At 45.5% G+C, this 51,320-nt stretch overlaps 1 long non-coding RNA gene, 1 other non-coding gene and 1 pseudogene across 3 annotated transcripts; 2 read left to right on the top strand and 1 right to left on the bottom strand.

Moving 5' to 3' along the window:
* Positions 1-13,766: 13,766 nt before the first annotated feature.
* LOC103120077 (protein SDA1 homolog) lies at positions 13,767-21,834 on the top strand (annotated as a pseudogene).
* A 23,029-nt stretch (positions 21,835-44,863) lies between these two features.
* On the bottom strand, positions 44,864-45,047 carry LOC132538366 (U2 spliceosomal RNA). Its single transcript, XR_009549759.1, has one exon. It is a non-coding gene; the product is annotated as a U2 spliceosomal RNA (small nuclear RNA).
* Positions 45,048-47,135: 2,088 nt separating this feature from the next.
* On the top strand, positions 47,136-51,089 carry LOC107522911 (uncharacterized). 2 transcript variants are annotated; one of them, XR_009549691.1, is made up of 3 exons: positions 47,136-47,827; positions 49,623-50,210; positions 50,918-51,089. It is a non-coding gene; the product is annotated as an uncharacterized LOC107522911 (long non-coding RNA). The 2 variants fall into 2 exon arrangements; XR_001601666.2 differs by lacking the exon at positions 50,918-51,089 and having other exon boundaries at positions 47,357-47,390; positions 47,757-47,827; positions 49,623-50,354.
* The last annotated feature ends 231 nt before the right edge of the window (positions 51,090-51,320 follow it).

Genomic DNA, 51,320 nt, shown 5'->3' with positions numbered 1-51,320 from the left:
TGAGAGAGTATTTTGCAGAAAAATAAATATTAAAAAAAACAAAAACAATCAGTGACCTAGAGCAGTTTTTCATATGTTTGTTAGCCTTTTGGATCTCCTCTGAGGTGAATGTTTTGTTCATATCCTCTGCCCATTTTTGGATGGGGTCATTTGCTTTTTTGGTGCTAAGTTTGCTGAGCTCTTTATATATTTTGGTGATTAGTTTCTTGTCTGATGTCTGGCATGTGAAGATCTTCTCCCATTCTGTGAGGGGTCTCTCTGTTTAATAGTTTCTTTGGATGTGCAGAAGCTTTTCAATTTGATGTAGTCCCATTGGTTTGTTTCTGCTTTAGTCTTCCTTGCAATTGGGTTTGATTCATCAAAGATGTCCTTGAGGTGTATGTGGGAAAGTGTTTTACCAATGTTTTCCTCTAAGTATTTGATTGTTTCTGGTCTGACATCTAGGTCTTTGATCCATTTGGAGTTGATTTTTGTTTCTGGTGAGATAAAGTGGTTCAATTTCATTCTTCTGCATGTTTCAACCCAGTTTTCCCAGCACCATTTATTGAAGAGAGCCTCCTTTTTTCTCAGGTAGTTCACTTTCTAACAAAGTCCCATAACCTAGATATACACCAGTTTCTGTGAGAGAGAGCTTATGTGCACACGTATCCATAAACTACTGCAAAATATATACCTGAAAGCAGAAGTACACTAGAGTTTGCAGTGAGTACCTCCCTAACACTTCCTCTCCACTATTCCAAGCTTGGGATCCATGATTGCTCAACAAATTGTTTGGCTTCGTATGTTAACTCTCTTTTCAATCACCAGGTTCCAGATGCCACCAGGATGCTGGCCAGGCTTCCCTGGATTGAAGACCCCACCAATGTGTCCTGGAGCTCAGCTTCCCCAGAGACCCACCTTACTAGGGAAAGAGAGAGGCAGACTGGGAGTATGGACCGACCAGTCAACGCCCATGTTCAGCGGGGAAGCAATTACAGAAGCCAGACCTTCTACCTTCTGCAACCCACAATGACCCTGGGTCCATGCTCCCAGAGGGCTAGAGAATGGGAAAGCTATCAGGGGAGGGGGTGGATTATGGAGATTGGGTGGTGGGAATTGTGTGGAGTTGTACCCCTCCTACCTTATGTTTTTGTTCATTAATCCTTTCTTAAATAAAAAATTAAAAAATAAAATAAAATAAAATGTTTTTAAAACGTTAAAAAAAAAATCCACTAGGGGCCAGGTTGTGACACACCTGGTTGAATGCACATGTTACAATTTTACACATGTAAATATAGTACCAAGGACTGTATTTACTTTAAATCATTAATCCCCCAATTAAAATATTAAAAATAAATTTAAAAAAAAAGAACCAAGAGTGGAGGGATAGCATAGCAGTTATGCAGAAAGGTCTTCATACGTATGGCACTAAAGGTTCCAAGTTCAAACCACAATACTTCTAGAAGCTAGAGCTATGGTTAAAAATACATACATACATATGTAAGGGTCTTCGGTTTCATATGGATGGGTCAATTATTTTTTTAATTTTGGAGATTTACATTCCTTTCTTTTTTTTCCCCTTTATTTATGAGAACCGAAATATCATTCTGGCACATGTGATACCAGGGATTATTAAACTCTGGGCCTCAGTGCTTCACCCACAACTTCACTTCCCAGGCTGCAGGACAGGTCAATCTCTTCAGCCCTCATCATCACCTATGGTGTCTCTAAATGCAAGACAGGTGTTTCCTGGGGACAGGGTTATCTCCTCCCATACTGGGATTCAACTGAACACTCTCTCCCCTCTTCCCAGCATCCCTTTTAGTTCCAGGCCCACGACTCTGTTGAGGCCCTCAAACCTGACTGCATGAACTTGAAGACTCTCTACCTGCCTGAGAGGGGATCTGACTGCCTATGGCTGATACCAGCAGGCCAGCAGCAGGACAATTGCATAAGGGCAGCCAGGCCTCAGGTTTCCCATGAGTCAGCACTGTGGCCTATGCAGGACTCCTCCTCGGCCAGACCAGGTCTGGGCTCCTCAGAAGCAAAGGGCAAGAGGCCCAGGACTCAGGCTTAGCTGGGGACCCTCCACTGCAGCCCCTTCATGCTGGGAAGAGGGACTGACTCTCTGGCCCCTATGGGGTGACCAGGGCCCCACCTCTTGGAGGACCTGGGCCTGCATGTAGGTGCTGGGGCCTGAGTAGGAGCTCCAGCCTGGTGTGGAACCAAAGGGTCCCCGACCATCCAGAGCTAGTTTGTGGGGCAGGGTATGGACCCCTGCGACAAGGTGTGGGCCAGGTGTTTGCTGGCCAAAGAAGGCCTGGGGGGCTTCCCACATACCCCCACTTAGCAGTTCTTCTTCAAACCACTAGATGTCACTTCCATGTCAAAAGAACCCCTTAGTTGGAACCATCCCCAGTCAGATTCCCCCAACCCATAGGCCACTAGCAAAAAATCACTTTTCTCTCTGAGGATCAAAACAGAGGAAAATGGGCTGTGAAGAACTCCATCCCCACTAAGTCCCCCCATCCAAACTCCACAAGGTATCAGGGTGTGGTGTTTCTGGAAAAAAAAAAAATGAAGCTCATGGCCAACACACAGAGAGCAAGCAAATTTGAAGAGGACAACACAAGAAGCCAGAAATCCTGCTCAGGGTCACAAGAGCCTAGGTTTGCTGACCACCATATTTCCCAGTAGCCCACCCCAACACACACATACACACACATACACACACACTCCCGTCAGACTGTCATCAGGACTTTCTAGGGAGGTTCCAGGAATTCTATCTCTCTCCACCCACACCCCCAATGTCTCTTGGTGGGTTGAGCAGGTACAATTATTTTATATGTTTTTGTTTTATTTTATAAAATTTTATTTTACTTGAAATGTACTTTAACTCTCCAAGAGTCCCTATGAGGTCAGCATTCTGTTTGTTTTAGTTTTTGTTTTAATTTTTTTATTATCTTTATTTTATTTATTGGGTAGAAATGGACAGAAATCAAGAAGGAAGGGGGAGACACAGAGGGAGAGAGACAGAGAGACAGAGAGACACATGCAGCCCTGCTTCACTTGCAGAGCTTTTTCCCTGCAGGCAAAGACCAGGGGCTCAAACCTGGCTCCTTGTACACTGTAACATGTGCGTTCAACCAGGTGTGTCACAACCTGGCCCCTAGTGGATTTGTTTTTGTTTTTTTTAATATTTATTTAATATTTACATATGAGATAGTTTCACTGAAGACAGAGAGGAGAGACAAAGCAGAACAGGAATATGCAATGCTGGCGATGGAACCTGGAAATTCAGGCAAGAAAGTTCAGTGCTTTCTCAGTTGAGCAGGTAAATATAAGTGGAAGCCCATCTTACAGCTGGGGATACAGAGGTATGGAGATGGTTCCTGAGAAAGTTCTTGCCGGCAGCCCTCAGCTCACCCCTTTCCCCCCTTCCACAGACCCCAGCAGAGCAGGTGCCTGAGGCCAGGGTGTTGGCTGCATCCACAGCTCAGGTGGCTGCTGGCAGGCTCCTCTCTAGCTCATTAATTAGCACTGGCTTGTACCCAGTGGCTCCCAAACTTGGTTACACATTAGCATTGTGTGGGGAGTATTTAAAGCTTCTGATGCCTGGGTCATTCTCATCTCAATTAATTTCTAACATAAGAGAGTCAGACTGAGCACAGGGTGTCAATGTGGTTATTAATTTTTTATCTTAGTTTTTTTTTTTATTGTCACTAAGGTGATTGCTGGGGTTCAGTACCTGTACAGTGAATCTAGCACTCCCTGTGGCCTTTCCCCATTGTTGCCCTTTTTCTTTGACAGAGGGTGAGAAACTGAGGTATATAGAGAGATAGAGATATAGAAAGAGACAGTGGCTGAGAGAAGAAGAGACACCTGCAGTACAGCTCCACTGTTTGTGAAGCTTCCCCTCTGTAGGTGGGGACCAGGTGCTGGAGCCCAGGTCTGCAAGCATGGTAATGTGTGCACTCTACTAGGTGAACCACCAGCTGGCTCTGGTACTAATGCAGGGTTTTGTTTCATTTTGGATAATACAGAGAAATTGAGAAGGAAGGGTAAAATAGGGAGAGAAACAGAAAGATAACCAGCAGCACTGCTTTACTGCTTGTGAAATCCCCTTTCCCCCCACAGGTGGGGCCAGGGACTTGAACCTGGGTCCTTGTGGATGGTAACATGTGCACTCAACAAGTGTGGTCTTATCAATGTGCTTTGAAAGGTATAAAGGTAGTTCTGACAAGTAGCCAAATTAGGGGAGCCACTGCTTTCTCTACTGTGACCCTAGTCAACTGCCTGATCACTGAAGACTTAACTTCCAGGCCCGCTGAACTGAGAAGTCCAGGCCTCGGTGCTCTTAATGGCGGTAGAGCTCATATTTCAAAAGGAGATAGGCTGTGACAAAGCCTCACATGCCAGGCTGGAGTGTGTGGTTACTTTCCCACAGTTCCCTGATCCTAAGCTAGCGGAACCAGGACTGTATGTAATCTAAGTCCTGAGTCTTCAAGTACTTCAGCCTGTGAGCCTAGTATCTCTGGGACCAGGCAAGTTTCCTCCAGAGCTGTTGGCTTCCCACAAAAACAGCAGTGCCCAAGCAATATCTGACCCATGGCCTGTCCTAACTACGATTGACCCTTTATCTCCACCACAAGCTCACCCCCACCCTGGTCACAGTTCAACCCCTAGCCCAGACCATCACTGGCCACTGAGGCTACATGCTCTCCATAACTCTGGCCCCTGTCCCACATGTGTCCAACACAGTACAAAATGCAGAGGAGGCTGATATAACAGCTCACCTACATAGTGTGCCTCCTTTGCCATGCACCAGGCCCAGGTTCAAGCCCAGCCCCAATCGCATTGAAAGAAAATTCAGTGCTATGATCTCTTTCACTCACTCTATGCCTTTATGTCTCTATTTAAAAATAAACACATGAATGAGTGAATGAATGAATGAATGAATAATGGCTGGTGAAATAGCTCACTTGGACAGTGTGCTGCTTTGCCACATGTTCTACTCAGGTTAGAGCCCAGCCTCAATGCAGTGAAGGAAGCTTCAGTGCTGTGGTCACTTTTCATTCTTTGCTTTTCCACCTTCTCTGTTTCTCTAAATAATAATAATAATTAATAATAATAATAATAATAATAATAATGTTTCCCTGAAACCTAAAGAAATAACCCTCCAGCCAACCTTTCCAAGGCACCTGCTGGCCCACAGGCTACAATGTCCTCCTACTTCCCCACACTTATTCTCCAGGGGCCTCCCAGAACCCCTGTCTTTCCAGGAAATCTGCAGGGTGCACAAGGCCCCATATTGTCCCATGCTTACTCACCTCCCCCACCCCCACCCCCACCCTTCAGTCAGTGTCCCCAGGCCTCAGAGAGCAAGCAGTCACCCAGACCAGCATCTTCTCTCCCATGTCACTGAGCAAGGAAGGCCAAGGTCAGCACAGCTAAAATGATGGGGATGCTTGCTTGCACCTGCACTCACATACGCACATTCGCTGGGTGTGTTTATATTGCTCTGAGCAACTGTAAACTTGGCTGCTCAAGTAGCCCCCAGAAGAGGAAAGCCGTAAACACCTCCTGCTCCAGTCAGTCTCCCCAACTAGAGTCGCCTCCCAGCACTAGGACTCCTCCATCACAGAGGCCTGGATGGATTCATCTACTTTCTGCTGGGGTAACAGCATGGAGAAGGTGCTCCCGGGCTCCTGCTTGGAGTTCTCCTGGGCCTCTGCCCCAACTCTGCCTCCCTCTAAGACTGTCTCAAGTTACACACCCCACCCCCATCTTCTGCCTCCACTCCCACCACCCTGAAAGGTGCCTCACTTTAAGTCTAACCTCCTCCAAGACACTTTTACTGAATGAACTCCATTACACACAGTGAGAACTTTGCAGAGGAACTTTCAGAACAACAACCAAAACATATATTTGTGGAATAAAACCTAGTATTTCACTATTGAAAATCCATTCCTAGGAGCCAAGAGGTGGATCACTGGTTAGAAGGTGCACCTGGCCATGCATAAGGACTGGGGTTCAAGCTCCCAGCCACCACACAAGAGCACCTGCAGGGAGAAAACTTCATGAGAGAAGCAGTGGTAGTGCAGTGTCTCTCTTTTCTCAATCTCTCTCTCTTCCCATCTCTCACCATCTAAAATAAAAAGAGATTGTTGAGAGCAAAGGAATCATGCAGGCAAAGAATCCCAGCAATAATTGCTTGGGGGTGGGGGAGTAAATCCATCCTCTTGGTTAGTGGTCAGAAAGGGTCCCTGGGTGTTTATGGGATTATCCCATAGGAAGCAGTTCTTTCAGGCCCAGCAGTAAAGCACACATGTAACAGTACACTACACTGGGGTTCAAGTCCCAGGTTCCCCACCTGTGGGAAAGAAGCTTCATGAGAGGTGAGGCAATGCTGCAGGTACTCGCTCTCCTTTCCTCTCAATTTCTCTCTGCCTCTATCCAAAATATTAAAGAAAAGAAGCAACAGCAGTTTGTACATGGGCAAGCACTACCTTGAAGTGTGTGCTCTGCCTCTAACTCAACCCACTGCTTGCTCAGAAGGATCCGGGCTCTCCTAGAGGAGCTGGTAGATCTGAAGAATCCCAGCCCCAGCAGATAGTGCTTCCTTCTCCTAATCAAGCGCCCCCCCCACCTCAGGAAATCACAGACTTGAGTTCACCCCTTTGCCATGTTGCCATCCTGGGGTGGGGGGAGGCGGCAGGGGAAGCCTATAGCAGGCTAAAAGCCAAGTTAACCTGAATGGAAGAACTTCCAGACTGCCAGCAACCAGACCTAGAGGACTCAGAAGAACCTCTCCTCTAGAGGTCTTTAAATTGCAACAAAGATGCACCCCCAAAGACAGGAGCCTGACTTCACTGGGTGTGAGGGCTCTTTTATTATTATTATTAAAAGGAGAGAGAGCTGTGTGACCTCTCTCCATGCAGGGAGGGGAGGTGGCGTTGATGTAGTTCCCAGTGTAGAATGATAGAGAGCTGAATGCAAGCAGGGCTTCACCCCTACCTCCTCCATTGTCCCCAGCTCCCCCTAATGAAGGCTCAAACCAGAGCAGCCAATGAGGCTTGGAAAATCCGCCTGTTGTGTGAGGGGATTGTCCATAAATCCTCATTCAGGCGGAGCGGCCCCGTGCCCCGTGGAGGGGGCTGCCCGGCGCCTGGGACTCTCATTAAGAACAGGTGCTTTCTGGAGGCTTCCTGGATCCCTCACTGTCTGGAGGGGTAGGGACTGCAGGGAGGAAACCTATGATGCAGCTCTGCCTGAGCCATCTCCCAGGAAAGTGACCTAACTGCCCCTTACACACACATACACACACACACACACACACACACACACACACACACACACACACATCCTCCAGGGCAAGGAAGCAGACCTACCCAGGAGGGGATGGGGGTGGGGGCTGGCCACTTGGCACAAATCTGCTTGCCACCCACTCATGTCCCTTTATCAGAATTTACAGCCCTGGGCTATGAAGTTTGCTGGCTTTTGAAAATTTAAAATTACTAAAGCAAGGTTTTACAGGGAACTAGGGAGGTCATTCAATATACAACTCATGTTTTACATGTGTGAGGCCCTGGGTTTGAGCCCTGGCATTACCTGGAGGGATACTCTGGCTCCCCAGCCCTTCTTTTCAATATCTGACATCTGATTCTTTTGTTACCGGGAGAGAGAACCAGAGTATTATTCTGGTATATGCAATGCTGGGACTCAAATGCAGAACTTTATGCTTGCAAATTGGGTGCCCTACTGGCTTCACTACCTCCAAGGCTAATTTTTTTAGGATTTAATTTTGTTGTTGTTGTTTACATAGAGGCAGAAAGAAACAGAAAATGAATGAAAGAGACTACAGCACTAAAGCTTAGCTCAATGAGGTAGGGGTTGAGCTCAAGCCTGGGTCATGCACACAGCAAAGCAGCACACTATCCAAGTGAGCTATTTCACTAGCCCAAAATTTAATTTATTAATGAGAGAGAGAGAGAACCAGAACTTCACTCAGGCATATGTGGTGCCAGGAATTAAACTCAGAACCACATGTCGCCAAGTCCTGAACTTTACCACTGTTCACTAGTGGGCAACTATCTCTTCTCTCATAAATAATTTAAATTTTTTTTTTAATTCTTAATTAGCTTTTGGGCCAGCAGGTAGCTTCCACAGTGGAAGACACACATCGCCATGTACAAGGACCCCAGTTTGAGCCCTGCATCACCACATGAGAGTGCCTGCAAAGGGGAAGCTTACAGCAGTGGAGCCATGCTATGTCGTCTCTCCAAATATCTCTGTCTCTCACCCTCTATTAAAAAAAAAAAAAAAAGGCCAGCAGGAACAACAGGGTTGTGTAGGCACTAAGCCCTAGCCATAACTCTGTTGGAAAAAAAAATTTTTTTTTATTAGGTTTTACAAATTCAGTAGCACAGATGCAGTTTCCATGCTTGGTAAGCCACTTGTGGCTGACCTAACAGAGATCCAAAACATTTTCTCCAGCTGTTCTAGCAGACAGTGCTGCTTATAAGCACTGCTAGGCAGAGTGGCAGAAACTCTAGTATCAAAAGTCTTGTGCTGACAATGGTGATGGCCCCATTTGAGGGAGAGATACAACTTCTGCCTGCCAGCAGTTACCACCCCAAAGAGGGTTAAATAATTCCTTGGCCAGACCCTATTTTCCCAAGCAGGTGAGGAGGAAAGGGTCCAGCTGTCACTTAGAAGGTTCATTAGTAAAGTCTTTGGGGCCCTGTCCTCCCCAGAGGTAATTATTAACAGGCCTCAGGTGTGAGAGAGTGTGTAGCTCAGGCCCCGCCCTCCCATCTAACCCCTGGGCCAGCTGGCCATCCTGGGGGGCCCAGAGCCCAGTCCCACCTGCAGACAGCCTCAGGCCTGAGGAAATCCTCCCTCCGGCTCCTCTCTGAACCAAGCAGGCGAAGGCAGACCTTCCAGCCAGAGAGCAAAGGCACTGATCAGGAAAGCTACCCGTCACTTCCTAATTAGACAATAGAAAAACTCTGGTCTTGGGGGGTCCCCACCTACAGCCCTATAGGGAAAGATCTAGTAACCCCAGCCCCGCCTCCACCACTACCACCACCACCACACACACCTCAACTCCAAAACCTGGGCCACAGCCTCCAGCCCTGTCAGCAGGAATTTTCCACATTTGCTGAGATTTCTGTTTGCCTTCCCATTAGCTTAACAAGCATGATGGAAAGATGACTAAGGTAATTAGTGACTGACTACAGTGGGGACAGACGAGTCAGGCCAGGCCAGGCCTGGTGGCTGGAGAGTCAACCAGAAAGTTAGTGTGAGTACAAGGGGCCTGGGTTGGGCCTGGGAACTCAGGCCCCTGGGAGGTGGAGGCCCTGAGAGGAAGACAGAAAGCAGGCAGGCATTGGTTTTAGCCCATTTCCATGGAAACAGCTCCAGAGGGAGGCTCCTACCCAGAGCAGTGCAGTGAGTATGGGAAGCAGAAAGTCTAGACTACAGTTACAAATGGTGACCTCTCCCCTACGGAGTCCAGCCCCCAAAGCACTATGCTCACTAGAGGATGTATTGACACCAGAGTGAGGCTCCACCAGAGAAAGCCCAACCAGCACTTGCTCTCTACTGCCTGAGCTGCCTCCAGGCCCAAGCTCCTGAATCTTGCTGATGAGCAGGAAAGGGGTAGGAGGAATGAGCTCTTTGATCTTCCTGTGGCTTAGCCCAAACAGGCCCCCAACCATCAACTACCTCAGTAGGTTCCTGAAACTTTCTTCCTTTCTTCCTTCCTTCCTTCCTTCCTTCCTTCCTTCCTTCTTTCCTTCCTTCCTTTCTCTCTTTCTTTCTTTCTCTCTCTCTCTCTCTTTCCTTCTTTCTTTCTTTCTTTCTTTCTTTTTAAAGACTTCATATATTTATTTATTAATGAGAAAGATAGGAGGAGAGTGAGAAAGAACCAGACATCACTCTGGTATATGTGCTTCCAGAGATTGAACTCAGGACCTCATGCTTGACAATCTAATGCTTTATCCACTGTGCTGCCTCCCAAACCACTCCTAATCTTTTTCTATTTCCTTTTAATTTCTGAGAGAAACAAGAGGAAAGAAGAGAGACAGAAAGAGAGCCACCACAGCACCACTCCACCATTCACGGAACTTCCTTTGGTGTTAGCCATGCGTGGTTCCATAACCCAAGCCCAGGTCCTTGTGCATGGTCAAGTGTGTGCTCTACTGGGTGATCTATCTCCCAGCCCAAGATCAGGAGTCCTTTGACCACACGCCTATATTAACAAAATCTGGAAGCTGGGTGATGACTCACCTGGTTGAGCACATATATTACCATGCTCAAGGGCTTGGATTCAAGCCCCCAATCTCCACCTTGAGAGTTGAGGGAGCTTCACAAGCAGTGGAGCAGCGCTGCTGGTGTCTCTCCTATCTCTCTCTCTCTCTCTCTCTTTCTCCCACACTCTATCAAAAAGAGAAAAAAGGAGCCAGGCAGTGGTGCACTCAGTTGAATGCACATTACCACGCACAAGGGACTGGACTCAAGCCCCCAGTCTCCACCTGTGTGTGAAAGCTTCACACATGGTGAAGCAGTGCAGCAGTTGTCTCTCTCTCTCCTCTCTAACACCCAGTTCCATCTCAGTTTCTCTCTGTCTCTATCCAATAAATGAATAAATAGATAGGAAGTAGTTTTGTTTTGTTTTGTTTTGTTTTGTTTTGTTTTGTTTCTAAGAAAGAAAGAAAAGGGAAATGAATGACCACCAGGAGCAGTAGCATCATAGTATAGGCAGTGAACCACAGCAACAAAGCCCTGGTGACAAAATAATAATAATAATAATAATAATAATAATGTACATGATGTGTACCCAAATATATATATATTTTGAATTGTTTGCAAATACTATGATACTAATAAATTCTATATACTATAGGAAAAAAACATAGCAAAAGTAATTATTTAAAAAGAATGAGAATAAATAAATCAGAGCTTTCAGTGCCTTCCCAAAGGTTGGTGGATCTATCTTGCCCACCACATTTTGGAGACCTCCAATTTACTTTAAGAGTGTGGGTGACACAGTTCTAACTGAGCTCATTAAACCAGCCAATCTTCTCGTGTTTGCAGATTTCACACCAGTCAGTCAGTCCTCCCAGGTTAATGTTGAGATTAGTGGCTATCTCAGAATGAGTTTGAACTTGAGCTGACCCTCATGCTGGGAAAGAAAGAGACGAGGGCAGCACTGAAGAGGTCAGCTGACAGCCGGCTCAGGGTGCACCCCCACCACCCCAGCGTGACTTCACTCATGTTCTTCCCTCTCCACCTTCTGACAGCTGCTCAGGATTCCAAGCACTGCATCTCCATCTTCTCCAAGACTTCTGGCCTGAATCTCCTTAGGCTGATCAAATTCTGCCTCTAAACTCCACTGCCCAATAAGGATGCTACCCCTCTCTGGCTTTTACTACACTGTGCAGCCAGGCTGTGCTTACCTGCCAACCTCTTTGGCTAGACTACAGACTCCTACAGGCCATGGGGCTGCCCCATTCTTCTTGTCTCCTCAGGTATCAGCACACGGAGACATGGACATACCTTCCCAGATCTGAGCCCAGGCCAGGCATGCCAGGGAGCTGGCCCCACGCTCTCCTTTTCCCCAGGAATCCTCAGTGAATGAGTCCAGAACAGGAAGGATAACAACCCAGCTTTCCCATCCTAGGGGTGGTCACTTGGAGGCAAAAATTCCATCCAGTTTCCCAGAAGCCCCCGTGTGACCAAACCCCATTCTCTCATCTGCTCACTCACATATATCAGACGGCTTCCTTGCCTTTCCTGTCTCACTCCTCAGCCCCCTGAATCACTCCCAGATCAACTTCCAGGGCTCAAATTTTCTCTCTCCCTCTCCCTCTCCCCCCCTCTCTCTCTCTCTCTCTCTCTCTCTCTCTCTCTCTCTCTCTCTCTCTCTCTCTCGCATCACGATTATCATTGAACAGCAGGATGAATCCACCACTCCTGGTGGCCTCTTATTAATTTTATTTTTGGATAGAGACAGAGAAATTGAGAGGAAGGGATGGTAGAGAGGGAGTAAGAAAAAGAGAAAAACATGCAACACTACTTCACTATTCATGAAGCCTACCCACCCATCTATACACATAGGTAGGGAGCGAGGGCTTGAACCTGGGTCCTTGCACGTGGTGGCATGTGCACTGTACTTGGATGCGCCATTACCTGCTCCACCCCAGTGCTTAAATTCGTATCTTTTGGAGAACCAGCCTAAGCTACAGACACATTAGGTGTTCTGTTCGACACATTCCAAGTAACAGGGAGCTAGCTATCCAGTGACTTCTATGCCCCAGGTATCTAAGGTCCAAAAGGAGTGATCTCACTGGGCTGAAGCAGTAGCTGAGGTTCCTGAGGAGCTAGGTTGAGCTGCCCCTTCAAGATGGAGAGGCTGGGAACAGGCAGAAGCACAGACTGGATTCCCAGCAGAAGGAAGAGTATGAGCGAAGGGAGGGGGGAGCACAAAGATAAAGCAGCCAATCAAGCCCAACGGCAATGAGGAAGCACTGAGTGACAAATCTGACCCATGTCCCAGGGTCTCCAGTTCCCGGGCCACTACCCAGGTCCCTCTTTCCCTATGAGCCTTGACAGCTAGGCTGGAGCATCTCTCAGGGGAGGGGCCTCGCAGAAACTCCCTACACTGGCAGATAGGCAGCCACCCTCCCTGCCCCCACCCTTTGGAGCAATCCTCATTAAGAGCTTTCCCAAGACAGGCAGAGGGATTAAGCTGACTTCTGGGAAAGTTGATTCCTACAGCTGCCCCAACCCCACCCCCTTCCGTGTCTGGAGAAGGGACGGGGCCCAAGAAAGGTGCCTGCGGTCCTCTCTGCTCCTCTGATTATTAGCTGCAATTAAAAGCACGTAGGAAACAGATCTGGGCACGCTGAGAGTGGGCTCAACAAATCCCACCACCCCATCCACCCTGGCAAATGAGGATCCTATCTGGGCTGGCAGTCATCCTAGTGGCAGCAGTGGCATCTACCCTCTCTCACAGAGGGTGCTCAGGTATGTTCTGAGGCCACAACCAAGCCCCCACTACTCAGAACTGAGTTCAAAGTGTGAAGGCTCAGGTGCCTAGCACCCAGCCTGTTACCACCATCTGCTAGTGAGGGGGCTTTTGATTAGCCCTTTACACCACCTGTGACTCTACTGCCCTAGCCGATAAAGAAGAAACTAGATGAGGGCCAGGAGGTGACACACCTCATTAAACATATACATCACAATGTGCAAAGACACCATTTCAAGCCCCTGGCCCCCACTTTCAGGGGGGAATTTTCACAAGTGATGAAGCAGGGCTTTAGGTGTCTCTCTGTCTCCTACTCTCTCTCTCTCCCCTCCCCTTTCAATTTCTTTCTGCCTCTATCCAATAATAAATATACAAAATAAAATATAGAAGGAGGAGGAGAAACTGGATCATCAGTAAGGTCCTTCTAGTGCTGCTGTTTTATGTTTGAAATCTGAGCTCCCTTCTGTGGAAGCTTCTCCAGCCTAAAGGTCCAGGGTGGAAGACGGGGCTGAATCAGGCAAAGCAAAGATGCTTCTCAGTTCCAAGATGAGGCCAAAGTACTATGGAGAGAGGGGGACAGTTCAGAAGGTAGAAGTCCAGCATTTACACTCAACCAGCCTTTATAAGTCAAGACAGCACTGCCTGCTAGCATCCCAGGTGCTACTCCCAGTCATACTCAGAAGAATGATTCACCCCTGCAACCAAAACAGGTAGCAATTGACTGTGGTCTGGGTTTTCTTAAAAATAGTTGGCCATGGAGCTGGTGAGCAACCAACAAGTCCAACAGATAAAATCAGTGGCCCAGAAAGCTGCCACATTACAAACCCTAATCAAAAGGGACCTTCAGGTCTCCATGGAGGAATTTTTTTCTTTCATTTATTTATTTATTAGATAGAGACAGAGAGAAATTGAGAAAGGAGAGGGACATAGAGAGGGAAAGAGATAGAGAGACACCTGCAGCCCTACCTCACCACTCATGAAGTGTCCTCCCTGCAGGTGGGGACTGAGGGCTTGAACCCGAGTCCTTGCACACTGTAATGTGTGCACTTCAACAAGGTGCACCACCACCTGGCTCCCCATAGAGGAGTTTCCACAACAGTATGATCACTATAAATCTAACATGGAGACCTTTAAAAAAAAATTGTAGATATAATTTGTTTTGTTTTGTATAGAGACAGAAATTGAGAAGGGAGAAGGAAATAAAGAAGGAAAGAGAGAGACACCTATAGCACACTACTTCATCACTCATGAAGCTCCCCCCCCCCAAAGGTGAGGTTTGGGGCTTAAACCAGTTCCTTGCATGTAACATGTGTGTTCTATCAGATGAACCACCCCCCTGGGCCCTACTGACATTGAGATTTTCAAATTATAACAACAGAGAGAAAGGAAGAAAAGAAAGAGTGAGAGAAGGAGGAAAGGAGGGAGAGAGGAAGGAAGGAAGGAAGGAAGGGAGGAAGGAAGGAAGGAAGGAAGGAAGGAAGGAAGGAAGGAAGGGAGGAAGGAAGGAAGGAAGGAAGGCATTTCAGAAGAAGCTTTGTTACAGATCAGTTACTATTACCCAGAAATACTAACTTTCCTGAAGAGCAGAAAGATCTCCTCTGATACAATCACACTGTTTGCATCCAAATCTGTAGATGGCATTTGGAGAAGCTTTGATCTTGTTGAGAAATAGGAGCTCCATCAATTCATCAAGCTAGTTAGAGCTCTGCTTTGAACTTGTGCACTGCCTTGATAAGTGTCTGCAAAAACAAAACAAAACAAAAAAAAAATTCATGCGTCAGTCCTGTGACTGGTATCAAGGATATAAATGCACAGCACAAGAATAACAAAATGAATACAGTGCTGCAGAGCTTCCTGGGCACCGTGTGAAGAGACAGTAATGCAACTTCAGCCAAGAGCATCTTTGGATATGGTGATCAAACTGTACCGAAGGGAGCTTTGGAACAGTGCCCAAACTGCCGATTTTCTCACAACATGTTTCTCTAAGGTCATGGAAATATTAGTGGCTACTTTGACATTCTTCCTTGGGAAAAATAAAGAAAAGAAGCAGGGGACTCAGAATTCAAGTCTGAGAGCCCAGCAGCATAAAAGCAACTAACACAGAATGCCCCAGGGAAGACCCAAAAGAAAAAGCTAGGAAAGGCTGGGAAAGTGCTCTAGAAGCAAAAGAAGAGGGCCCAGGAGATAGCTCATTTACCAGGGCACACACTTTGCTATGTGGAAAGACCTGGGTTCAAGGCCCCAGCGATGCAAGGCACCAGGAGAAGCTCCATATATGGAGTGGTGCTCTGTCTCTATCTAAAATTAAAATGGAAAAATCTGCTGGAAGCAGTGGAATTATACATGTACAAGATCCCCAGCATGAAAAGGAGGAAAAGGTAGAGAAGATGGGAAGGAGAGATAAGGAAGGAAGGAAGGAAGGAAGGAAGGAAGGAAGGAAGGAGGAAAAGGAGGGAGGGAGGAAGAAAACAGAAAGAAGAAAAGAAAAGAGACAAAGAGGAGAAGGAAAGAAAAAAAAAGAAGGAAGGGGAATGAGACACATAGTACTGTCGGGTTGCATCGCGGGGGAGAGAGAAAAGACCAGGAACTCGTGGTGGAGTGGGAATGCAAATCTTTATTCACGTGGGTGTTCCAGAGTTTGGTGTAAGCACAGCAGTTTAGGCCACATGGAGCTAGCAAAATGGCCACCTCCCACTATGCCCACCAGCCCTTTTCCAGGTCTTCTCTAGGTCAGGATGCGGAAGAGAAAAGGGGCGAAACTGGAATAGCAGCCGATTTTATAGGGTAAAAACCAGAAGTGGCAAGTTGGAAATGGAAATGGCTAGGAAAGGGGGTGGAGAGAGGCAAAAGGCATGCTGGGAAGGTGAAAGCATCCTTAGCAACTGTTGCGATGGTTTTAACTGAATTAGCAGTACTCTGAGGGGATAACATGGTGGGGATCTTTCAGGAAAAACAATGATTATGTAAGCAGAGCAGGGGGGCTGGCTTTAAGGCCCAACATAGTACAAAGCACAAGGATCCACACAAAGATACTTGTTCGAGCCCCACACTCCCCGCCCTGGGGCTCCCCACCTGCAGGGGAGTCACTTCACAAGCAGTGAAGCACGTCTGCAGGTGTCTTTCTCTCTCCCTCCCTATCTTGCCCTCCTCTCTCCATTTCTAACTGTCCAAGCCAATAAAAAATGGCCTTCAGGAGCAGTGGATTCATAGAGACAGCACCAAGTCCCAGCAATAACTCTGGAGGAGAGGGAGAGAGAGAGAGAGAGAGAGAGAAGAAGAAGAAGGAGGAGGAGGAGGAGGAGGAGGAGGAGGAGGAGGAAGCTGGAGGTGTTGAATCTTCCAGCTATTTGTCTGATTCATAATCCCCAAGATTTTTCAGAAAAGCTCCTAAAGCAACCAAAGAGCTATAAGAAGAGGTTTGAAGTAAACTTGAGGCTCAGTAATCTCCTGTCGAGATTTTGCTTCTCCCATACCTACCCCTTTGTACAAAAGTTTCTGCAGCCCCATCAGACAGAATTAACAAAGGTCTTTCTGTGTGTTGCACAGGCTTCTTATCGCTTAGTACCCCCCAGAGATCATTGAACTGTTGCTCATGACGGTGGCCAGCAATGTCGTTACTGTCGTTACTGGCATGAACTCCAGGAAAGTCAGGACCGTAGAAATCAATGTCATAAAAGAGATAACAGCTTGATGTCCTTTTTTTTTTTTTTTTTTTTTTGCCTCCAGGATTATCACTGGGACTCAGTGAGTATCTGCACTGTAAATCCCCTGCCCCTGGAGGCCATATTTTTCCCCATTTTGTTGCCCTTGTTGTTGTTGTTGTTATAGCTATTGTTGTTGTTGGCTAGGACAGAGAGAAATCAAGGGAGGAGGGAGAGAAAGACAGACACCTGCAGACCTGCTTCACTCCCCTTGAAGTGACCCCTCCCACCCCCTCAGGTGGGGAGCCAGGGGCTCAAACCAGGATTCTTGCTCTGTTCCTTGCACTTTGAGCCATGTGAGCTTAACCCAATGCGCTACTGCCCAGCCCTGCCTGATGACCTCTTGCTGTGACTGAAGAACTTCTCCAAGACCTGGATGAGTATAAGACATGCAAAGATAGAAATGTAATGATTGGGAGTCAGGTGGTAGTGCAGTGGGTTAAGCACACGTGGCACAAAACACCAGGACTGGTGTAAAGATCCCAGTTCCAGCCCCGGCTCCCCACCTGCAGGGGAGTTGCTTCATAGGCGGTGAAGCAGGTCTGCAGGTGTCTTTCTATCCCCCCTCTGTCTTCCCTCCTCTCTCCATTTAATAAATAAAATAAGTATTAAAAAATATTTATTCCCCTTTGTTGCCCTTGTTGTTTTATTGTTGTAGTTATTATTGATGTTGTCGTTGTTGGATAGGACAGAGAGAAATGGAGAGAGGAGGGGGAAGACAGAGAGAGAGAGAGAAAGAAAGATAGACACCTGCAGACCTGGACTCCCCTGCAGGTGGGGAGCCGGGGCTCGAACCGGGATCCTTACGCCGGTCCTTGTGCTTTGCGCCACCTGCGCTTAACACACTGTGCTACAGCCCGACTCCCATAAATATTTTTTAAAATGTAATAATGTCTACTAGAACTTTGACTCAACTCTCCCAGGCACTGAGTCTTTATAAGCTACAGAAGGGATTCCAGAGTAAACTCACAACAGCCTCCAGAGAAGCAAGAGTGCAAGAGTATGGAGGACTACACATGCAAAACTAAGTCACAGAGAGGTGGGAGTTGGCACCTGGTTGAGCACATGTTACAGTTCAAGCTCCCCAGTCCTACCTGCCAAGGGGAAGCTTCACCAAACAATGAAGCAGTACTGTGGGAGTCTCTCTCTTCCCATTTACTCCTCCCCTGATTCCTCTGTCTCTACTCATAAGTAAATTAAATAAATAAATAAATAAATAAGATAAGATAATTTTAAAAAGACTAAGTCGCAGGGGCAGACATTCTGAATGATGAGGAAGAAGAGAATGCTGGAGGCAACAAAGAAGGATGGAAAAGCAGCAATCTCAGTGAGGAGACTGATACCAACAGTGAGGAGTTAGACATGAACTCTCCCCTAATTTAAAGAGGGGCAAGAAATCTCTGAGCATCCTAAATAGCATGTGAACCAGAGGCACTGAGTGTCACAGTTGCAGTCAACAACCTAGCTAAGTTTTAACTCAGAAAGGCTTCCAGAAAATCTGTAAGACCCAAATGAGAAAAGCCCTAAAGAGGACATCCAGGCTGGTGAAATAGCTTACTTGGATATGTGCTGCTTTGCCATGCTCATGACCCAGGTTCAAGCCCAGCCCCCACTTTATTGAAGGAAATTTAGGTGCTGTGGTCTCTTTCACTTCCTCTATCAAAAAAAAAAAAAAAATCAATTGCAGTAGACAGTGAGGAGGAGTTTGAATATGAGTTACTGCCTCTTGGGACATTTAATAACTTCCTAAAAAGCCTTATTCTGGTGAGTGGGAGGTAGCACAGCGGGTTAAGCACACATGATGCAAAGTGCAAGGACTGGTGTAAGGATCCCAGTATGAGCCCCCGGCTCCCCACCTGCAGGGGAGTCGCTTCACAATCTTCACAATCGGCGAAGCAGCTCTGTAGGTATCTATCTGTCTTCCCCTCCTCTCTCCATTTCTCTCTGTCCTATTCAACAACAATAATAACTGCAACAATGAAACAACAAAGGCAACAAAAGGGAATAAATAAAATAAAAAAAGAAATAAAATTAAAAAAAAAAGAAAAAAATCTTTAAAAGCCTCATTCTGACAAGAGAAACAAGCCTAGCAACTGCAGTGGCTGGAAGGAGAGACCAAAAATAAGTCATGAGGAAGAAAACCAAAATAAATCCATTTTCTAATTCCACAAATAAAGGGGAGAAAAATCAGAAGAGCTTCATAATGAGGAGGTATAGCTACAATATTTGGTCTGAAAATAAGCATTCCTTCTGAGAAAAGCAGCCTGGCGTTACAAGATATACTTTGAGAGAGAGAAAGAGAGAAAGGAAAAGAGAAGGGGTGAAATTACTTTCAAGCAAGTTTCCCATTTCAAGGAGAATGCAAAATCTGTATCATTGTTCTGCAGGTGGGGACTGGGGGGTTGAACCTGGGTCCTTGTGCATTGTAACATGTCCGTTCAACCAGACGTGCCACTACCCAGTCCCTATGTATCATTGTTCTGAAAATTAGTAAATCAAGAGAAGAGTGTTTACACTGAACATTCCAGAAGTACAATAAACAAGCATTCAGCCAGGTTTGGGGAAGAAACCTTGAGGGGTGGAGGGGAAGGTGGAGGAAGTCCTGCACTGGTCCTTCCCAGGCTCACACACGTAGGGTCAGGCTGCTCCTGACCTCTATCTTGAGGAATTAGTCTAAAGGAGAGGGGCGTGGGGCATGGAGGTCATCACCTAGAACACTAAAGGGTTCACATGGAGCATCAGAAGTCGACCTAGTTTCTCTTTCTACCAGTTATCTTATCCAAAAGAACACAGAGACTGCTGTGATTCGAGCAAGAGCACACAGGATGTGGGTGTCTACTCACTCGTTGGTGCTTCCGCTCTTATGATCCCCCGCCCCAGGGCCCACCTGGAAGATCAGCATGGTCTTTGCTGGAGAGGCTAAACCTCATGGGAAATTTGCCCACTAGTAGGAGAACCAAAGCACCTGGACACCAAGGAGATCTGGCTAAACTGATAGACTCCACTTTCCATCCACTCACCACAGGAAAGGAGAGAGGCTAGAGAGACTTTCCCAGGTGTTATGAGATCCAGAGATGACTTAAGTGGTTCCTCCCCCAGTTAGAGGCTGTCTCTCTCTCTCTCTCTCTCTCTCTCTGTGTGGGTCAGTTATCCACAGCAAAGAAGATTTGTAAAAAACTAACTATAGGAATGACATGTCTCAAGTGAGAATGAGTTAAATAAATGACAACTAAGCCACACAGTGGGATACTATACAGCTGGGGAAAAGGAACTGAGGCATTCTCTTCAAATCACTATTCAAAGATGAAGTACACTAAAGAGACCATGTAAAATATGCTACCTTTTTTTTTTTTTAAGATAGAGACAGAGAGTGAAAGAGATCACAGCACCAAAGTTTCCTTCAGTGGTAGGGGCTGGGCTCAAACCTCAGTTGTGTACATGGCAAAACAGCACACTATCCAAGTGAGCTATTTCCCCAACCCAATCTGTTGCTTTTTAAAGAGAAATGTGGGGAAATAAGAACTGAATTCTTTTTTAATTCATGCCTTCCCTCACTGAGACAGGGTGAAAACTCAAGAGCCTTGAAACAAACTTGACTTACCCACTTCTCCACCTTGGAATGAAAAGCAGATGAGGTAATGAGTGAAAGTCAAGAGCTCTGAGCACAGTCTTGGCATGGCTACAACCAGACTGGAATGAGTCCTGTCCCGGGTCCTGCCCCCCACCCCTCTCCTCCCAGTGTCTTGTCACTTACAAACCCAGGAAGAGTTTACCTTAATAGCAGTCATCAGACACAGCCATTGACTTCCCTGGGGCAGATTGCCTTGGGTCAAAGAGGAAAGAGCCAGGGCAGGGCTTGTATGCAAATGAGACACGGAGTGCTGCACTCCCACAGGGGAACCCAGTCCTGTATTTTGATCGTGTCTGGCTGTCCCCAAGCAAGTGATAATTTGCTTTCAGGAAGAACCATCACACTTAAGTACTGTTCTCAATTTGAAATCTATGACTTGTGTTGTTTTATTGTTTGTTTACTTAGGATTTATTTATTTAATAATGAGAGACGGAAGAGAAGAGTGAGCCCAAGTATCACTCTAAACACATGAAATGCCAGGGATCAAACTCAAAACTCCATGCCCCAGAGTCCAGTGTTTATCCACTATGCCACCTCTTTGTATGCACACTACAAATTGATTTTGGCTTCTGAGTTATGAAAAACTTCAAATGGCAATGAAAGGCATTTTATGCATATATATGTATGTATGCGCAGAATCTATTAAGTTAACCCTGGAGTGTCCTGAGGACTTTATCCCATTAGATAGTCCTACACATTATTCCTAGTTGAAAAGAATATGACTAAAAGTTTCTCAAGGCCCCTGGCTTGTTTTTATTGTTTACTTTGTTTCTGTCTGTTTTGTTTTAATGCCACCAGAGATATCACTGGGGCTTGGTACCTGCACAGCTCCATCATTTTCAGCTGCCATTTACTTTTTTTTTTCTTTCCAATAAAGACAGAAATAGAGGTGGGAGAGAGACACCTGCAGCACAGCTCCATCACTCATGAAGCTTTCCCTCAGGGGGTTGAACCCAGATCCTCATGCATGGTAATGTGTGCACTGTGCTGGGTGTGCCATTGTTGCCCTGGACCTATTCCATCTTTGGGGGGGAGGGGGTACACAGTATGTACTTAGGAACTGCTTGCTGGAATAATTGTCTAATTGAAATAGGAATCTCAGAAGGAAGTCAATGAGGTCCTGTTTCCCTCCACCCCCAAGCCTCACCTCCCATGGCTGCCAGTGCCCAGGTGGACCTGCATCCTCAGTGCACCTGCCTGGGTGCATGCCCACTTCCCTCCTGAAACCCCCAATTTCCCACTCGGGAATGGGGTGTTGGTGGTGGCAGCACATGGAATCAGACCACTGCTGATGTTGGGTGTGGTCCCCCAAGTCGATGGGAGCACGTTCCTGAGATAGGGGTGCGATGGCTGGAATGTGAGGGGCCAGAGGCAGTGATGGACCGCGCCAGCCCAAGAGCTGAACAAATATTGACCCTGAACAGTCAGCCTCTTAAAAGCCCTCCACAGGATGCCTCTCACTGTTCCCCTATCTCTAGCTGGCCTCATAGGGGGTGCTTCCAGCTGGGGGGTGGGAAAATGTTGACTCTCCCTCCAGGACCCAGGCCCTGAGTCCCTGAGCTGGAGACACAGTGGCAGCTTTTCTGTTCCTGCTGTGTGTCTGCCAGACTTGGGTCTCACTCTCTTCTGAGCTCTCCAACCTGAAAGGTGGCTAGACACTTCCAACATGGAGTATGTGTGTGCAGGCCTCCCAGAGCCAGGCTGCCCTAAAAATGCTTCATGAAAACCCTTGCCCCAGCTCATTCACTAAGAAAAATGGAGCTGGGTGGTGGTCACCAAGTAGAGCTGTATGTTACCATGCTTGGGGACCCAGGTTCAAGTCCCTGAGTTCTACCCTGATCTCCACACTTCAGAAGTAGTGGAGGAATGCTGCTGTTGTCACTCCTCTTTGCCTCTATCTCCCTCTCTCCCTCTCTTACTCTCTGTCAAAAAGAAAGAAAAAGGAAAAATGGTCACTGAGAAAGCAAAGATATGCAGGCACTGAGCTTCAGTGATAATCCTGGTGGCAAAAAATAAAATAAAATAAAATAAAATCCTAGCAAGACAACAACACACAAAAGGCCAAGAAAAACTACACAACAGTCAACCACACTCCTAATTACTGATAGTGAGAAGTCATTTTTTATTAGGAACTTCCTTTTTAAAAATTTTTTAAATATTTATTTATATTTATTTTTCACTTTTGTTGTCCTTGTTTTTTATTGTTGTTGATGATGTCATCATTGTTAGGACAGAGAGAAATGGAGAGAGAAGGAGAAGACAGAGGGGAAGAGAAAGAGACACCAAATGGAATTGGCGTATTGCCCCCAAGTAAAAGACTCTGGGGTGGGTGGGTGGGTGGGGAGAATACAGGTCCATGAAGGATGATGAATGACATAGTGGAGGTTGTATTGTTATATGGGAAACTGGGGAATGTTATGCATGTACAAACTATTGTATTTACTGTTGAATGTAAAACATTAATTCCCCAATAAAGAAATAAATTAAATAAAAAGGATTCACGACGGACAAAAAAAAAAAAAGAAAGAGAGACACCTGCAGACCTGCTTCACCGCCTGTGAAGTGACGACCCTGCAGGTGGAGAGCTGGGGGCTTGAACCGGGATCCTTCTGCCAGTCCTTGTACTTCGCGCATGTGCGCTTAACCCGCTGTGCTTAACCCAACTCCCAGGGACTTTCTGTATGCCAGACACCAAATACTTGATGTGTATTAGTATAATCTTCACAGCAAACTTAGGAGATGAGCATTATCTTTTCATGACCTTTTCTTTTCCCCAGAGCATTGCTCAACTCTGGCTTACGGTGGTGCTGGGGATTGAACCTGGAACTTCAAGCCTCATGCATGAAAGTTTTTTGACATAACCATGATGCCATTTCCCCAGCTCTTCATTTCCATTTTAACTATGTAGAAACTGAGGCACAGGGAGAATGAGAAATGCCAAATAGGAAAAAAAAAGTTTTTATTTATTTATTTATTGAAAGATATTGTGGCATTCAGTCTGTGAGTGTAGAAACATGGAGATGGCATTCCTTTGGGAAGACTAGATCCCAACCCCTCCCCCCTTTACAGATGGAGAACTGAGGTCCTGAGAGGCCATGGCTTATGCAAAGTCATTCTGGGCTACAGAGCAAGGGTGCTGAGTCAAAGGTTTTGCTGACCAGTGGACATTCCTACAGAGCTGCAGGCTGACCCTCCTCTCTTCCAAGAATCCCAGACACTATATTTTTTCCTTGCAAGCCTGATACTCTGGCCAAATGCCCCCAGCTCCTCTCCCAGTGGAGTTCTTTCTCCATTCCCACCTCCCTGACCCTAACCCAGGGATCCCCCCTCCACCGCCCCCGCACAGTTCCCCAGTTAAATGCTTTCAGCTCCCAATCACTAGCCCTGCCCTTCTGTGCCTGCTCCAGAAGAGTTTGGAGAAGCCCTTATGAACCTCGGTTACTGTTTGCCCAATGAGAGCCTTGGGCTGGGTTATCCCTTCCCCCAGCTCTGAGGTGTTGAGCATGTCTGCGTCTATTTCTGTATTTGATGAGGAGTGACTGGCATCTCTGCCTGGACCCTGACAGAGAGCTGGGGTCAAACTCCCAGTTTCAGAATCATGTTGGAAAAGGATGGAGACTGAGGTCAGCCAGTGGTGCACCTGGTAGAACCCATATATCACCCTACTCAAGAACCCAGGTTTCACCTATGGGGGAAAGTTTCACAAGTGGATCTCTCTCTCTCTCTCTCTCTCTCTCTCTCTCTATCTATCTATCTATCTATCTATCTATCTATCTCTATCTCTTTCTCCCCCTCTCCCTCTCCCTCCCCTCTCCCTCTCCCTCCCTCTCTTTCCCCCTCTCCTTCCCTTCTCCCTCTCCCTCCTCCTCTTTCTCCCTCTCCCTCCTTTCTCTTTCTCTCTCTCTCTCTCTCTCTCTCTCTCTCCCTTTCCCTCTTCTTCCCCCTCTCCCTCTTCCTTCCCCTCCCCTCTCTTTCTCCCTAACTTTTATCAAAAATAAAAAGGCCATTAGGAACAAAGAAGTCGGTCAGGTAATGAGCCCCAACACTAACTGTGTTAGGGAAAAAAAAAAAAAGGAATGGATGTCATGGAAGGATGGTGGCATCCAGGAAAGGATTCATCCCACTGTCACCCTAGTCTCCCAGCCCAATTTCATAATTTAATCCCCACATGCTGCTCCAAACACTAAGGTCCTAGCCCAGAGCCTAGGCCCTCCTCTACCCATGAGAGGAGAAAGGACGTGAATGCTGAGATGAGGATTCCCCCTTCCAGCACTTGGGGGTCTATCATCCTCCTGCCTGTCTCCAGGTCAGACTGACTGAGTGGAAACCTTAGGCAGAGAGAGCCCTCCTAGGTCTTCCCATAAGCACTCGTTGCCCTTTTGCTGCTTGAGCCAAGGACAAAGCCACAAACCAGAGCCCCATATAGATGGGCACAAGAGGCCCAGCCTCACCCCACCCAGTACAGGCCTCAGTCTTAGTGGTGGTAGAGTCTGTGTCTTGGAGGAGGTCAGGGGAGCCTCTGGAGAAGTTTCCCATCACTCTAGACCCTCAGCACACACATTCCCTGGGTCTGAGGTTGACTAGAGGGGAGGACATATAGACACCTCCGGGGAGCCAGGGACAAGCACTGAAGGGAAGTTATTCAAATATTGGCACTTTGAGTAGACTGTAAAGTAAGGCTTCCTGGTAGAGCCAGACCTAGAGGAGAACAGAGGAATCTCCATTTCTTTGCCCTAGTTCAGAGGATCTGGGTTCCCTGGAACGGAGCTATCATCTCTCCCTCATCCTGGGGATTGTCTGCAGTAGCATCAGGTGATTTTCTTTACCAGACTCAAGGTTTCTAAAACAGGGAGCCAGGCACCAAGGGTAGGGATTTTTGGTGGGGTTTTTTTCCCCCAATTCGAAGCTGCAACCAGAAAAACCTCACTTGTTTTTCTTTCTCACTTGTTTCTCTTATTTTCCATAAAGACAGTGACTGTCTTTATGGAAAATAAGAGTCTACACACACTACAGATGATGAAAAAAAAAATTTTCAGTTTATCACTCTCACCTACTTTGGGAAACACATTCTTATCTAACAGGAGGGAAAATAAATGAAGTTAAAATTCCAGTTCACGTGGCCAGGATATAGTGTCGGACTCTCACGCATAAACTCCTGAATTCAGACCCCCGCATCACATTTGCCACATGGTCTCTCTCTCTTTCCCTCATTTAGTAAATGAGACTTTTTCATTTAATTTCACTTCTTTTTAAAACCAAACTTTATACCCATACGGTTCTAGTATCAATTTAATACTCAAGGATACACCTGGAGACTCCTCACTGCCCCGCCCTGTCTCTCCCTCCCCTCTGCCATACTTCCTTAGCTTCCCTGTGTCCACCTAGTATTTGTTTATGTAAATCCAAGTAAGCATGCCTGCTTTGTCCTTCCTCCAGAGAACATAATGGTAGCTAGCAGTAGTCCAATGAAAGGCCTGGGTTTGTATTTCACTGGTATGCTGAGTTCCAGGCTCTCTCCTTTGTGGGGGGGGACCTACTAAGGCCCTGCTGGCCTGGGGACAGGTAAGTGAAGGGGGGTCTACCATACAGCAAGGGCTTTGTGAGTGCCTCTTGATGTCGGTGCTGATGAAGTCGATATCTCCCAAACTCTGTCTGCTCCTAATGCCCCAAAGTTGGGTTTATTTGAGCTTTCTGGCAAGTGGATCTGGAGAAAAAAGTCCTTCATGTGAAGAGGGTGAGGTGTGGGAAGGAGATTGAGAAGTGGGGTGAGGCCCATGCGAATGTGGAGCAAGTGGCACTTCTGAGGCCTGTGGTGCTAACAATCTCCTGTCGGGCGGGCGAGGCCCCCTAACCCAGGGAACAGAAGCCGTGCCCACGTTGCCTGGGCAGCTCGGAGTCCAGCGGTGCAGGAGGCCGGGTTGAAAGCCCTATCTAAGGTACACAGCATTATCTCCATTCCTCCCCACCAGGGGAGCCCTGGCCTCCCAGAGGACCTGGTCCCACAGCTTTGTTAATATTTACCGGGGCTGGAAAACAGCAAGCACATACACCACAGGCTGCTTTCCTCCCAGAAACGCACCCAGAGACCTGTGGACACACACGCAGCAGGTGGCCACTGAGGGTCCCTGCAGGTTCTTCTGACAGCCAGCCAGGCACCAAGGTGGCACCCACTGCTGGTATGGGACTCCCACACACCCATGGCCACCCTGACTCCTCTCGGCAATGGGAGGTAGTACCAGGTGAGGCAGATCACAGAGCCCTCACTGTCCTCACACACACTGGCAGCTGCTGTTCCTGTAGAATGGAAGGACTTAACACGAAGAAAATTATCTCTCCTCCCTCAACCCACTTTCATCTATTGCCTGCCAGCCAACATGATCCTATTTGGAGACATATTAGAGATATCATTCAATGAATTTCACCTGTTCATGTTCCTTTTTTTTTTTTTCAGTGCCACCAGGGCTATTGCTGGGGCTTGGTGTCTGCATGATGAATCCAGTGGCCATTATTTCTTTTTCTTTTTTTTTTTTTTGGGTAAGACAGAGAGAAACTGAGAGTGACTGTTAAAAGTGGGGAGAGGCAGAGAGATACTGTAGCACTGTGTCACCTGTGAAGCTTCCCCCCTACAAATGGGGACTAGGGCCTTGAACCAGGGTCCTTGCACATAGTAAAGTGTCGCTCTACCAGGTGAGCTACCACCTGACCTTTGCTTTTCTTTTGTCATGTCACAACTAGGAACATTTTAAATATGTATGTGGCTCTCGTGACAATTCTGTTGGGCGGCATGAGAGTTACAGGGCATATATCTAAGACGTTCTGCTCCCTCCGGCCTGAGTTGGGATGTTGGTTACACCATGTTTTCTAATCCCTGGAGCTTGTCCCACCTTCTGCCGAAAGGCTAGGGGCCTTCTAGGATAAGAGCTATGTCTCTCCTCTTACTGGGCTTCCTCTGCGTGTCCAGACATTTGTGGAGGGAGGAGAGCAGGCTACCCTCGCCCTCTGCCTTTATCAGCCTGCTCTTGGGTTAGAGACTATCCCGAGGATCAGCTCCAAACCTGCTCTTTTTTTATTCAGGTGGTCTTGAAAGGAAGGACTATTTTCCCCAAGACTTGGGGTTCAGGCATTGAAAAAACAAATATGACATTAAATAAGTAACAAAACAAAAAAAGCATGCCTGGGACTGAAAAGGTTTGGAATGCTCACGGTGTACAAAGTTTCAGGTAGAATCTACAAGTCGAAGTAGGGAAAGTCATGGCCCAAGTCTGTCTCCTTTCAGCTCCCCACTCGTTTAGCCCCTCCCACCACTGTTGAATATACCAACTCTTGTTCTTCTTGGAATGGAAGCTCCCCACCCACCCCCAGTCACCAAGTTCACTCTTCCAAGTTCATCTCCCTCAGGTCCACTCCTAAAAGTTCATTCCTCCAAGCTCAGTCTTATAGCTCTTTGCTCATTTCTTGGGACAACTTCTTTCTAGTTCCTTGACTCCCCCCACCTTTTCCAACCCAGTCCCTACTGTCTATTTCTTTCTTTGCCTTCCCCTCCCCCAGGGGAAGCATTGCCTCTCACTGCTAGCCCAGCAGGTCAATCACCTCCCCTCCTCTGGATATGATATGTCCATTAACCTAGCCTGTAATTGCCTTGCTTTCGGATCACACGCGTCACTGCTGACACACGGGGAGTTGTCAGCAAGCCTCCAGGTCGTCTGTACTCCGTCCCTCTGCCCCCTCCCTCTTAGGCAGTTGGCATTTGAAATCAGAATCCAGGACCCTGCCCTCTCCAGTCAACATATCCACCGCAGGCCCTGCCATCTCTGGACCTCCAGTCATGACAGCTCCCTCCTCCCATCACTCATACCATGTGAACTCATCTCATTCTTGTACCTCTCACATCCCAACTGTCAGAAGAGTCTGTGGGCTCTACCTTCAAAACATGTCAGAATCCAACCATTTCTCTGTCCAGGCCTGTCTGCTTCAAGCTGCTATCACCTCTCACTTAGGTTTTTCAAGAATTTCTTGACTTCTGATCTTGCTCTTTGGGTTCCTACATTCTTCCCTCACTGTGCCCTTTGCCTCCTGCTACAAACTATTTTCAACACAACAGCCACAAAGGCCCTGATTCAAGCCCCCAGCCCCTCCATGCAGGGGGAAAGCTTCATGAGGATGGATCAGAGCTGCAGGGTCTACATCTGTCTCATTTCCCCTCAAATATACTACAAGTCTTAATCATTCTGATTTTCATTTACTGTCTGTCTTCTGCTGCAGAACACAAACTCTACAAAGAGGCTTTCTTCTGGGGGGGGGTTATTTTGTCCATTAATATATTCCAGTATCTAGAGGAATTTCCAGCAAACAGCAGGCACCTATAGGTATTTGTTGAATGAGTTGTCTTTTATCCAATCATTGACTCACCAAGCCATTTTATTATTTTTTTTCCACCAAACCATTTTATAATCCCAGCTACAGGACTCTGTCTTTCTCAAAGATTTATTAACTCACTTATTTTGATGGGGACCAGAGCACTGCTCCATCATGTTAAGTCTCAGGGATTAAACCAGCACCTCATGTACACATCCAAAGAATGTCCTCTACCCACTGAGCCACATCTAGGCCACTAGTTCCCCAACTTGACTATCTAAGTGCCTGAGAAATTTTAGCAAGTATTTTGAGGAATTCTAGATCTTCCACACTCTCTGTATTTTCCATTCTCCATTCTCCTGAGAGTCAACAAAATGTTAATAACAATAATGCATGTCAAAGTTCTAATTTTTTTCCCTAAAGTTCTAAATTTTTTTATTTCTTTATTGGGGAATTAATGCCTTACATTCTACAATCTACAGTAAATACAATATACAATAGTTTGTACATGCATAACATTTCTCAGCCTTCCACATAACAATACAACCCCCACTAGGTCCTCTGTCATCCTTTTTGGACCTGTATTCTACACCCTCCCCCCCACCCCCCCCGCCATCCACCCCAGAGTCTTTTATTTTGGTGCAATACACCAATTCCAGTTCAGGTTCTACGTGTGTTTTCTCTTTTGATCTTATTTTTCAACTTCTGCCTTAGAGTGAGATCATCCCATATTCATCCTTCTGTTTCTGACTTATTTCACTTAACATGAATTTTTCAAGGTCCATCCAAGATCAGCTGAAAACGGTGAAGTCACCATTTTTTACAGCTGAGTTAGTATTCCATTGTGTATATAGACCACAACTTGTTAAGCCACTCATCTGTTGTTGGACACCTGGGTTGCTTCAATTACAAATTGTGCTGCTAAGAACATATGTGTACACAGATCTTTTTGGATGGGTGTGTTGGGTTCCTTAGGATATATCCCCAGGAGAGGAATTGCAGTGTCATAGGGTAGGTCTATTTCTAGCCTTCGGAGAGTTCTCCAAACTGTTCTCCACAAAGGCTGGACCAATTTACATTACCACCAGTAGTGCAGGAAGGTTCCTTTGACCCCACAACCTCTCCAGCATTTGCTGCTGTTACCTTTTCTGATGTGTGACATTCTCACAGGAGTGAAGTGGTATCTCATTATTGTCTTTATTTGCATTTCTCTGACCATCAAAGACTTGGAGCATTTTTTTCATGTGTTTCTCCGCCTTTTGGATCTCTTTTGTGGTGAATATTCTGTCCATGTCCTCTCCCCATTTTTGGAGAGGACATTCATTTGTTTTATTGTGGTTGAGTTTGGCAAGCTCTTTATATATTTTGGTTATTAAACTCTTGTCTGGTGTATGGCATGTAAAGATCTTCTCCCATTCTGTGAGGGGTTTCTTGGTTTGGGTAGTGGTTTCTTTCGCTGTGCTGAAGCTTTTGAATTTGATGTAGTCCCATAGGTTTATGCTTGCCTTAGTCTTCTTTGAAATTGGATTCGTTTAATGGAAAATGTCTTTAAAATTTATGCGGAAAAGAGTTCTGCCAATATTTTCCTCTAAGTATCTGATAGTTTGTGGTCTAACATCCAAGTCCTTGACAGTTTGTGGTCTAACATCCAAGTCCTTGATCCACTTGGGATTTACTTTTCCATTTGGTGAAATACAGTGCTTCAGTTTCATTCTTCTGCATGTTTCAACCCATTTTTTCTAACACCATTTGTTGAAGAGACTCCGCTTTCCCCATTTAATAGTCTGGGCACCTTTGTGAAAGATTAGATGTCCATTAATAGGTGTGGGGGCTTACTTCTGGGCTCTCAATTCTATTCCACTGGTCAGTGTGTCTAGTCATGTTCCAGTACCAAGCAGTTTTGATGACAATGGCCCTATAATACAATTTGAGATCTGGGAGTGTGATGCTCTGGTTCTGTTCTTCCTTCTCAAGATTGTTTTGGCAATTCTAGGTCTTTTCTGGTTCCAGATAAACATTTGTAGCTTTTGTTCTATTCTCCTAAAAATTGTGCTTGGGATCTTGATGGGGATAGCATTAAATCTGTAGATGGCTTTGGGTAGTATATTCATTTTGATTATGTTAATTCTTCCAACCCATGAACATGGAATATCTTTCTACTTCTTTGTGTCTTTTTCAATTTCCTTGAGTAGTGCCTCATAATTTTCAGTATACAAGTCTTTCACTTCTTTGGTTAGGTTTACTCCTAGATATTTTATTGTTTTTGTTGCTATAGTAAGAGAAATTGATTTCTGGATTTCATCTTCTACCTTAGAAGGGCAGTAGCAATGGAGACTCACAGTTGCATTTGGTGAGTCTCAGGGGAGTCCTCTCCTCCCTTCAGCCATCTCTTTGCTGGTGAAACAGACTGGAGGTGGTGTCTCAACTGCTAAACTGCCAGACTGTTACCAGCCATTTAATCTCTCCCTAGGTTCCTCTCTATCCACAAGCCACATGTATTTGCACTCACCGGTGGTTTGGTAGGTTCCTGAAGTCGTTCTAGTGTCTTGTTGCAGTACCAGGTGGTCTCCTTTGGTATTACTCCTAAAGTTCTAATTTTCTTCTATCCAATCATTCAGTACCTGTAAGACTTTGAAGTCTGAAAATACATTATTAGCCAAAATATGGGGTAAGAGGCTTTTTCAAACATTCAAGATGGAGGAGGGGGCAATGATGGCACATCTTTTATGAAGTTTGACAATACCTATCCAGTTTAAACATGCATGTATTTTCTGGTTTAACAGTTCCACTTCTGAGTATTTATTGTGTAGAAACTCATGTATACCAATCAAACACACAGGATGTGATATACATTCACAGTTACTCATTGTGGGAATCCTGTTAAGAAAAAAAGGTGGAGGGGCCCAGCGGAAGGGATAAAATATGGCACTTTTGTGGTGGGAATTGTACCCCTTTTGTCTACAATCTAGTCAATCATTATTAAATCACTAATAATAAAAAAGTTTAAAAATAAGAAAACACAAAGCAGAACTTGGACTGGGTTTGGTGTATTGCACCAAAGTTAAAGACTCTGGGGTGGAGAGAGGGTTAAGGTCCTGGAACAGGATGGCTGAAGAGGACCTAGAGGGGGTTGAATTGTTATGTGGAAAACTGAGAAATGTTACACATGTGCCTACTACTGTATTTTACTGTTGAATGTAAACCATTAATCTCCCCAATAAAGAAAAAAAATAAAGAAAGATGAAGGAAGTATAGGAGATAAATAGCTGAACAAAATGAAGGGGCATCTGAACCATCCTGGGTCCTGAAAAGAATGAGGCAGCTCCACAGGCATCACAGCGCAACAGTCTCTAAGATTCCATTGCTAGAGGAAAAGAAAGCTAGGTTAAATTGCAGCAAATAAAATATACTATAATCTAATTTATTTAAAGGAGGGATAGGAAGGTGAATATGTAGGTAGGAAGACTGACAGGTAGATGAATAACAAATAATAGATGGATGACAGGTGGTAGAAAGAAAGGAAGGAAGAGAGAGAGAGAGAGAGACAGGAAGATGGAGAGATTATATGTGTAATCAGTGGTAATGCTGGTTGCCTTTGAGGAGAATAATTGGGAAGCTGAAGAGTGAGAGAGATTACTCACTGAATACCCTTTGATACTATTTAGATTTTACTCCATGGTAGTTTCTTATCTAGTTCTCAACACTCTCGTTTTTTTAAATTTTATTTGTCCTTGAACCTCACACATGGACTATTGTATTGCTCTTGGCAGATTCTCCCCCCCTTTAATTGTAGAGATAGTAGGGGGAGAGAAAAAGAGGGAGAGAGACAAGAGAGAGAAACCACAGCTCCACCATTTATGGAGTTTCCCCTGATGCCAGAAATGATGCTCCCATGTGGTGCTCCCATGTGAGCTCAGCTGGGTAAGTATGAACTCTACTTGTTAAGCTCTCTCCTCACCCATCAATATTCTTGTTTTTAATACTTATCTATTCATTAACAAGAAAGAGCAAGAAGAGAGAAAGAATTGGAGCATTATTCTGTCCAGTGTGAAGATGGAGATTGAACTCAGGACTTCATTTGGTTTGGTGTGGTTTGGTTCCAACATTCTAGCCATTGCACCACCTCCTGGGCCATAAGCCCTTAACACTCTTGCTTTTACTTGTCCTGACACTAGTTACAGATGACCCATGCTGGCTTCTGGTTACTTTCCCTACTTTCTTAAGTGCTCAGGAGCCATTATCCCCACAGTCTACCAGAATCCTGGCCAGAACCACCCCTCACTGTGCTGTTCCAGACTCCAACCCCCTCCCCTTTCCAATCTCAGGACTACATTTCCCCTCCCTCAAGCCATCATCTTCTGAAATTCCTCAGAGAGGACCCTACTGACCTAATAGACTTGACTACAAGTTTGTCTGTGCCTAAAGTACCATTCAATGGGAAGAAGCCCCTACACACCACTGGTGTATGTGTGTGTGTGTGTGGGGGGGAATTGTCACACTTCTGGGTCAAAAGGCTAGTCCTGAGGCCAGAGAGACAGCATTGCGCTTTCTTCAGTCCTCACTCAAGTTACAAGGGTCCAGTTGGCCCCTTTCCCCTCACCCCCACCCCTTGGTCTCCACAGGCTCTGATCCTCACTAAACAAGCTTGAGTTGCCCTTAACTTCTGATTTCATCTTCCAGTCCCTCCTGATTTCATCTTCCAGGCACCACCTCTACAGTCCAGTCCTGTGCATTCTGCACTTCCTCCACTGTCCAAGCCCTCTCAAAGCAGCCCTCGAACACAGTGCTCCCACTTCTACTATATGTGCTATCACCTGGCCATCTGTTTGAATGTTTGCCTCTTTGTTCTAACCAGAGCAGTGCTTAGCTCTGGCTGTTGTTAGTGCCAAAGACTGAACCCGGAACCTTGTGAATGCAAATCCTGTGCTCTAACCCAGTCTCAGCCTGTTCCTAGTAAATTGAATAATTTTAGGTACACAGAATACTTTTGTAAATCTAATCAGTGCTGAGCACTGAAACTACTGATAGTACTTCATGTTGATTTAATGGCTCCAAATATGCTTACTGAACACCAAAAGCAGAATTTCTCTTCTAGCAAAGCAGAACAGAAAGTACCCACCAGAGATTTCACTCCCTATTGCCCTCATTCTCCTAGGTAACTGGCCTCATACATGGGCTCATCTCATAACCCCCATGTGAAGCCTGCAGACCAATGCCCAACAGGAAGCCTGTTCCTGGCTGCACCCACTCCCTCTGCCCCCAGTGCCCCTTTTGTTGTCCCAGGGGCCACTGTGCTTAAGGTTCCCAAACTGACTTCCTGTTGCATTTGGTATAATTATACAGCTCAATTAGCATGACACAAGACAGGGGCCTGTTGGTGGCACACCTGGTTAAATGCACATGTTACCATGCACAAGGACCTAGGTTTGAGTCCCGGCTCCCCACCTGCAAAGGGGAAGCTTCACAAGTACTGAATCAAGTACTGCAGGTCTCTGTCTCTCTCTGTATCTCCCTCTTTATCTCTTCCTCATCTCTCAATTTATCTCTTTCTTAAAGAGAGAAAAAGGAAAATTTTTAAAAGGGGGGAAATGGCCACTGGGGGCAATAGATCCTGAGCCCCAGTGATAACTCTTGTGGCAATAAAAAAAATAAATAAATAAAATAAAAATAAAATTACACAAGACAGTGAAATATGACTACGACCAAAAAGTGAAAAAAAAATAGTTTGCTTCTTAAACTTCCAATTTGAAACCCTTGGAAGAACTTGGTAATAGCAAGCTACTGAAAACCTGCCCTTGAGCTAGATGCTAGCAGTTGGGGTAGGGTGAGGGGGGTGGGCAGGGGAGTGTCTAATAATCTGGAAGAATCCTGCCCTGGATTAAGTGGTGTGAAGTTCTTGCTCCACTTTAAACCGAAACTGGAACCCAGAGAAAAAAAGACTGTCACAGAAAGGTTTGTGCAAGAATGACTATACGGGACTCAAGAGGGCCTCTACCCAGGGGAGGCTTTAGCCATATATTAAAAGTCTAGCAGGGCTGGGGTGATAACTCACTGGGTGATAACTCACTTACCAGACTTGTGGCCCAAGTTCAAGCCCCAGAAATTAATGGATCTGTCTGTCTGTCTGCCTGCCTGCCTGCTCATCTATCAAAATGTAAAAGCTGACATTGGGATCAGTGAAACCATGCACACATAAGACCCCAGCTCTGCCAAATAAATAAAAGTCTACAAACATTAAAACATCCATAGGCATCCAATTAACATGAAATATTTGCACTGGATAGGTCTCATTGTTTATGTTGTGTTTTTTTTTAAGATTTTATTTATTTATGAGAAAGATAGGAGTAGAGAGAAAGAAGAAACTAGTCATCACTCTGATACATGTGTTGCCGGGGATCGAACTCAGGACCTCATGTTTGAAAGTCCAATGCTTTATCCACTGAACCACCTCCTGGACCACTATGTTGTGTCCCTTTTTTTAATATATTTTTTCTTTTAATATTTATTCCCTTTTGTTGCCCTTGTTGTTTTATTGTAGCTATTATTGTTGATATTGATGTCATCATTGTTGGATAGGACAGAGAGAAATGGAGAAAGGAGGGGAAGACTGAGAGGGGGAGAGAAAGACACCTGCAGACCTGCTTCACCACTTGTGAAGCGACTCCCCTGCAGGTGGGGAGACAGGGGCTCGAACTGGGATCCTTACGCCAGTCCTTGCGCTTTGTGCCACCTGCGCTTAACTGCACTACCACCCAACTCCCTATATTTCATTTATTTTTAATTTGTTGAATAGAGAGAGAAATCAAGAGGCAGAGATAGGTAGAGAAAAAGAGAGGCACCTACAGCACCACTTCACCTTGCATGAAGGAAGATTCCCCCCTGCAGGTGGAGACTTGGGGTTTGAGCCCAGGTCCTTGTGAACGGTAACCTGTGCACTCAACCAGGTGCCCCAGGTCTCACTGTTTATATGTCTTGGTCTACAAGCTTCACTGGTATAAAATAAGAGGGTTTTGTTGCACCACGCTGAAACCTCCAAAGAAGTCCTCATCACTTGGAGCCTCCTTTTCTCGAGGATCATTATCCACCTACCCCAGAGGTGGAGATTAATTGGATCAATGAAGTAGTCAGGAAAAGCCCAGTGCATAGTAAACATTCAGTTTACCAACCAATTAAGCAACAAATCTGAGGAGCACTCCACCACCTCCCTCGCCTCCTCACTCCTTCAACCAGCCTAGCATTGCAAGCCTACCCAAGTCTACTGCTGAAAAATCTCCTGGCTGGATCCCAGGAGCTCCACTGCCATAGCAACCAGCCCAGGCCAAGTCACCACCATTACTCATCTGAAGAATGGTACCAAGTTCCTTCCTAGCCCAGCTGCTGATGCTCTCAGCCCCCATCCGGAATTTATTTCCTCCACCAACAAGAGAGATCTTTTACAAGCATAGAGCTGATCTTGTCACACCTTTGCTTTAAATTCTTCGGTGACTTTCCCAACTCTTTCAGATGGTTGAGAAAGTTCTACCCAGAAAGAAGTAGATCACTCCAACTGTGCCAGCCACCAGTCAGCTCCTTGGAACACACTCTGCCTCAAGACCTTTGCATATACTGTGCCTGCTACTGAGAACAGTCCTTACCCTTTCTTCATCTGGTTAGTGCCATCTACCCTTCATTTTACTTAAATGCTACTCTCCCAGGAATGCTTTCCTTCTTACTTATACAAAAATTGCCTACTCAGAACCTTTATGTGCCAAACACTTTTTAGACACTGGAAATACAACTGTGAGAAAAGACAGACGGGGGTTGGGCGGTGGCACAGTGGGTTAAGCGCATGTGGCGCAAAGCGCAGGGACCAGCGTAAGGATCCCGGTTCAAGCCCCCGGCTCCCCACCTGCAGGGGAGTCGCTTCACAGGCTGTGAAGCAGGCCTGCAGGTGTCTGTCTTTCTCTCCCCTTCTCTGTCTTCCCCTCCTCTCTCCATTTCTCTCTATCCTATCCAACAACGAATTGCGTCAACAAGGGCAATAATAATAACCACAACGAAGCTACAACAAGGGCAACAAAAGGGGGGAAAAATGGCCTCCAGGAGCGGTGGATTCATGGTGCAGGCACCGAGCCCAGCAATAACCCTGGAGGAGGAAAAAAAAAAAAAAAGACAGACAAGATACTGACCCTCATGAAGATTAAATAATTCTAGGGGGCTGGGTGGTGGTGTACCCGATTAAGCACATATAGTAATATGTGCAATGACCTGCACTCCCCATCTGCAGGGACAGACACTTTATGAACAGTGAAGTGGGTCTTCAGGTGTTTATCCTTCTCTCTCTCTCTACATACCCCACCCCTCTCAATTTCTCTCTGTACTAGCCAATAAAATGGAAGGGGGGGGAGGAAAAAATAGCCACCAGGAGCAGTGGATTCATAGTGCCAGCATTGAACCCCAGTGATAACCCTGAAGGCAAAACAAAACAAAACAAAAAAAACATTCCAGTGAGAAAGAAAAATAATAAGCCAACAAATGCCATTTTCAAATGGTGGTAATAAAAGTTTATCAAATGTGATTTATTCTGTTATTAAAAGAAGTAAATGATTCAAATAAATTGTTTTGTTCATAAATTAAGTATTTAGCATAGTGGTTATACAAAAGTATAAATATTAAGTAGGGAGCATAATGGTTATACAAAAAACTTTCATGACTGAGATTCAAAGGTCCCAGATTCAATCCCTGGTACCACTATAAACCAGAGCTGAGCAGTGCTCTGTTTCTGAGTAGTGCTTCACCCAGTAGCACACACTACCATGCACAAGAACCCAGGTTCAAGCCCCAGTCCCCATCTGCAGGGGAGAAGTTTCAAGAGCAATGAAACAGTGCTACAGGTGTCTTTCTCCCTCTCTATACCTCCTCCACCCCACCCCCAATTTCCCTCTGACTCTATTAACAAAAAAGAAAGAAAGAAATGGCCACAAGGAATGATGGATTTGTTGTGCTGGCTCTAAACCCTAGTAATGATCCTGGTGGAAATATGTATATTCATACATACATATATACATACATACATACATACCCAGCAAAATAACTCACATGAATAGTTCACTACTTTGTCCTGTGCACAACCCAGGTTGATGCTCAGCTCCTAAGGTGTTGAAGAGAGCATCCGTGATATAGCTTCTCTCTCCCTCCCTCCCTCTCTCTCTTCTATTTTGATCTTTCTATCTGAAAAAAAAAATAGGAGAATAAAAAGCTTTTTATTTTTTTTGTCTCCAGGGTTATTACTGGGGCTCGGTGCCTGCACTATGAATCCACTGCTCCTAGAGGCCATTTTCCCCATTTTGTTGTCCTTGTTGTTGTTGTTATTGTTGCCATTGCTGTTGTTGTTGTTGGATAGGACAGAGAAAAATCAAGAGCTGAGGGAAAACAAAGAGGAGGAGAGAAAGATAAACACCTGCAGACCTGCTTCACCACTAGTGAAGCAACACCCCCTGCAGATGGGGAGCCGTGGACTCAAACCGGGATCTTTACACTGGTCCTTCGCACCATGTGTGCTTAACCAGCTGCACTACCACCCAGCCCCCCAAAAAAGCTTTTAAAGTAAAAAGTAATAATAATATAAGAAAATCAAGTTCAACAATTTATCAAAGGCATTTATTTATATGTAATTATGATATAAACTGTAAAACGTTTATGTGCAGATAGAAATAGAACAGCAACTGTTAAAATCTAGTTCTAGAAGATTGTGTAATTTTGAAAATGTCCACTTTTACATGTGCCCCAAATCAAAACAATAAAAGAAAATACAGATATATCTCATGACTATACACCCATGAACACATGAGACCTCAAAACCTACACATGGGGCCTGTCATATGTCACAGCCTCCCATCTGTCTACACAGGATGCACCAGACATGGAGCATGGTACACACATGGACTCTCAGATAGTCACACACAGAGAGATGAGGGCTACTGCGTGAGCACTCCTGGAACAGAGGAATGGTGCCGTGGTGTCTCTCCTTTTCTCTGTGTGTCTGTGTCTCTCACCTTATATCTCGAAGAAGCAAAAAAAAATCTGCAAGGAGCAGTAAAATAACGCAGACATAAAACTCTAGCAAAGCCTTGGTGGCAGGAGAGATGAAAGAAAGGAAGAAAGAAAGAAAGAAAGAAAGAAAGAAAGAAAGAAAGAAAGGAGAGAGAAAGAAGAAAGGGAGGAAGGAAGGAAGGAGGGAAGGGAAGGAGGGAGGGAGAGAGGGAGGCAGGAAGGAAGGAAGGAAGGAGGAAAAGAAGGAAGGAAGGAAGGAAGGAAGGAAGGAAGGAAGGAAGGAAGGAAGGAAGGATGGTGTGATTGCCAGGGGTGGCAAGTGTCCTTCCTCCTAAGTCATCATCATTCAGATAATGAGACCAGCAACTGGGGTGGCAACTGGAGGCCTTAATTTTCCCCCCAACTCCTGGCCATTACCTTACAGGGTAATGAGCCTGGTCCATAGTCATTTTGTGGTCACTCTCAACTCTGATCTTGACTCAGCCCCCCAAGCCTCTGTCATCAACCCGAACCATCCCCTTCAGCATGGACACACACCCATGCTGACCCCCACCCTGTGTCTCTGCACTTACACCCACACAAGCCCATGCTACCTGTGTGGAGACACAGGGCAGCTACCAGGCTTCTCAGAGATGGGAACATCTGGGCTGTGAGCCTGGGCTCCCCACCCCTCCACACACACACACATAACTATGCTCCTGCCCTGCCCTCTATCCCAATCACAACCTGCATAAGGTGACTCATTAGTCTTACAGCTGGAGCCAGCCATGTAGGGTAAAGTGGGATCCCCCCACCCCCGTCCCAGGCCAGCTTCCAAGTCTCAGCAGCTATCCTCTGAGCACCTGACATACTGCCCAAGAGCATCCCAAGAGAGGCCAAAGTCTTCAAGGACAAAGTCCCTGCTAACAGGTGGGGCAAGTCACAGGATTGAGGTGATGTCAGGGGAGTCAGGACACCAGGAGTTCAAAGCTGGCTGACACTTATGCAGAGGGCACAACTGACTGCCCAGATCTGTGTGAGCCTGGCACCCTCTGGGGCACAGCTGGCCATGGCTTCAGTGCCTTGTTAATGAACAGTAGTGGGGCAGCCCACAGAGGAGTCTGCCTCATGGTGGCGAGATGGGGAAGAGTCAGCAATGCCCCTCAACCCTTGGTCCAGGCACCACTAGGAAAACATTGAGGAACCATCAAGTCACGTTGATGAGTGCCAGGAAAGACCTAAGGTCAATCCACTTCCGGGAGACCTAGGAGGATTTCTCTCTCATCCCTTGTTTCCAAGTGCAAAGCAAACAGCAGGCAAATGTAAAGACAACAGGCACAGAAAGGTCCCGGCCCCTTCATGGGAGTAGAAAATGGTCCTGCAATTCCATGATCCCACGTGGGCACAGGAGAAGGAAAGTGGAAAGTGGCAGGCCTCCTCCAGCTCACATTCTCTCTTTTTTATTATTATTATTATTTCTTTTTAGCTTAAAAAAACAGCTTTATGTCCAGGAAAATAGCTCATTTGGATAGTGTGATGCTTAGTCATGTGTACAACCTAGGTTGAAGTCCAGCCCCCACTGCATTAAAGGAGGTTTCAGTCTATCTATCTATCTATCTATCTATCTATCTATCTATCTATCTATCTCTCTCTCTATCTATCTATCTCTCTGTCTCTCTATCTATTTGCATTGCAGCTATTTTTAAATACCCACTAAAGTAAAAGAGAATAGTATAATGCTAATTTTCAGTTTTAGCCATTACCAACCTTCCTGTCCTATTCATTTAAGAACTTACTTTCTCAAAAAATAATTTTTGAAGTCGCACCTTGTATGGCACACCATTCTTCAATACTGACCTGTTGCCCCAGCCCACCCAGCTCCTTGCCCCATCCAGCCCCAAGAAGCCCTTCTGAAGGGTTGAGAACCAGCAGTTTACCTTCCCAGTGGCTTTTTGCAGAGTGAGATGAACCCACCATGCAGCAGGATAGTGGAGCCCAGGACTGAATGTGACAGGAAGTTACAGCAAGAGAGACTGAGAGTGGAGAAAGGAAGGGCTGCTTGGGAGATGGAAAGCAGATGAATTCAATTAATAATTGCTGAGTGAGTAGCAGCTCTGCGGCAGACCTTGTGCTGGGCACTGGCACCACCAGATGCAGTAAGTATATTCTCTGCCCTCAAAGAGCAGATGCTAATGAAGTAAAGCTGGAATAGTAACAACCAGCACCTGTAATGTTTATGATATGCTAAGCCCTGTGCTCAACGTCTTATGACTCACTAGGTTCTCATAACCAACCTTCTCAGCTACCTACTATTATTCCCATTTCAAAGATAACAAAGGAATTGAGGCATGTAAGGGTTATGTAAATGTCCCTGGACTGCACACGCACTAAGAGAAGATGCAGACTCAGCACTCAGGCTCCAGAGTCCATGCTCCTCACCTGCTGCTCTCTCTCTCTCTCTGTCTGTTCCCCTGCTTGGAAAAAGCAAGCTGTGTAGTAGCTGTTCTCCAAAGCACTAAGAGCCCTCATCTCTCCCATTGCCCCATCCTCAGCCTCAGTCATCTGTCATCATCCTTAAGGGCTCTTCCCCCATTCACCACAAACCTGCTGAATCCATACTATGTGCCAGACCTGACACTCTGCCTCTGGAGTGGTCTCTGCCTCTGGTGAAGTCATCCAGCTGAATGGGTCACCAATACAGGGAAATAGGCCTAGGGAGGAGGTGGTCAGAGAGAACACTCTTGAATCTTAGATGAAGCAACTGCACCATCAGCACAAAGACCCAGGGTAATTCATGAACATTAAAAGTTATTGTGCACTGGAACTTTGGTGATGGGTGTGGTATGGAACTATATATTGTAATCTTAAAATATTGTAACTTGCTATTAATCACCAATAAAAATGGGAAAAAAACAAAACAAATGTCATTGTGCATCAGAATACAATGTCAGACTTCTAGCAAGATGGCTGGAGAAAGAGAATCTGTGTTTACCTCTTCCAGTAAATACAACAAAACCAAATGAAAATGGGGGTTACAATTTGCTCAGAAATCTTTCTGGAATCTGTGTAAATTTATGCAGAGTTTATACAGCAAGAGACAAAGAGATAATATACAGCCAGGAAAGACACCCATACCAGGGAAAACAGTTCCCATGAGACAGTCAGCTTCTATCTGGAAGAGATTTCTAAGGTATGAAGATTTCCTTAGAAAGGCTAAAAGGAAGAGTGAACATTTGCATTAAACTCCAGAAATCCTAACCCTATAACCCTGTAATTACAACACTGAATTGGAGATGAAAAACAGTAGGATAGAAATTCCATGGAATTTGCTGGCAGGTGCCATTTTGTTTCCCTCTCACAACCTGGATGGGAGCAGCTGGTGGATGCCATATTGTATCTCACTTTTCCATAGTAACAGACCCTAGAGGCAAAAGCCCTAAGGAGTTTGCTACCTACCTCCAGCCAAAAGCTGAGACAGAGAGACAGAGCCAGGAAGTATATACTCCATAACCAGCTGGAACTGAGGCTCAACCTACTTCCATGCCCACCCTCAGCATTGGTGTCCCTGCTCCACACCCTGCCAAGGTCTGTGTTACTCTGACAAGCCAGGAATTTCTAGTATCCTGAAACCATTGGCTGTGGGTCGTCCTGGGGCTCTCCGCCTTCCTGACCACTGGTGGTGGAGGCCGAGGCGGCCCCTGGGGGTCCTTGGGGGGGGTCCTGGTGACGAGGGTGAAGTGTGTGGAGAAAGAGGAAGGAAGCACATGACCAACCAGCTCCAGGAGAAGCCTCTTAGGATGACTTATTTATTGGGGGGGGGTACAAGCAGGCAGATATACCCAAAGTTCAGAGAGAAGGTAGAGTAATCATTAAGTCATACACACAATGCAGAGTTAAATCTTGACCTGTCAGGTGTTTGATCTTAGCTGGGAAGTTACCATATAGGATCCAGTCATGAGCTTACAATGTATAAGTAAGCCTTTTTCTCTAAGAATGGATTACAAGCACCTCTGAGCAGAGGGGGTAAGGGGGCAGTTAAACAGAGCACCTCCGGGCAGGGGGAATGGGGGAAGTTTGAGCAAAGCCAGGATATTTGCCATGAGTTTCAGGTTGGCCAATACACAGTAATTCATGGCCTTTGTTCAAAAGGAATGGGGGGGGGGGCATGTACAGGAAAGTTCCCAGTCTGAAAAAGACCATTATCATAAGTTCATGAAGTCAGAAGGGACCAGCCTACCATCCCCCCTAGAAAGGAAGGAACTCAGGGTCAACCAGCTCAGACTTTCATGGAAATAATGACTTGGATTTCCCAGACAGTGGGCCTTTTCTCTAAAAGTGGCTTCTGGTCACACCCAGGTCTTCTCAGTTATGATATTCAGGTACCAATAAAACACTTGAAACCTTAAAACTCAGGTTACTGCTTAGACCCATTTGAACTCTTGTTGGGTCCTTGGGATTTCTAGGACTTGGCCTTACCTATGTCTGCTCACCTTGGTGCAGAAGAACCACCAGGCACACTCAACAGAACTCCAAGTCATTGTCTAGACCCTCTTCACTCTGGCATCATAACCACTTCTGTGACTGCAAACACCCAGTCTTGCTCAGGCCTGCTTGAACTCAGTACATGGGCACTTCTGGGTTCTTGCTTCATCAAACTTCTTGTCACTATCCTAGCTAGCAAGGTCAATGCTGGCACCATGGCTATTGCCATGTATTAGGAACCATGAGCCCCTAACCGTGCTCAGATCTGCTCAGTTTTGACCTACAACTGCCACTAGACATTTACAATAGTGTACTCTAGGTTGCCATCTAGGCCCATATCTCAGTGCCATATCTATGGATCAGCACACAAGTCTGAATATCTAGTCTTGTTCATGCCCACTCAAACTCAGAGCAAAGAAGCTGCTAGATAATCACTTCATATAAACATTGTCTAGGTCCACTTGATCCCATCCTGTGGCAAATCTTGGGCATAGCCGTAAGCCCTTGGCTTCCCACAAGCCTATGTGTACATGGCATACTGGTACTGCCAGGTCCTCATAACTGTGAATTCCTTGGTTTCTTAGATCTTCTCACAGATCCTAAGCTCAGGCCCTCACATAGTATTAGACATAACGAAGATCTATTGTACCAATAGATCAAGACAAAAACCTGAGAAACATCAACAAAACTACAACAGAATTGTATAAGCTAACTGATGGAGGCTTTAAGGTCAGAGAAAGTGTGAGAAATACCCAAACAGATATCATAGAGCTAAAGAATACAATAGTTGAGTTAAAATAAAATTATATATATATATATATATATATATATATATATATATATATATATATATGGAATTTAGTAGCAGAATGATACAAGCCAAAAGTAGAATCAGTGTGCTGGATGATAAAATAGCAGCAATCAATTATAGAAGAAGAAAGTGGGGGGGGGGGAGGTAGAATTCTGAAAACAGCAGGAGAAAAAACAAAGAGGCACATATAAAGGAACCCTCACAAAACTATAATCATCAGACTTCTTAACTGAAACTCTACAAGCTAGAAGGCATTGGTAGGATTTATTCAAAATGTTGAATGGAAAAGATCTCCAACCAAGAATACTTTACCCTGCCAGGTTATCACTCAGGTTTTAGGGTGAGACAAAGAGTTTCTCAGATAAACAGCAGTTAAAGGAAATCATCACCACCAAACCAGTTCTGCAAGAAATACTAAAGCAACTTCTATAATTTGAAAAGCATACCTTACTTGGTATTAGCAGTGTACATGAAAGAGCTATAAAATGGCACTAGATTCTTTTATATCAATAATTATACTTAATAGATAGTTCATATTTCATGGAAATGAATGGACTCCAAGATCATTTTACTGATTGAGTATCAATTATTTTCTGGCTATCAAATTGATCACCCTTTTTCCTACTCTTTTCTACAAGTTCACTTTTTTATTGATATAAGACTACTCATGTAAGGATATTAACAATTTTATACTATATATACAGGTTAACATTGACTTTGTTATGTATTTTTTCACATAGGATTATGAATCTATTTAGTAAAACCCATGAAGTTTTCCTTATAGAGTCAGTTTTCTGTGTTATTTTAAAATTGTGCTCCCTTCTTAAGGTTAATTATGGTGCCTTCTTTTTCTTTCTTTCTTTCATTTTTTTTTTATGAGGAAGAGTGCATCACTCTTGCAATACCAGGTTGAGTAAACCCTATTCCAGTTCCCTGCTCCAAAATTCCATTTAATATATTGTCATTGGATAGAGGACATGTCAGATATTAAACTGATAAGAACAGATACGACATGTGATTTTAGCCAAAAGTCTGAGAAGTGATTACTATAGTGAATTTTAATTAATTAATTTGTTTTTTATGACCTTTATTTTTTTTACTTTCTTTTTTATTTCTTTATTGGGGAATTAATGTTTTACATTCGACAATAAATACAATAGTTTGTGCATGCATAACATTTCCCAGTTTTTCGCATAACAATACAACCCCCACTAGGTCCTCTGTCATCCTTTTTGGACCTGTATTCTCGCCCCCACCCACTCCAGAGTCTTTTACTTTGGTGCAATACACCAATTCCAGTTCAGGTTCTACTTGTGTTTGCTCTTCTGATCTTGCTTTTAAACTTCTGCCTGAGAGTGAGATCATCCCATATTCATCCTTCTGTTTCTGCCTTACTTCACTTAACATGAATTTTTCAAGGTCCATCCAAGATCAGCTGAAAATGGTGAAGTATAGTGACCTTTTAATAGTGAATTTTAACAGCTATCATGTCTCAAATACTGCATGCTCAGTTTTGGACTTACAATTTTCCCCTACTTATTTTTTATTGTAGTAAAATTTACTATCTTTGCAATTTTTACAGAGACAGAGGCAGAGAGAGAGAGATACACCACAACACCAAAGCTTCCTTCAATGAGTTAGGGGTTAGACTTGAGCCTGAGTTTCATAAATGGGAAGCAGCACACCATACAAGCGAGCTATTTTGCAATTTGAAATCTCACAATTCCATGGCATTAAGTATATTCATACTGTTGTGCAACTGTCTTCACCATTCATCTCTACAACTTTTAAAACTTTTTCAACTGAAATTCCATAACCATTAATCAGCTTCATCATGTCTCTTTTCTCAGCTCCTGGCAAACACCATTGTACTGCCTATCTCTGTTCTTTGTCTAAACAAATGGGTGTGGAGTTCTAGTTGAAATCTGTAGTCAGAAGTCCAGTGGATATCATTTGATTTAAACAACTAAGCCCAAATTGCCTGTAAAGATCTGTAAATCAGAAGTGAGAAGAGAGTATGAACCTGAGATAAGGAATTACCAGAAGTGAGAGCATCCCTGTCCACAGATGTCTTTTCTATGAGGTCCAGCTTGTCCATCCCCCTGCCTTTCCCAGGTTATTCTACTCCTACAAACCCCTCAGAGCCCCTGTGCCAATGCTAGGAACTCCTGGACTGCTGGAAGGTCATAGATACTTTGCCAAAGAGCCCAAGGCAATGGCAGAACTGAGGGCTATGAGATTCTCATGGGGGAAGGAAGAGATGAGATGATGTCGGTGGGATGGGCAACATCTCAAATGGTCCCTAAAGGCTTAGTTGAGCCAGGCTGGTGGGGAAATACAACCACAGCCCATCACCCACAGAGGGAGGAGGAGGAGGAGGGAAAAGGAGAATGCAACATGCCATTTAAATGGACATTGTGCAGTGGTTGAATCTGGCTGTTTCTTGCTTGCTACATACTCTTGCATGGTTACATAAGTTCTCTGAGATTCCTTTTCCCTTTTCCAGTCTGAAGAAAAAAGAAAAGAAAAGAAAAAAAAAGCAGGGGAGATAACATAGTGGTTATGCAGAAGACATTCATGCCTGAGGCTCCAAGGTCCCAATTTCAGTCCCTACTAGCACCACTATAAACCAAAGCTGAGCAGTGCTAGGGTTAAAAAAAAAAAAAAAAAAAGGGGGGATGTTGAAATATGTGCTCTTCTCATAAGTGAGTCTATATATCCCCTAGGCCCAATAGAGGGTATCTCATATCACTATAACCATGAATAATTAGCCTTCCACAGCTATGGGATATGGTATAGCTAGGAGGGTTGCATGAGGGGCCAAGCCAAGGCCTCCCCAAGCATACCCCTTCTTGACTAACTAGGAGAGCCCATTAATGTGGGAGTTATGAGCTTGGATTTTTTTTTCCCCCTTTCCCAATTTGTTCTCCTGTCAGAGCTGGACTTTACTCTCCCTTTTGGGCTCACAAGCTCCATGGGCCAGGTGCCCTTAAAGGTACAGGCCCCTCCTCATGGCTTGAGGTCAGCCAAGAGATGAGGCAACACTTATGGGAATGTATTCAAAGCAGCCGCCACGCCACCCTTCTCCTCCTCCTCCTCCTCCTCCTCCTCCTCCTCCTCCTCCTCCTCAGGTAACTCCCTTACCCTTCCATAGTGCACCCCTCTGTCACTACCACCCAGCTAGCCTTACACACACCACTATGAGGATCTGAGAGTGACCCAACAGGTAATCATTAACCTCAGGAGGAGATGCTAGCCCTTTAAGGCTGCCCTGGGAGGGGATAACAAAAATCACCTCACTGGACTTTGCTTCCTAGGGCTGCTAGAGAAGAAAGGGAAAAAAAAAAAAAAAAAAGGCCTGGGAGCTGCATGAGAGACTGTTGTCAGGTCAGGAAGCTCAGGGAGCATCTCCTTCTCAACCCTTCCCTCTCTCCCCCTGCTAGGCTGCCTTGCTCTGGGTGGTGAAAGGCTTCCCTGCCCCCCCAAGTCAGGCATCCTCTTACCCCAAACTATTGGGTTTAATTCCTATCCTATCTCCTTCCAAATGGGTTTGCCCTCTCAATGCTTGTCATTGTATCATCACTAGCAAGGACCGTCCAATTGTGCCCAGAGCCCAAGGCACTGGCCTAGTGACAAGGAAGAAAGCACAAGAACTGGAATCAGTGTGCCTATGTTCGATACCTAGCTCTTTCCTGCATGCCTGTGCGGCCTCAGCAGTCTCTACCCATCTCTGACTAGAGTGTCCTTTCTCAGGATGGGTGTTCTCATTGCCAGCCACTAACTGTGACTCTGCCCTCAGCAGTGAAAATGGAGAAAGTACTGAGGTAAGGAGTCCCACCAATCTGTGAGCCAGGGCCACAGACGGTCACAGACATGTCTTAGGTCAGGATGGACAAACATTCAGGTTATGCCAAACAAATGACTGTTAGACTTTTCCATGAGTTTGAGGAATCTCTCTCTCTCACTGCCCCTGATATTTGGCTTCCTGAAGGGATCATACCTCCTTGGGAAACAGGAGCCAGGTCACCTCAACTTCTGAACACCACAACAAACCCAGTGCCTGGTACACCAAGAGTCTGGGCAACATCTGAGTGAATGAATGAAGGAGCAATAATGGTTTTTAAATGATGGCACTGGGCTGGGAAGACAGCACAATGGTTCATGCTGAGGCTCTGAGGCCTTAGGCTCAATCTTTAGCACCACCAGAAGCCAGGGCAGTGCTCTGGTTTATCTATCTAGCTCTATTCTTTCCTATGTATCTCTGTCATTAAAAGAAATAAAATATTCAATAATAATAATAAAATAAAATGGCAGCACTGTACTCAGTGATGGTGTTCAGGCTGGACCAAACTAAAAAAAAAAAAAAAAGATGTTGAGAAACAATCTGACCTTCCTGGACTCACATTGGCCTATTTATTTTATAAACTATTTTGCCACCACAGTTTTCACTAGGATTCCATACCTGCATGATTCCACTACTCCCAAGGGGGGAAATTTTTTTTTTAAGGTAAAATGTGAGAGACAGAGAGAGAAAGAGAGATATCACAGCACTGTGCTACGGTTCATGAAGCTTCCCCTATTTTTGGTGCTTCCAGTGAGGTGGCTAGAGGCTTGGACTCCAGTCTAAGAGCATGGTAAAGTGTGTACTCTACCAAGTGAGCTATCTCCCAGCCCCCTCTGCTTTGGTCTAAATAAAACAGGCCAGAGAGTCATCATACATCAGTTAGAAACTTGCTAAGCACAGGGCCCTGGGTGGGGGAGCGGAGGGGTAGAAGGGTCGGGGGGCATGTAAAAGAATGAGAAGACAGAGCTTGCTGGTGGCTGAACATCTGACTTAATCTGAGCACAACAGTAAAGGAAAACCAGGGTGAGACAGGCAGACCAAAGGTAGGCTTGGGAAGATGATAAAAAAAAAGAGTGTGGAAGTAATCCCAGTAGGCCTTGTAGAAAAGCTAAGGCTGAGCTTCAGACCCAGGACACATGCCTCCCTCGTCTAATCGTCTTATCAACTGAAACCGGCAGGGTTGAATAGCAGGCCCTGAGAACACAGTGGCAAACAGAGTTGCCACAGGGAAGCCAGTGTCTGGACTCAGCTGACCTCACAGTCTGAGTTGTGTTACTTGACAGAGACCAAACACATACCTGGCACAGTATAGAACAGTGAGGAGCATCTTGGGAAGGTCAGTCTTGGAGCAATGCAGGCCAGAATCTAGATCTTCTTTATTTATTTATTTTCCCTTTTGTTACCCTTGTTGATTTTTATTATTGTTGTAGTTATTGTTGTTATTGATTTCATCACTGTTGGATAGGACAGAGAGAAATGGAGAGAGGAGGGGAAAACAGAGAGGGCGAGGCAAAGATAGACACCTGCAGACCTGCTTCACTGCCTGTAAAGCGACTCTCCTGCAGGTGGGGAGGTGGGGAGCTGGGGGCTGGAACCAAGATCCTTATGCTGATCCTTGCACTTTGCACCACGTGCGCTTAACCCTCTGTGCTGTGGCCCAACCCCTGAATCTAGATCTTCTAAGGGGGCAGAAAGCACAGGTAATGCAAAGGGATGGGAGGAAGCTTGTAAAGCAACAGGTAAACAAGGATAATGATGATCTGTTGTTTCTCTAGGTTCTTGGTGACCTCACCTTTGACCAACAATTTCCTGGCACTCATGCAAGCTGCAGGGGGGGTGGGGAGAAGAGGGTAAACAGCAGGTGAGGTCAAAGGTAATCCTGAAAGGCAAGAGACACATTCCTAAAAGTCTCCCCAGCCTGAAGCTTGCAGCAGAGCCCAAAGTCCAATAACAAACCTACACCTGTATTCCAACTACTGAAGAGGCTATAAATTCCTGAGAACCCACCAGGAAGGATGCTGCTAGCTGCCTGGGAATTTCTTCATTCATAGTCCAGCTCCCCAGGTGCCCCCTCCTCTAGGAAGCCTTCAAGATTTTCCAAAGGAACCTGAGGATTTCTACCTGGGTGCGAATGCTTCTCCCCACCACCTCCACCTCTTCTTCTGATCAATAAACAGTCAGAGAACGCAAGAGGTCTGACTGTGTGTAACCCACTGGGCAATCCTATGGGAGTCCTGACATCAGTTTCTGGACCACTCTGATACTCACAATGATCTTGGGCAAGTCTCAAAACCCTGGTCATGTCACCCAGAAGATGGAGATAATGACAAGGGATTCTTTCATGGGGCTTTGGGAAAGAACAGGTAAGATCATGCATATGGCTGGGGTCCTATTCGGGAAGTCCTGAGATTCCCAAACAGACATGATGGGCCTAGACCTTGAATAAATCCCTCTCTCCATTGTTACCAGTCATCTCTATCAGGAACAAGAAAACAGACCCCTTTGTGGGCCCCCATAGGACCTTGCCCTCAACTTGGATCAACAACAGTAGAGAACGTTCCATCCTCCTAAGGAAGGCTGTACAACATACTGTATGCTACACCTGAGGAAGATGGGTCCTGTTATTGGGGAAGCTTGGAATATTCCTACTCATGACCACAGAATGTGAGTTCAGATCTATAGGGATGCAGAGGTCACATAGGCTCCCAAGCTGAACATAGGCCCCAGATCACATCAAATCAATGGGGTTTATAATCAACAATATTTATACCTTTCCCATATTTGGGAACTACTCTCTTCCCTGATCCAGCTTTCTGGTCCTGTCAGCCATGACATCACCTTCCCAGACAATAACTTAGATCCACCTGCATATCAGATGTCAGATTCAAGGGGGGGGTGGGGGGGGGAATTAGTATAGCCACAGGCCCTCTGGAATATAACTAAAATATGCCTACCAGCTATCTACAAAATGGAGACCCCCTCCCCCAACTCTTCATCTGCACTACTCCAGCCTTTAGGCTCATGATTAGTCGACAACTTGTTTGGCTTTATACGTTAACTCTCTTTTCAGCCACCAGGTTCCAGATGCTAGTATGATGCCAACCATACTTCCCTGAACAGACAACCCCACCAATATGTCCTGAAGCTCCAATTCCCCCAGAACCTCACCCCACTAGGGAAAGAGAGAGGCAGACTGGGAGTATGGATTGACCTATCAACGCCCATGCTCAGCAGGGAAACAATTACAGAAGCCAGACCTTCCACCTTCTGCATCCCACAATGACCTTGGGTCCATACTCCCAGAGGGTTAAAGAACAGAAAAACTATCAAGGGAAGAGATGGGATAAGGAGTTCTGGTGGTGCGAATTGTGTGATGTTGTATCCCTCTTATCCTATGGTTTTGTCAGTGTTTCCTTTTTATAAATAATAAAGTAAAATAAAGATCATGCATATGAAATGAAATCTGGCATTAT

This window comes from Erinaceus europaeus, chromosome 4, assembly GCF_950295315.1.
Source record: "Erinaceus europaeus chromosome 4, mEriEur2.1, whole genome shotgun sequence".
NCBI lineage: Eukaryota > Metazoa > Chordata > Mammalia > Eulipotyphla > Erinaceidae > Erinaceus > Erinaceus europaeus.
This window is presented reverse-complemented; position numbering and strand designations above follow the sequence as displayed.